The following is a 51,580-nucleotide window of genomic DNA, read 5'->3' as shown; positions in this document are numbered from 1 at the left end:
CCCTCAGACTCCTGAAAGATGATCAGCAACTCCCCTTTGGTCCAACACACACCTCCACTGTTTACTTTGACATCACAGAATGGAAGTCTCTTTTTAGGAGTTGGGTTGATAATGCAATCCAATATGCCCCTTCCCCTAATACAAAAGGCTTGATTCAGGCAGCCGCAGTATCCTCATACAGAGCACGCTGGTTAGGGCATAACAGAGCCCTGCTCTCCCCCACCCCAACTCCACCCCACACTCTAGGTTTTTTTGACTAAATGGGGTGTGGCAAGGCTGGATGGTGTATCAGAGTGATGCACAGTCCTCCTATTTCCCACAATGTCCTGTCCTGTGCATGCCCCCATGCATATACCCCGCAGGAGGAGGGAGTTCTCCAATCGTATGCCCTATTACATCATATGGTGATTGCTCAATGCACAGGCACTGTACCCAAAGCGGAGTGGCTCAACTCCAAAGTTCTTTTTTTTTTAATATATATAAATATGTACAAAACAAAAGTTAGAAAAATATTTAATTTTTTGCAGTTTTAAATAATTGCTGGAAAGTGTTAATACAGGAATACATTATTATTTGTACAATTAAACTTTTTCATATATATAGAGATAGAGTGATATATAAAAAGCTTCTTTTTCTTTCATAGCAGCTTTTGCATTGCAAGTGAAAAGGTGTCAAAATAGGGTAGAACACGATCTACCTAGGGTTTGCGCTGCATATTATCACATAAGCAGCAACATTAATCCTCCCTTCCGGGAGAATATCCGTACCAGGGCTAAAGTTTCAGGAACAAGGAGTGCTGTTCCTGGGTAACATAGACAGAGCTGATGCCTTGCATATCTTGCATGAACCATCCAAATTTCATAAGTGCATAATACCTTGAAGGGGCAAGGGGAAATCCTAGAATCATTTCGCAAACGTATCAATTTAAACCCAGAAGGTCAAGCTGATGCCTTCTCCAAATGGGAAAGGGGGGTGGGGTGGACAGAGAGAGAAGTAATGTCAAAGCCACAACAGCCGGTAATATGTGAATGCACTAACCCTATGGTGGAGCAAAACCACTGCACAATGCAATTACAATCCCAGCACTCCACCCGAAGTTGCATGTTTTCCCCACTCTCTCTTGGGGAAAAGGACATACCCAAAAAGGAGCCGTTGCTAAGGGACAGCATTAATAACTGATATTGAGCTTGTTTTTATTGAGTTCCCGTTCCAGGTTTCCTATCAAAATATCAATGCTTTCCTGCAAGTCTTTGAGGTTTACCCGGTGGTTCACTGAAGAATCCATGGTTTGCATTGTCAAATAAGCCTGAAATGTATGTTCTTTGGCCATGCAATTGGGTCGCCCGAGCAACTTCTCCGAACCATCCACTCTGCTACCATCATCCCCACTTTCTGCATCTTCGGAAGGGACGTCGTCATAGTCTGCGTCATTCAGAGACTCTTTGGGGCTAATAAAGTAACTCTCCCCACAGCCACTCCAGTCTCCAGCATAGCGGTTACTTGAAGGACTATCCAGTCTGGCTGGCCTGGACCTCAGGATCCCGGACATCTCGGTACTGCTTAAGTTCAGCATTTGAGGCCGCTGCTTCTTCGGTCTCAGATAATTCACTGAACACGGCTGCTCAGGCATGGCAGATCCTTTGGCAGTCAAAGGTTGCACTAAGACAAAAAACAGTTTTAATACAAGTTAGCCGAACTGCATGTCTCAGAAGAACAGTAGCAGTGCAATGTTTGCCATTATTATCGTATGCTTTGACACAACTTGGAACATGCATTTATGCATGCAGATTTAACAGCCAGTAATTCTACTATTTTTGGTTTTGGTACTAGCTAGTAATCGTATATTAGGAGGGGGGAAATCTAATAGAAAAAGTTCAGTCTCAAAACTACCATGCCTTAGTCAATCTGCAACTGCAGGAGTCCATTAAACTTAGAAGTGCCCTGATTAACTTTTCCAGTTAATCACCATCCACAATCACAATGCAGTCCAAATAAGAGCTGAAGAGCTTCCATCTGCCATCCGCATTCAGTTGTGTAAGAGAAAGCAGGCACAACAAGAGGTTAAATCATTTGTAAATAAAGTCACCACTTCTAGAAAGCTGCCCTTTTGGGATCCAAATGTGTGCAAAGCCAGCCGAAGCTTTCCAGTGTTTCTTTCTACGCAGCCATTAACTCCAGCTCAGAGGGAGGAAAAATACACTCAACACACATTTGGTATTTTTATTACCTGGACTCATGGTTTTACAGCTCAAGAAACTAAGAGTCTCCTCTTGTTACCGGCTTCCTACAGTAAACAGTACAAATGTTTTATTGATCAATGACTACTGCATATTTCAACTGTAAAATGTCTTTGTCCTGTGTGCATTACTATTACTAACAGTTCTACCACCATGCCATTTTTGTTTAATTTCAAGGTGGGCTGGCATATGCATGATGGAACACGATGGAGGCACCACTCAGGCCCAGAAGGCTAAAACCTATCAGTAGGGGTTCAGAAGGGACAGGGAAGAGGAAAAGGTCTAAACAGAGGGGACAAGAAATGTTGGGCCTCTTGATGTTGCTGGACTGCAACTCCCATCAGGGATAGCCAGCATAGACAACAGTGAGGGATTATGGAAGCTGCAGTTCAACAACATCTCCACCCTGCCAGAACATAATATTGAAGGCTATCATTATCCAGAAAGAAGCTGAGAGACTTGGGAACAAGTGTTCAAATTACAGGGGGAAACAGAGAGGGAGGGGGGCTGGGCCTCCTATTTTGTGACAGCCTCCCCAGCTACTGTTTTAGAGGGGGGCTGCTATAATTTTGCATTGAGAGTCTGAAGGTGAGCAATGTGGATTTCATTAAGCCCTCCTCCCCTATCTTTCCCTCATAATTCAAACACTAGGTAGGATGGATGGGGCCAATTTGGGAAATGGGTTGTGACACGCAACATTTAAGGTTACATTTCAAGCTTCTAACACAGTTATGAGTCACGTGGCAAAGAAGGATAACATGACTGAACCTTCTAGCAAGTGTACGTTTGCCAATTGCACTACAGAAAGCAGCAATACAAAATGCTTATATGGGGGGAAACCCTAAATTGTAAATGATTAGGAGCTTAGATGTAAACAAACTAACTTAGACAAAAGCCCATAGCGAAGTAGTAGAACACATACTTTGTATGCAGAAGGCTCCATTCCTGGTAACTCCAGGTAGGCCTGAGAAAGGCCCCTGTCCAAAACTCTAGAGAACTACTGCCAGGCTGTGTAGATGATACTGAACTAGATGGAAGAACGCTTTGACTCGATATAAGGTGGCTTCTCGAGTTCCAAATATAACAATAGATATTAATACTTAGAAATGCGACATGTGCATGTAAAAAGAGGGAAGAAGTCCAACTCAACTTTTCTTTCATTAGCAACCACTAATTTTACGCATAGAAACAGGCCTAAAGAGTTCCCGAACATTTGTCACATTGGGCATGAGAGCTCTGGCTATTGGGCGGTATAGAAATGTAATAAATAAATAAATAAATAAATAAATAAGTGCTGGAAAAGCTCCTACGTGTAGCCACCAGTGTGCGCAAGATGTTATTTCTGATAAATCATGCCAGATGATTAGATACTTTTCTACTAGAGCATTCCAAAGTGGCATACTTCTAGTAGAAAAATAGACGAACCAATGTGATATAGTGGTTAGAGTGTTGCACTGGGACTTGGGAGATCCAGGTTCTAGTCCCCACTAGCCCATGAAGCTCACTGGATGACAGTCACTGACTCTCAGCCTAACCTACCTCACAGGGTTGTTTGTGAGGATAAAATGCACAGGAGGGGGACTAAGTAAGCTGTTGGGTTCCTTGCAAGAGAAAAACAAGTGGAAGAGCTTAGGCTATTGGGTGGTATAGAAATGCAATAAATAAACATATAAATTTAAATCAATGAACACAGCATAAAACAAGTAAAACACACTTGTGGAGTCAGTGCTATCTCCCCAACCCCATTTTAATCCAATGACATTTTAAGTTTTGTACTGAAATTTTATGATGATGATGATGATGATGATTTAAAGTATAATTATAAACCACTTGGGGAGTTCTCACCAATCTGAACTGAAGGAGGTAATATCAGATTTTAAAGAGATAAAGCAAAATGTAGTATTAAGTCTTGAAGAAGCAGCATTTGCAGGAGTGTACCAAAAGCCAAATCCTGCACAGCAGCAGCATGCCACAAGCTAGGAGCCAACATATGCACGTGTTTACTGTGGCCACCACTTTTCTATATGATCATGTGAGCCCAAATGCCTCCCTAGAGAAGTGAGTACGGGGATGTGGGTGGGTTATGTCTCTTATTAACCATTCTGCCTTTTCTCTCTCTCTCTCTCTCTCTCTTTTTTAAAAGAAAGGAGGGGGGAACACCCTGCAAATCAACAAAAGCTCTTCTGTTTGGGCTTTGCTCTCTTAAGGCAAAGGGGGTCATGTGTTAAACCTTAAGTGCCAGCTTTGTTACGCTTGCTGACTGAACAAGGACCATGTGTTTTCCATTTATTAAAAAAAATGAGGAGCTGAACTGAGGCACAAGCATGTTATCAGGTTTTCCAAATCCATAGGAGGATTAATTTTGGAGAGCCCATGCTCTGGCTTTGGTTCCTTCAGAGCAATAGAGCTCGCTCCACGATGTTTAATTAAATTCTTGAAGAGCCAAAGGACACTGCAGGATACCATGCAGCCACAGAAGGGTTCGGAATTCTCTCGTTTATGCCACCATTTGCTTCTTTGACAATAAACACATAGTCATATGCAATAGACAAAAGCTTTCTCCTCACATTGGATGGTTTATAACTCCACTTTAAATCAGTGATATATTAATCCTAGGCCAACCAGCTGAAACCTTAATTTTCTAGGCTTTTTACCTGGACAAACAGGTTGATTTGTCCAATTGCTGATAAAGCCTCAGCTTTCCACTGTTAGGCCCTTTCTACAATATTCTCCTCATAATCCACATGCAGGTGTGATATCCCGGGAGGACGGAGGGTGTTGCGCCCATTTAAAAAACTTTTCTTTTAAAGGAGTTGAGCACAAGTGCGCTCCAACTAAAATGTAAGTTTTTTAAAAAAGCTCCAACCCTGCTCCCCCCCACCCCCGATTCCTCCAAGCCTGGTTCCTTCCCTCTACTGATCCCTGCTACTCGTGAGGAGGAGGGAAGAAGCCGGGACGGGCGGCCATGCGTCCTGCGGTCTTGGGACGATCCCAAGACCGTGGAAAGAACTGGCTTTTTCCAGGGATTATTTATCCCTGGGAAAAACCCATTCGTGTCCCTCCTTCCTCCCGGAAGTCCCTGTGCATCATTTGGACGCGCAGGGGCTCGGCCGTGACCCGCCCAGATTTTCTGGATGGTGTAGAAACGGCCTTAGTTGACTGTCATCATGGTTGCAACAGACTTTGAATGAAGGGCTGCAGACATCTGTGCAGCCTCACCCGCTGGCATTACACACATGGCCACCAGAAGATGCTGCTGCTGAAACACAGGCACATTGCTCAGAAAGCACTTTCCTCTTTCAGCCCGGCTTACTCAAAGCAGTCTGGAAAGTAGCTGCCTTGAAGTGCTTCTAGGCCAACAGTTACATTCATAAGGCCCTGCCTGGAGAGGATTCAGGAGTAGCCGTTGTGAAAACAGTTATGGAGCAACAAGAACTGGAGGAAAAGAAGGGAGTGGCAAAGGCTCTTGATAGCAGGGACAAAGAAAGGCAAGAGGGCCCATAAATAGGAATCTTTTCAGGACATGCTCCTTGGATATAGAGAACACACTTGTGAAGCCATTAAGCTTTGGGTGGATCCACGTGTGGATTTATTTACAATATTGGTATACCGCTCTACCTCTAAAACAGATTCTGGAGCGATAAACAATAAAAAGATTGAAAGATTAAAGCACCATATTTAAATTGTTTCTTTTAAAAACAGAATACCAATAAAATACCAATACAACCCATTGTTGGAATATGGGTGTCTTCAGGAGGTGCAAGACGCAACACAGTAGAGTTGGTGCCAAGGGCAGGGAGTTCCAAAGAAAAGGGGCCACCACCCTGAAGGCTGTTCTGGATAAAAGAGAATGAACTGCATACTGCATAAGTTGGCAGTGGAGGTGGAGTTATTATATAAGACACTGGAAAGCCAGGCAGGAAATGGAAGATCAAGCACTGGCATTATTATTCATGCAGCATCCACCTCTAAGTCTGAGCTGGCTTTCTGTACATTACTGACCTCCAACCCATGCAGTACAATGAGGATGATCAGGGGCCTGGAAACAAAGCCCTATGAAGAGAGACTGAAAGAACTGGGCATGTTTAGCCTGGAGAAGAGAAGATTGAGGGGAGACATGATAGCATTCTTCAAATACTTGAAAGGTTGTGGCACAGAGGAGGGCCAGGATCACTTCTCGATCATCCCAGAGTGCCGGACACAAAATAATGGGCTCAAGTTACATGAAGACAGATTCCAGCTGGACATCAGGAAAAACCTCCTTTTAGAGCAATACGACAATGGAACCAATTACCTAGAGAGGTTGTGGGCTCTCCCAGACTAGAGGCATTCAAGATGCAGCTGGACAACCATCTGTCAGGGATGCTTTAAGGTGGATTCCTGCATTGAGCAGGGGGTTGGACTCGATGGACTTATAGGCCCCTTCATTTTATTCTACACACTTCATCTTTGCTATCATAAGGGCTGATGACACAGCTTGCATGGGAGGAGACAAGGACAGTTTCTGTTCTAGGACTCCAAAGCCATTTGAAGTAGACCAGCCCATGCAGCAAGTGTTCAATTCCCTTTGTAGTCAATATCAACAATTAGATAGGAGCAAGTGGGTAGCACCAAGGAATTCTCCACCTCCTTAGGGAGAATTCAGATGGCCCCATTTGATCTGGCAAGTGCTAACAAACTTATCAAGAAATGTATTTGTCTGGTAATCTTTGATACACCCCAGATATACGGCAAGGTTGGGAACTCTAGTAAATCCCAACCACGTGGAGTCGGAATTGCTTTCCTACCCTCACTGCTTGTTTCCTAGAGGGTGACGTTGCAAATCTAAAGCGTTTTTTCTAATCCCACACTGAGCCTCAGAGGTTTGCTACAGCAGCCTGGAATGGGTGCAAATGGGGAAAGATGCAACCTTATCATTGAAAAAGAAAGAAAAAATCAAGATGGGAGAAGGGGCTGAAAACCAGCCTGATGTTAATTACATTTGTCTACACATTAAAAAATGTTTTAAAACCAAATCTGTCTCTTACAAAACAGTAAGAACATTGTTGATGATATTCTCTGGGTATCTCTTCAGCTTGTGTGGAGTAACCAACATCCTACTTAGTTTGAAGATATTTAATGAAAGTACAAAGGTCCGTTTCTAGTTTAAACAGGCATTAACACTTGGTCACAGTTAATTTTAAAAGTTTAATTTGCACTTAGCCCATCTTAATAAACTTAGGGCTAAGCCTTCTTCTGCGTGGCTCATTCAAAACTGCTACTCCTCAATACAACAGGCACACAAACAACAACAAAAACCACTTACGTAAAAATAGGACTCTCTTCCACTACACAATCAGATTTCCCAGTCTGTTTTGCCTGCTTGATTTGCTGGGATCATCATCTTTATTCCTGACTTCTGAAATAGTTCTGCTTGAAATGGAATTAAGCTCTTGATACCAAGTATTTTTGGCTCCAGCAAACATTCTGAAAATACTCCTAGGGCTTAAGTTATTGGTTGAGACACCAGTAACTGGTGGGGTGGGGGTGGGATCAAAAAGAGAGGGAGCCTCTGCTGCCACTGTCTTCTCAACTATATGGGCATCAGTGTACTGATGCTACAAATCAAGTTCTATCAAAAACATGGCATTTTTACTAAACTACTTTCCAGCAATTGCCTAGGGAAATAAAACTTTAGCCTATATCTCGTATTTATCCACTTCTTCTACTGCAGCTCGCATGCAACAAAATTAGAGGAAGTATTACTGCCACTACCTTCTATTTAAAATATTTTTGCCCCACGTTCCTCACAGAAACTCAAAAGCAGTTTACAATAAATAATGCAGTAAAAGTTAAGAACATAGCCTCCTAAGACACTGTTACTGACCTTGAAGTGGCCATTCCTGAGGGTGGGGTGGGAGACTTCAAATAGGAGACTCTAGCATGAAACTGAAGTTGAATTACAACTTCTCAAGAAGTTAATTCTATCATCAGTGGCCTGAATTGAGATAATGGGTTTTTATCTTGCTCCAAACATTAATTAGCTTACCAATGCTAAGATATTTGTGTTACCATCAATGTTGCTTTGCGAGTGGTCATTGTAACCATATTTCAACATAATTGTCAGTCTACATTTCTGCATTTTATTTCCCTCAGACCTCAGAGCTTTCAGTATTTTCCCTCCCTATAACCATGTGTGTATATACCTGCCACCTTAGAATAATACTGTATGCATCTGATGAAGTGGACACCATGGTCTCATCTACACCAAGCAGGTATATAAAAGACAGGAGCTACACTACGGCTTTATAGCAGTATTAGAAGTGCACTGACAACTGTTGGGGCCCACTGACACAGACCATATACCGCTCTCATACTTCTATATCCTGCTTGGTGTGGCTCTTGCCTTTTATATACCGCTTTCATAGTATAATATCCTGCTTGGTGTAGATGAGCCCCATGAAAGCTTAAGCCGTAATTTGCTAGTCTATAAGATGCCACACGATTCTTTGTTGCTTTTGCGGCAACGGAGTAACACAGCGATTCCTCTGGAAATAAAAGTGAGTTTTTCTCAACACACTCCCCGCTAAGACTTTTTACCTGGCCACAACTGAAGTAGGTAATGTAAAACTTCTATGTGTTTTTTGAAGTCCAAGGCACTGGCAAGCTCTTCCGAATCTGTGAAAACTCTGTTGTTATGATTGGTGGTTTCCTGCCGCTGGCTCAGCAACACAGGCCCGAAACATACGGCTAAGTTCTGGCATGTCATTCTGTTTACTTCATGGTATGAAGCCACCAATTTCAGATGGTCCAACAGCATCCTCAGAGTTGCCTAAAATAAATGTTGAAAAAAGAACCGTTTGCTTAGTTAGCCGGGGGGGGGGGGGGGGGCGGGGGGAAGAGACAGGCTTTATCTTCTTGAAGGTCTTGTCCTTTTAATGTAGCCGCAATATTGTCATTTATGCACAATGCCAAGAGTCAACAGAAGATAACCTTTTGATAGTACCTTTGTGCGTGTAAAAAAGAAGGGCACTGGTGTTCTTGTGGCTGCTCACTATTCCGTAATTCCTCTTCCAGGAAAGCTTTGTAAAGGGCACCAAGCCGCAAGCTTATGCACACTTACCTGGAGGAAAGCCCCAATCAACAAACTGAGATCTCCTTCCAGGTAAATATGCACAGAATTGAGCCGCACAACATACCGGATGCATATTCAGCGGCAAACAGACATGGGGCCATTTTAACTATGGTTCATATCATCTTTGGTCCAGAGAGAAGCTTTAACAATCAGCCAAATCCCATGAACCGTTTTAATGGCATAGCAACCCATTTGATTAAGTACAGAATTTCTCCCATAATGCCAGCTCAGGGACCAACGCTGCCCACAACTGGTGCAGCATCTAGACTGCAGACAACTCTTGGCTTCAGTGCTCATGTTTTCAGCAGTAAGCACAGCTGCAGCAGAAACCAGAGCTCCACCGCATGCATTCTCTTGCAGGTGCATGCCTCGTGGGGTCCAGGTCAAAATCTCCCTTTCTCTAACTGATATTAGTGGATACTTTTATGCTGTGCTGCAAGAAGGGTTTGAAACAACTATCACGGCCTGGTATAGGTGGGATGAGAAATTCCGGCAACCTTTCATTAGAAGCCACTATATTATGCATTACATTATATATCTATTACATCAATTTACATTCTATTTATTTAGCCTTAATACTCCCACTCTTCACCTGCTGAGGCTGTTAGAGGAGTATACAAGAGTTCTAGGAAACATAAGGAAGCTAACTTTTACCAAGTGAAGCCACTGGTCCATCTGGCTCAATGTTAGGGTGACCATATACAAAGGAGGACAGAGCTATATTAGAGCTATATTAGAGCTATATTAGAGCGACCAGATACAAAAGAGGGCAGCTTTTAACTGCTGTGATGAAGACAGAATTTCACTAGGTGCTGCATGCATACAAATGACACCTGCTAAAATTCCCTTTGCTATACAACTGTTAAAGATACAAGAGCCCTGTCCTCCTTTCTATATGGTCACCCTAGTCAATGTTGTCTCTACAGTGACTAGCAATGGCACTCCAGAGTTTCAGGCAGAGGTCTTTTTTCCTAGGCCTACCTGTAGATGTCAGGAATTGAATCAGGGCATTTTTCATGCAAAGCATGTGCTCTACCAATTGAGCTAAGGTCTTTCATTTGCAGCAGCTATGGAAGACTTGTAAGACCACCCTGTAAATAAAATGTAACGCCTTTTCTTTAAGGTGCCCATCCCAGCCATTTGCTAGGACAGCTTTAAAATCCACAATGCAATCTCATCATAAAGCAATGGGGAATGCAACTTGGTCTTGGTTAAATCAAGCTGGCCCTTAATTCCATGTCTGCTGAACTCAAAAAAGTCGTACTAACCATAGGCGTATTTATTTGGAAGCAACTCCCATTGATTTCAGTGGAATATACTGTCAAGTAAGTATATTTAGGATTGAAGCCAAAGCTGAGGGATGAGGAAAGGTCAAGATGCTAGAGAAAAACATAAATAGTTCTTTTTGTATGGCTTCAGGGTTAAGTAACTCTGCTTAGAAAAACGTTGCCAGTGTCCAGCTGCCTGCCTATAAAATGGTACAGTTGGTCCCTTTCACTGGATTCCTCCTTGACAGAAGGTTAGAATTCCACATTGCAATAAAGCATGTGCTGACTGCATGTAAAATTAATTAAGCCATAGCTTTTAGTTAGACAGGTCTGAACATCATAGTTGTACAGAGGGGAAAAGTTGCCATATGGTAGCTTATCAAGTCAATACAGAAAAAAATAATATCCCTGAGTTATTCAAAACAGGCACATGATTGTTGACCGATGGTTAAATATTCACTGTGTTCTACTTTGTCCAAAATCAATTTGTGTTTCCATCCACAAAGTTGAATTAAATCCTTTCATCTATTTTTAGTCATTCACAGGCGTTACACAATCTCATTCAATTTCATAAACTCTATGTAACGCCTGAGCATTTATTGCTTGATAGGTGAAAAAGATCACACAGTACTGATCAAATCTGTTCTGCCTGACATGGATTTAAAACGGGGTATATATGCCTGAAAGAGGTGGAGCTTTGCTTTTTGTTTCTACATAACCACAATTCAGTTTAGAAAATGGTTTCTCTTCGGGAGAGGGAAAGCAAATAAACAAATATTTAAAAGCGGAACTTCAGCTGCATGTGCTGTTTGGCTCCTAGATCTCTATATAATCTTCCAAATACTACCGTGTTCAGTGTGCACAGCAGCTGAGTTTGGCAGATTGCTGCAAATATCTATAGTTCACTTTGCTCACTACTGGTACTGAACCTTCCTTCAGCACACTGCAACCTAACACTTCATTTATCCACCCAGTTTGCACATCACAGCGGCAATTCCTGGGTTGTTTAACCCAGGAATTGCAGGGATAATCACAGTGCGCGTGCCATTCGTTGTTCCCAGTTTTAATTAACCACCCAGGCAAGCAAGTGCTTTGAATGATATATACGAATATAAATATGGATAAAGATATCAGCAAACACTATTTCATATTAGGGAAAAAAAACCAGCAATATGGAGATGAAAATGGGTATCGCCATGACTAAGGGGGGATTCACTCAATGGGTTATTTGAGCTCATTCCATTGTAAGATTCAGGTAGTCCATCATCTTATGAATGAGTCCACTTGGCTCAGATTATGTTACAATTTAATGCAAACTTTTCTTCTTTTAAACAAAGGGATTGATTTGATATTTCATAAGCCATCCACAAGGGACCAATAATACTTACTTTCTCGACTTCTGGCAGGCAATCCAAGAGAGCCATTGTATGTTCAGAATCACTAGGTTCATTCTCACATCCATTTGTTGTCATTTTCAAGGGTTTTTTCATCATGGCATCCAATACTGCTTCATAGAGTTGTTTGGTGATCAAGGGAGAAGGCAATTCTCTTAAATAATCCTTGAGGACACCTTAGTAAGAGATGTAAACAATGTGCAGTGAACTTATGAGGTCACACACCAGCAGACAACTCTGTGAGCACCCTGGGCAAAAGGGTGCCACATACATGCTCTCAGGATCTCCACGAGAACTCAAACCATGTGCATGAGCTAGCATCGTTATATAGCAAACTACCCTTTTTGCCTGTTCACAAATTCTGAAACTAATCCTGGTTCTCAAATCTGAGATTGATTCCGAATTCTGACTTTAACTCTTCTCCCCTGAAGCCTACATTCTTTGACCTGGTTCGCACGCTCAGCACAGCTTAAACAAATAAGAAGGCATGGGTTATTTGAGGACTGTTGCCTCCTCCAACAATCCATGCTGCTCAACCTTGGATGACACTACAAGCTGCACCCTGGGCAAATATGCTCAGCACACATCAGCACATGCTGTGACTTGTTTAAGCTGTGGTGATTGTGCGAACTGGGCCAATTGTGTGATTTGTAGGGGCTTGCCAACATAAAAATAATATCTAATAATTAATATTTAACACCTATGTTTTATTACCCAAAACACTTTAAGAATGGCAGACTGTATAAGTTACTATCTCTAAGGTCATTTTTCTTGTTCAATATTCAGATCTTTCAAAAAAAAAATTCAGTTATATGACAGCCTTCCCCAACCAGGTGCCCTCCAGATGTGTTGGATCACAACTCCCATCATGATGGCCAATGGGGGCTGGGGATGATGAGTGTTGTAGTCCAACCCTTCTGGAGGGCACCTGGTCGGGGAAGGCTGGCATATGGTAACAGTAACCTCAAAACTGGACTTTCAAGGCAGAGTGAGATGCTCCCTTCTTTTTACAGATTCTTTTTTTGTTCACATATTTTGCATCACAGAATCTGGTTTATCAATGCCAGCCTTCCCCAAGCGTAGGTCCCCAGATATTGTTGGACTGCAACCCCCATAATCCCTGACCTTTGTTCATGCTGTCTGGGGATAATGGGAGCTGTAGTCCACCATATCTGAGGACCCAAGGTTAGGAAATCCAGCCTTTGTTTTTTTGGCAGTACAAGACAGACCATGCTCTTACATCAAGATTGCCATTTGCTATATCAACAGATCTCCTCGTAGCAGCAGCTCTTGACAATTGATAGGCTCCTTCCAGAAATGAAAGTACTCTACAACTTTAAACATTGTGACACTGTCGAAAGCCACAGAACTGGCAAACTCACAAAACACACAAAAATCACCCACTCAAATCCCAGAGGAGGGGGGAAATTGAATAGCCTGAAGCAGCTTTTGCTCCACATCATTCCTCAAAGCTGAGCAGTACAGTTTACCCGGCTGAAGGTAAAAGATGAAGTACAGGTTAAGAATTTATAACACTGTGGCAGTGAAATGCGGTGGCAGAATGGACTAAATTACTTCAAGCTAAAAGTGGATCTTACCACTTTTGACTCATCCCCTACATAAAAATCTCCAAGGAAACAGAAAACACATGTCTACCCCTACACTGACTTTAAATTATTATAATTTGAAGAGAATTCATGACATAGGGGAGCATTCAAGAACATGGTCCCCCACCTGCAGTCTGAAGTTGTTCTGTTGCATGGGTAGGACAGAGCCAAGATTCCATCTGCCACAGGAATGCAGATAGTATTGTGGCTGTGAAAGAGGAATTGGATCAAGGAGCCATTGGGAATTTCTCCCACATGCCCACTATTGAAAAAAGCAGAGGGAAACCTTTAGTAGCTATTGAATTCCTCTGCTACAATTTACACTGGTTCACTGGCTATGTTTACAAAGCATCTTACACTGCCTCTTGAGCCCAGCCTAGCAGTACTGTACCACACTAGGCTTTCCCCCTTTAACATAAAGTGTAAATGCTCATATAAACACAACGGGGATTCACATATAAACAAATTCCACATGGGTGGATTGTAAAATAGTATTCACATGCCTATAAAATAATATTTTGTATCTCAAACAATTCAGATATTTTGCATCACAGAATTAGTAATACTATGGCCCAGTTCAGGCAACATGCTAAACCATGTTGCTTAACCACAAAATGGTTGACGGAATGCATTCATTAACTAGTTTGTGGTTAAGCAGCGTGTTGTCTGAACGGGGCCTATATATTTTGGGTCCCACATTTGCTTTAAGAAACTAAGCCAGGATGAAATAAACAACACACCTTAAGCAAACCAACACAAACTCTCACAATTGTAAAATTTGATTTATCCTATTTATTTGAGGAACACTCAGAATCCCAATCAAAATCTACATTCTGTGCTACAGAATATCTAGGCACAAAAATCAAAGCATCTAACTTTATAAACTGTTAAAATCTCAGGTCAGTTATCCATCTTTTAAATTAAAAAAAAAAACACCTTTCATAACCCTTTATGAGCCATTCACCAACTAGGTAAGCACAACCTGCACTCTAATAAATAGTACCATTTAATGTAGAATGAAAACAACGAGAGCTAGAAGTAGGAAGCTGAGATACCAGTTTAAGTATCTGCCAAATAAAGGCCCTGTTAATCCCCGAACCATGACAGAAATACCACTGCTGAGTGTTCTTTAACAAAGCAAGACTTGTTGCGAGACTCAGTGTGCCTACCACAAATCCTGCCCTATGACCCAACTGTAATGTGAACTGTGTTAATTGAAGACTTTGTTAAGAGCAAAATCCTTAAGAGTAAAGTGAGGGATTCCATCTTCACTCTTCATTGAAGGGGGGCTCAAAAAGCCCTAAAGACTACATAATTTCAGTGTCAAGGAATACTGGAACCAGTCAGAATGTAAAGCCTAATTGTATAATCATAACATGACAGTAAACAGCTCTTTATAAATTCCACAGCTACTAAGAGGCACAGGAGATCCATCAGACACCAAATCTGGAAACCCAATTGGTAAGCGAGGGGAATTTGCTGATTTCTTACAGCCTAAAGGGCTGCATTTTACACAATTATTTTGAGTTAACAACCCAAATCAACACAAGGGAATAAATGGACAACTACTGGTCCTTGAAAATTACAGTTAAAAAAGTTAAGGTCTAAAGATTACCTCAAAAACAGTTCCACCATTTTGCTGGGGAAGGGGGGGGGAATGGTCTTGCAGTCAACTCTAACACCAAATATACACACAAGGGCAAAACAATCTACCCTATAGTTTTAAAGCTGTCAATACAGAGGCGCTACTTGGAACATCTATTAATAGCATTAGCGCTGAGCTATGCAACAGAGTCACCGGTATTTCCTTCTCAAAACACTTTCTCTTGTTTAATTCCTGAACAGAATAACTTGTGAGCCCTCTGACCCACCTCCAAATCCTTTCACTAACTGAGCCCTGTAAGAGATGGCAGTTATTTTTATGGACTTGCCTCTTCGGACAGCTGCGTTTTTCTTGATACAACCATTGTCCGCACAGAACCAATTTAGGCAGCAAGCAGAAAACACATACCTCCCCCAATCCACCTCATCAATTTCTCATTTTTCTGACCCATTGAACTGTTAACTGTATGACATGCTTTACTCCAAGATGAGAGTTCACATGGCTGGAAGCAGACATGATGCAGCAATATCAGAAACCAGCCAGCTTTTAAATCTAGCAGGGCACATTATTCTGAATCACATGTGCATTTAATTGCGTGTAAGCCAGTGCCAGCCATAGGAACATTTCTAAGTCAAGGTTTAATAATTAAAATGTGCATTCCTTGACCAACTGGGGAGTTTTCAAAACAGAGAATGCCTTTAAAGTCTCGGAAAAAATGGACAACGAAATACCACATTTTAAAAAAACCTTTTTAAAGGAAAGCACCATCAAACAAGAAGAAGCTCTTTAAGAGCTACAATTTAGACTGAGGATTCAGCAAAATGCTTTTAACAAGAAACATATGTATTATCATATGCATATATATATGTAAGAGCTAAAGCTGTCCCTAAACCCAGAAGTTCAATTGCATTCGTTTCACTCAGATAGCTGTAGACATTTTTCTTCCCACCTATCCACATTTGCAAGTCAGCAGATGCTCCTTCTTTGGTGTTTAATGTGGCATCCAAAGAGCCACTGCCTTATTCTGCCAAGGCATGCTTCTAGTACTCATTGTTACTAGGAAGTGTACAGGCCCTTGAAAGAGTCATAGGGTGAGCTTTAAAGAAACAGAGGAGTCCATGATTTATTTTCATGATTGCTGGCCTCCATTAATATGTTTCCATTTTCCATGTTCCCTGCTTCTTTTATCATAGGAGTCTATAATATTTGGCCGAAGTCACCAGCCCCTCCCTCCTGGCAAGTATCCCACCAGCATTTCACTTGGAAAAAGTAAGTGGGGCAGAGGGTGCCATTTGGGTTTTGCGGGCAAAGGCTCTTGGGATGCCTTGGAGCGGCAGTATCCAAATAAGCCCTTTTGTCAGTGTTTCCTGCTCTCAATCAGGAAAGATGGCGGTGGCGGGGGGGGGGGGAGTTTGCCACAAAAGCACACCAAGCGCATTGGTCATGCAGCTGCCAAAAAACCCTCAGCTTTTTCCCCAACTTTGGAGCCTAGGAGGAAATTGCTGTGCAACCGCCGGGATGATCCCCGCCCACCCTTGCAGTTTCAATGTTGGGAGGAAGTCTGGTTGCTTGTCATGCTCGCCAGAACGCTGTACCACACTCATTGTGGCGAGCAAAAAATGCTGAAGGCTGCTTTATCATATAGGTCCTTGTCAAAAAAATAAATAAATCTCAGGCTGTTAAAAACCTGATTACTGGAAGCAGAACCATCGGCATCATTTATTCTGATAATAGAATTTTAATTTTCTTAAGAAGTTTCCAATTTGGATTTTTGATAGAGAGTACACATACCCATTTATTGCATGCTTACTCTCACTGCAGACATACTCTCAAAGCACACTCTCGTTTATTGCAACAAATACCATGGGCCTTATCTGAAGCGCTGCAGAAGTTCCTGTTAAGTCCTTGCTGACAACCAGGGCTGTGTATTCTGTCCAACTGGCAGTCTTTCTAACCTAGTGCTGCCTACTCGGAGTAGTCTTGGGAAGAATATTTTCCAGTCTTGATATCTGAGATCCTGTTAACTGGAGTTGCCAGAAACTGAATCTGGCACTTTCTGTACACAAAATATGTACTTAACCCTGCCGACACACTCATTTTTGTTTACTCTGAATAGGTGCTGCTTTGGCATTAATAATAATGAGAGCTAGAACCTTGATGCATCTTTTAAAAATACTAATGCATTTTTTTAATTGGAAATTTAAGTTCTTAGCGTTCTCCACACCATTTTCTATGCTTGCATAATGCAATCCCACAAATTGCTCAACTCAAAATAAATCACTAGCAATGGTTTCAAAGACTAACAATTCAACAGTCATATACACAATTTAACCCACATATTACTGACATTTGTATTGGCTGGAAGATAACTTTCTTTCTTTTTAAAGAAGGCCACTTCCTAAATTTAGGATACAGGCACTACCGTGTATGCTATAGTGATGAAGAATTTGGTCTTTTCACTCACTCCCAAATACAAAATCATATTTTAATTTAATATATAGGTTACATTAGCCTAGGTAGTTGGGGGAGGTTTTAAGTACTAGACAAATTCATGTAAGGTTGGCAGACGCTAGAGATAGGGCTGCCTTGTGGTGGTCTCTGCTCTGTGAAACTCCATCCCAAAACCTATGGGGCCGACCCCATTCTGCTGCTGTTTTTAAAACTTTTCCCTATAGCTTTTAACTGAAGGTACACATGCTGATTTTGCTACTAGTATATTTTAATTGGTTTTTCAATGGTTTTATGAATTTGTGATTTGTATACAATTGTATGGTTTATGCTAAAAGCCTCCTTGGGAAGACTGCAGACTTGAAAAGCAGACAAGAAACGCATTTAAAAAATAACAGTTCTTAGTCATGGTCGCAAGATGGAACTGCATGCCGGTGACACAAAATGGTGATGTCCTGTTGCTTTCTTGCCTCACTTGTAGGCGTCCCATAGGCTAGCCACTGGTGGAAACAAGATATTAGGCTAGGTAGAAACTTGGTCTAAGCAGCAAGGCTACATAAGAACATAAGAAGAGCCATGCTGGATCAGAGCAAAGGTCCATCTAGTCCAGCATTCTGTTCACACAGAGGCCAACCAACTGCCTGCAGGAAACCTCCAAGTAGGAAATGAGTACAATAGCACCCTTCTGCTCATGTTCCCCAGCAACTGGTGTAATACCTCTGATACTGAAGGTAGTATACAGCCATCAGGATGAGTAGCTAAATCCTCCAGGATCCAAACCCCTTTTAAAGCCATCCAAATTGGTGGCCATCACCAGACCTTGTGGTAGTGAATTCCATAGTTTAACTATGTACTTTGTGAAGAAGTACTGTCTTCCATCTCTCTGGAATCTCCAACCAATCAGCTTCAAAGGATGACCCTGAGTTCTAGTATTATGGGAGAGGCAGAAAAACGTCTCCTATTAACTTCCTCTACAATGTAATTTTGTACACCTCTATCATGTCTCCCCTTACTTGTCTTTTTTCTAAGCTAAACAGTCCCAGATGTTGTAACCTTTCCCCATAGGGGAGTTGCTCCAGGCCCCTTATCACGTTAGTTGTCCTTTTTTAATGCACTTTTTCCAAGTTTACAATCTCTTTTTAAGTGTTGTGACCAGAACTGCACACAGTATTCCAAGTGTGGCCATACCATACATTTGTATAAGGGATTTGTATAAGATATTGGTAGTTTAATTCCCAATTCCTTTCCTAATTATGCCTAATATGGAATTTTCCTTTTTCACAGCAGTTGTATACTGGGTCAACGTTTGAATCAAGCTGTCCATCACAATCCCAAGATATCTTTCTTGGTTAGTCACTGCCAGTTCAAATCCCATCAGTACATACATGAAGTTAGGCTTCACTTATATTCTAATTATTGTGCATACTAGAAAGCAAAGCTTGTGCACACAAATACAAGCAGCTGCAGTAGCTCAAATTCAAAGAGGCAAGAATTCAAGAGACATTCTACTTTCAAAACAGCTGTAATTCAAATGGTGTTGGCTTGAAACACTCCATCCCACAGGAAATTCCACTCTTGAGATTTGTTGTCATCCAAAATGAAGGAGGACAGCAAAAGAGGAATTTTCCATGAAAGGGAATCTAGGAACATTTTTATTCAACTGAGTGAAAACTGAAATCACAACGATTTTTTATCAGATGACTCAAGATATTCCAGGAAAGCTACTCCACTCATCTACACCGGAAATGGGGCTTAGAATGCTACAAGTGGGAGCCAAGACAACGGTTTGCAGAGTGGAGTGCGGATGCTCTTCGGGATTTATTTATTCCACCACTACCACCACCCAGTCAATAAGTCAGGGCTTTTCTGCACGAAGCATTTATCATGTGCTCATTAATTCCCCCACTCACAGTCATTTAGGATTTCTTTAGACTACAACGCAACCTTCCAATTTAGACCCTTCCAATGTCTAAAAAGCATTTTTGGTGAGTTGTTTTTTTTAGAGCAGGAAAACTGTGGTACTTCACTGTAAAACTAAAAGAAAACAGGCATGTTTATTCGCACAATTCTATATACCACAGTACCATCTGAAGGTTACGTAGTGGAAAAGCAGGCAAGGAAACACTCCTTGTGTAGTGCTTGAATCTCAATTCTGTGACAAAACCAAAAGTATATATAGCCAATTAACAGCCGTTTAAAAGCCTTGTGTGGAAAAGCTCTCAGTTAGCATTCCACGGCCACTTAAGCACACACAGTCCTCACTGGGCTGTTTGTTTTTTGTTTTTTATCCCATCAGGGCATTTTTTTCCCCAAAAGAATTTTTGTACTCCTGCAAGCACTGCCGAAGTTGAAGACCCCAAATCCCAAGAAAGCTTGGCTTGTACATCATCCAAGTAACCCAACATTATAGAAAATCATTCTCTTCTGTCTCTGTTATCTTTTTCTTCACTGCATTGGAATTCCTTCCAACAGATTAAAATATAAAAACTGCAGGGGAGCTCTCAAACACATGGACCATCTATGTCACTTTCAAGAGAGTGGGCTCATCTACACCAAGCAGGATATTGCACTATGAAAGCGGTATATAAAAGGCAGGAGCCACACCAAGCATGATATAGCGGTATGGAAGCAATATATGGTATGTGTCAATGGGCCCCAACAGTTGTCAGTGCACTTCAATACCGCTATAAAGCCATAGTGCGGCTCCTGCCTTTTATATACCGCTTTTATAGTGCAATATCCTGCTTGGTGTAGATGAGCCTAGTGAAAAGATAGGAGATGTAATTTGATGAAATGGCACGAATTCCCCCACAGTTGTTTTCTGTCCCCCACTCATGCACCAGACAATTACAATATTGCATTTTAAGGGCCGAATTTTATGCGTTTCAACAGAAATAATCTTACAATTCCTAGCATTCCCCAGCCAGCATAGCTGGGCTGAAAGGCTTATTTTCTGTGTAAATATGCATAAGATTGTGCCCTAAATATCAAAAACAAAACAAAAAACTCTCAACTTGCACCAGAGACAATGTTATCATAGCAGGCAGGCTCCAGGCAAAAATAAAATAAAGTAAAGTAAAATGTCACTGTACGGACACTATTTCCTAAAAATTACTTTCAGGACTCATTTATGCAATATAATATCAAAGGCTCCCACCTTGTCCAATCAAAATTTAAAATGATATTTTCAAAATGTCGTTCTGGATATTTCAAGCATGTATTCACGTCTTCCTTAAAAAGCAAATTTGTTACCTGTTATCACATTTATATCTGGGTACTGGGTTTCACAGAGAGCAACCGCTTTGCTATCCTTCTCAAATGCCTCTCTCAGCTCTTTCTTGACAGCTGCTGAGCCACATAAACGGTACAGGCCTACAACCTAGAAGCAAAATCATAGCTTTACCACATGGCCCAAGTTTTCCATGATACGAGTACTAAGAATGTAAATCGTATATCAAGCATAAATGCAATTTTAAATATTCCCAGCTGGAGTACCAAGATGTTCCTGCAAGATTCCAAAGGGAGTTGGGAGACAAACAGCGTGTATCATTAACATGCGGTAAAAAAATAATCACCAGTAAAAGAAATAATGGTTTTCAGTGTTGTATGGAGTACAGTGCCAGTACTAAAACAAAGTAAATTAAAATAAGGTGATGATTGATGTGGTGGAGAAATACAGATTACAAAGAACCAGCTTGTGTCTATGGAGGCAAGGATTTCTTCCAACATATAGGCCCTGTCAGCCCTGAGTAGAGTTGCCATACATCCCGGAAAACCGGGAATGTCCCGATTTCCAGGAGATTCTGAAATGTCCCGACTGGCTGGGCAAGAATCCCGGATTATGGTCCAGGTGGCTGGAGAAATTCTGACCTCCAAAATGGTGCCTTGAGCCTGCGCAGTGGAGCAGCAGCAGCAGAGAAAAAGACGCATCAATCCGGCGCCTTTTCCAGAGCATCACCGCTCCTCCACAGGCTCATCTGAGTCACTCACTGTGACTCACCTTATTGCACCTGCGGATGCGTAGAAAAGGAACAACAGTGAGGAAAGGCGCACATGCTCTCCTCAGGCTACTTGCACAAAGCAGTTTGGTGAGCTTGGCTGGTTGTGGTCAGACCTTTAGGGTAAGCGCAGGGCAGAGCTGCTGGGTTATTTTGGGGGGAAGAAAGAGAGTTTTGTGGGGGAGAGGAGGGGAGAGCGTGTGGTGGATGAGGGGGTGAAGGAGAGGAAAGGAGAGAGGGGAGAAAGGAAAGGAAAGTCACTCCCCAAAAAATCACCCTTCAACAATCCACCTCCTTGGATTCGGGTTGCAATCCTCAAATTTGTTACTTGGAAGTAAGTTGCAGTGAATTTAAGATGTCTGGTTTTACAGTTGTTGATGCTTTAATTGAAAAATTGGGCTTTCCCTAGACCTTTACATATTGCTCAGTTTTTTTTTAAAAAAAATCTAGTCCCCCAACCCCCCCCCCCAAAAAAAAATGTCCCTGTTTTGTGGATTCAGAATATGGCGACCCTAGCCCTGAAGAAATCACATTTAGGCTATTTGCAACCCAATTGTTTAGAAGCGGGCTAAAAAGGCTCCTCTGATTGGGAACCCACAGATGTTTAATAAATAAGGCACAAAGAGCAGGCATTTGGGGTCCATTTCAGGCCAAACTTAATTAAATAATTAAGGGCACAATCCTACGCATGTTTAGACAGAAAAAAGTCCTAGAAACTCAAGCACGACTCAGCCAGAATGACTAGCTGAGGCGTGCTGGGAGTTGTAGGACTTTTTTTCGGTCTAGAGATGCATAGGATTGCACCCTAACAAAATTCTAGCTCAAAGAATGGTGTTGTGTTTTTGGTATCATAGCAACAGTAAAAGGGCTTTTCAGATGACATTTCCTCTACAGCTAGATGTTCTGGTGCCAATCCAGAAGTGGAGAAAAGATACAGAAAGGAAGATGTAGCTGGCTAGGGCATTGTTTATAGAAAGATGGGGGTATAAACGTAAATAATAATAATAATAATAATAATAATAATAATAATAATAATTTGTGCTGGGATGGAGCACAACTATTACGCTTCTGGATGTACCATTAAAACAGATCTTTGCTCTCCCATTTGGACTAGCAGGCTGAGCACCATTCCCATTGTACAGCTTATGAGCACTGGTTGCCGAATACACCTGACGCTCCAACAACTCTGTCTGGAAGCATCCTATTATAGTGGTCTAATCAGAACAAAAGAGGAGAAATCCTGTCTACATGCAACTTGAGATTCAATTTTATATTTTCTCTAACAGATGTGGGAAACAGATGAACAATTGCTTTGGAATCCAAACTAATCTTATGCTACATTTAATCTACATTAAATGACAGGATCTTCTGGCATCTTAAATATTAACAAATTTATTATGGCATAAGGTTTTCCGTAGACTACAGTCCACTTCACCAGATGCGATTAAGTCTCTGTTATTTTTGTTGCAATGGACTAACACAGCTACTCCTCTGGAAACTGCTATATTAAATGCTTTTTGATTCTCTTTAAAACAGCTAATTTCCTGAATTGTTATGGGACAGGGTAAAGTATGAATATATTTGTAGTCATACAGATATCTGCAAACCAATTAAAGTAGAGAACTATTACTGCATTCATTCCCAATTAACCTCAAGGCACATTCAAGATGCTGATTATGATCTATAAAAGCCCTAAGACTCAAAGTAGATGTGTCACTATTCATGTAATCAGCAATTGCATGAAGAGCATATTAGATTGTTTTTCAATAAATAGCACATGTGGGGGACCCAATCTGGATCAGGATCTTGGTGGAGGAGAAGGCTTTGACCTCCCTCACCCCACCCCAGTGTCTGTTATTTGCAATGGAAGTAAAGCTACCATTTTCACCAATGGAAGCTTTCTTTTCCATGTAAACAATAGGCAAAGGTTTCCCTGATTCAGATGAAGCCTAGAGTGGGAGACAATGGCTCAATTCAGTGGCTGAACCATTGTCAGCTGCCTCTTCATGGGATTTGAGATTTGGTAGGCAGGGAGATGAAGATTATTTAATAATTCTAATGGACAATGATTTCAACATTGTTACTCACCTCGATCCTTTCAGATGGGGTATAAATTAAGCAAACATATACATAAATTGTCTTAAGGAGCGAAATTCAATAATCAAATTATGACTGGTGAAGCAATAACCAGTTAGCAGTAACACACCTTGAGCTTATCATGTGATGACTGCAATCCCCACAGAAGCAATCCTCACAAACTTGACCTATGAAGAATCTCGTTTACCACAATTTCAGCTTTCACATTGAGATAACTGTTCAGTTGGGTCAGTTCTGTCTAGATCATGGGTGGGCAGACATCAGGTGGGAACTATTTTGTGTGTTTTCACCAACCAGAGCCAGATACAAAATGGTGCCTCAGCTGTTGGAAGTCAATGATCTATTGCAGCGGTCCCCAACCTTTTTGGTACCAGGAACCGGTTTCGTGGAAGTCAATTTTTCCACTGACCGGGGGGGGGGGGGGGTGGTCGAGGGGATGGTTTTGGGAAGCCCCACCCCACCCACCCACTCCAGCGTCCTGGCTTTGCTTTGACTGGGTGCCCAGCCGAAGCAAAGCCAGGACGCTAGGGCGGGCAGGCAGCTTCGGAATGGCATGCCCGGAAGTCGCTCTCCCAGAGCGGCTTCCGGCCAGGTGCGCTGTTCTGAAGCCGCTCACCTCACCCCAGCGTCCTGGCTTCGCTTCGGCTGGGCAGGCGAGATGGCGCTCTGCGCCCAGGTACGCTGGGGTGGGGGTGGGGTGAAAGCAGCTCACCTGCGCGGCCCAGTTCCTATCAGACCATGGACCGGTCCTGGTCTGCGGACCGGGGGTTGGGGACCCCTGACCTAGTGCACCTCAATGAGATACAGCCAAATTTGCATGTGAGTTACCAGAGATTCTAACACAACACTTGAAAGTGGCAAGCACAGCTGAACAAAGACAATTCAAAAAGTACTCCTATTCTATGTATGAGAAACACTTATGCCAAGCAAAAAGCAACTAGCAAGAGGCCATCCACATCAGTGTTTTTTTTTCTTGCTCTCATTAAAGTAATGCGGATCAGAGAAACCCTTGAAGATCTACTGCAAATCACCCAGAGATCTACCAATAGATCCCAGTCTACCTTCTACCCACTCTTGGTCTATATGGGTAAAGTCTTCAAAGTTTCTCCCCACTACCACTGCCATATACTAAATTTGGAAGCCCAAAGCCCATGAGAAACTTAGCAAACCCAGTAGGTTTTGTTGGTCTCTCAGAACATGTTGATTCCTTTCCTAGAATGAGCTGATTCCTTTCATCCTTTGACATGCTGCACCATAAAAAATGCATCATGCTCCTATTGTGGTGCAAAGCAGGAGAACTTAGACCATCCAGCTACAAGGCAGTTAATGATAGCCAACTAGCCAAATTAAGTAAGTGAAGGGATGGAGGGTGTATCCAACAAAGATGAACTTATATTCATTGTAGCATAAATACATACATAAAAACATAATAATGTCCAAAACATCAAAAATGAAATACAGAAATATTAATAGAGGCAATTTTAATAAAAATGGCTACCTGGCAGCCTCTTTTTTCAATTTCCATAATGCACTTCTTCATCAAGAGGGGCACCATCAAGCCTACGTTCTCCTTCTCAACAACTTTCCGAGCGTCTACCCCAAACATGACTGGTTCCCGTTCTCCATCTAGTCCATTGAGAGAGTTCTCCCATTGTTCCAGAAGGGTCAGTTTGACATAAATAAGGCCTCTCGGCTCCAGCTTTACTGCCAACTGATGAGTCTTTGTCACTCGGAAAAGAGCGGGAAGAACCACCGTACCATGGCAGCAAACCCGGTTTTTCCTTGGCATGGGCTCCCAGCTGAAGACCACTAATTTTAAATGCTGGGCATTTTCTATTTCTATGTTAAAAGTGTGATCCATGTCCAAAAATGTCGTTCTGCACGTCAGCAAGGCAGTCCTTGCTTTATTCACAGAATCTACCTGAATTGCACAGAAGACATCTTTCGAGTCCATCCGTGGTGGTTTCAGATCCTCTGCGCCATAGAAGTGAATGCTCATGAGTCCAGTTATGTATTGGGAACATTTGGGTTGGTCAGAGAAACTGTAGTGTCGGAAAGCATCGATGTCTATTTCGGTCTTACTGCCGTTGTTGCTTGGGAATGCTTCTTTTCCTTTCCCAGTCCTGCTTTCAGCTGCATGTTTCCCTGATTTCGTTATAAGCTCGGGAGAGTCACCATCACTGAGGTAGCCCCCTTTGCTGGAGGATTTGGAACTCCCATTGCTTTTCTTTTTGTAGCTGTGCTGAGAGGATACACTGCTATCAAGATGGTACCGGCTTATAACGTTCCTGCTAGCAGCTGCCGTTATGTTCCCAGAAGTGGGTAATGATGCATGGCCTATATCCTGGCAATTAGTTTTAAGCAACGAAGAATTGTCCGAACTATTATGGCTTGAATTTCCTTTGACACTCAGCTTCCGGCTGAGCTCTGGCAATTTTTTCATTTTAATGGAAAGTTTCCTCACCGTTCTTGGGGATTTTATTTTATCCGGGAAAGACCAGTTTATTGAACCACCTTTTTTTAAAGGGTTAGGACTTGGAGGAGAACAATCCGCTGCTCCTGTCTCAACCTTGCTTGCAGACAACATTCCAGGTCCTTAAAAAAAGAGAGAACAAATGAACATGTTTTAAGAACTCCATGTTAAAAGTAAATAAAATAATACTTTGAAATAAGAGGCCACTGCTTCATCATATTCTGAAAAAGTATACGTACTATTCAGTACGATGCTGAGTATCAGCTGAACCCACACACACCCTACCTGAGTACTGTATTTTGCTGGCTTGTTCTGCCAAGAGCAGAACAACCGGAAACCTGTCCCATGGTTTCCTTAAGAAACTGTTCAAAAGACAAAAGAAGCAGACACAACCTAGGAACAATTAACCCATCCCGGCAACTCATGTTCTATTCTGTCTGTCTTGTCTTCTCACACATGTTAATTTAACTTCTTTCAGAGAAGGAGACCACTGAATGCAACAGTTGTGTCTGAGCAAGTCTTTTGCATACGGAATTCTATGACGTCTCTGCATGCCAAAGCGCTGGAAAAGAAAGGAAAATGTAGAGGGCTAATTTTGCTTTAGCACCAGTATCTTTTAACAGCAGTGCCCTGACCTTTTACCATCCCTTCAAAAGAGGCCTAGAATGGTATTTCACAGTAATTTGCTTCCTTCCATTTCTTCCTGGCAAACAACCATGTACCCCTCTGCTCATTACGGGCAGGGTGGAGGTGGAATGCACTTGGAATTTATTCCTCCCAATGATTCCAACATGTCTTGTCTCTTCAAGCCCCCAAACGCTTCCTTCCTTTTCTTGCACAATGTCCCTTATGTATCTCATGGAAATTTGTCTGCTCCCTGGTGAGAGCCTCCTAGGAAGTAAAAACGGGTTCAGTTGATTCAACAAAGCATTATCAGCTTGTGTGGTTACCTACGATAAAAACGTCGTTAATAGGAAGGGTGGAAATGGAAGGAGTGAATCAGAACACTTGCACACAATTGGCTGTATTGGATATCACAATAAACCATGGCTTATCACGGAGGAACAAGCACAAGAAAGCTTTTCATATGTTTCCTCTCCCCTCCTTTACCAGTGCTTCAATTTTTTATTATTCTCGGTTAAGCATCTGAACCTTAAACTGTGGGTAATCTTACCTATGGTTTGCTAAAACAAGCCAACTTCATAACCCATGGCTAGGAGTTGGCTAGTTTCAAATAAACCATACTTAAAATTAACTGCAATTTGTTGGGTTTGGACGAAACGACAAGCTGCGGTTAATCAAAAACAAAAGCAAAAGCGACCGTGCTGAGCCAATTTGTGATTTGGGGAGCTCAAACCACAAATTGGGTTCTAAACTATCACTAGTGAAGCCATGCTTTAGAAGGATGTCTGACTAGACGCAGAGATGGTTTTATTCTGAGTTTCTCTTGGGCGTACCAAGGACCTGATCCATGGGAGTTAACAGAGTTGCACCAGAAATAAGTTCCATAATTCCACTGCAATTGATTAGGTGATATTCTAGATTTTCAATATTTTTCTGACAACTTCTCTTTAGCAGCAGTTGCCATTGACCCTGTTGAAACAACACACTAAGCCACTATAGTTAAGCATTTTTAGCTAAACATTATGGCTTAGTTTGTCATGTGAACCACGACTTAGCATGTTGCTAACCATTCCTAACCATGGAAGTTACATAACTATGGTATAAACACGCTCACTAACCATTTACTACAAAAGGGTTAGCGGCCTAACCATGGCTTAATGTGTTGTCTGAACAGGCCCATTGTCTGCTTTCTCCTTTTTGATACCAAAGTAGTCTCTGCTAACTGCCACTTCACAAGAAACTGCTCACAAGAGTATCACTCTAATGCAGGGTTGGGCAGCTTGTGGCCCTCCAGGTATCATCCCTCACCACTATCTATGCTGGCTAGGACTGATATGATTTTTAGGCCACAAGTTGCTCACTCCTGCTTTAAAGGAAAGTCATTTCCATCCCTCTTATTAGGGAACCTTTGGGGCTGGCAGCTCATGGGCAAAAGACAGAGTGTACATGGTGTTAAGTGTTAAAGAATCATGCCCTCATCACTGTGCCAGTCCAAGAATTTCATGTAACCCAGAATGTTGTATACTTCTAAACCAACAAAATTACTTTACCACCAAATGGATATCTGTAATTTTAGCACAGGCTACCTTTTTTAAAAGAATAAGAGTTGAAAATCTATTAACTTTAGCACTGTTTGACAACCCACTCTCATGCAAGCTGAAATACAGACAAAATATTCCATGAGAAAGTCCCTCAGAAACATAGTAAATGGACTATGCAGAGGGAAGGTAAAAAGCCTCCAGGGGACACACTGAGCCATAAGGCCATCACTTGCCCAACTCTATAGTACGTGCACAATGAATACAGACTCTCCAAAAGCATTCTTATCAGCCTGAGCAGCAAAAATTTCAAACGGTCATATCTTGATCTCCCCACAATTTGTTTCCTCAGGCTTTCTGGTGACAGAAATTCCTGATCAGTTAAAACATATATTGAATGAACATCTAACCAATGTTATAAAAAACACTGTCAAATATCCTTACTAGTAATGATGTATATTTTAAGGACATTCTGTCAGGAATATCGACCCTACTATTCGCAGGACTAAGCAAGCATGATTCTACAACATCTTCCAGATAATTCCAATTTCCTTGCCACTCTTCAGCTTAAAAATTGAAGCTCAAAATGTTAACATTTTTCAGCATTCTGCAAGATCCATTTATTTGCCCTTTTATGAACTGGTGGCTGAATAAGTCTCTTCCCGGATACAAATTCACAAGTGGGCTTCATTAAAAAAAAAAAAGTTTAGAAGACAATACTGCACAAAGTCTGTTTTCAAAAAGCCTCAATGAATTTTCTTGTTTCCCCCAGTTGCTACGTTTCTATTGAAGCTGTTTCCTTACATGGAATAGACTATTTCTAGCACGCCTGCTGTGCTTTTCTGGCAAGCAGCTCGTAAGAAATGTGGTATTTGATAAAACCAGACAAAGGCTTCCCTTGTACTGCAAATCACAGCATCGTCCCACTGGTGAGCTGCTCTGAGGCATTCTATAGTCATCTGTGCCATGCTTTAGCCTGCTAACATTAATCTTCCTTTTCTGTCAGAACCCTCTGGCAAAGGCTTAGAATAGCGAGCCAAGATATTAAAAACTTTCTTCGGCTTCATTACAACTGAGAAGTCAATCTAATGTTCTTGACATTTTACGTCTGACTTCCGGTGGCTTCAGCGCTTCTTTTTTTCTGAAGTGTTAGAATGACAAACGATACTGAAAGGACACTGGAATCTTTCATGGCAGTGTGGCACCCATTTATTACATATGTAGAGGGCCAAGACATCTCCGTTGCTAAACCAGCCAAGTTGCTTATACCTTTTCATACTTAAAGCTGGAATGCTGCCACTGCACCATCTTGCTTAACGCCTATGTTCATTTTCAAGCTTTTTTCTTTGTTTAAAGAAATATTATCACTATCTTATAACACACACAGAGTCATGTGTGTTGCTGATTTATTTTGTTAACTTTTATTTTGTTCTTTTTGATCCATTATTAGCACGTGGTGTCTTCCTTGCCTTGGAAATATGCTTTCCTTACTTTTCTTCCTTACTACCTCTGTACTTCTTGTATTAATTAAAACCTCATTAAAAATAGAATGTTTGTGTGGGCAGGGGAGATGAAATCATGATAAATGATATGTTAATAAGTGTAACTTAAAAAAACAGTCAACATAAACACAGACAGGGATTTTCCCCATGAGTCGTAAGTTATATGGCTGTTCTGAGTCAATTCAGAAAATCTGCTTACAGCATGAATAAAATTTTGAACACAGTACATTGAACATCACGTAACAAAGGTGCAAACTGCAGCATCTGTACAGGCCTTCCTAGCACTCACTCGATAGAAACCTATTTATTTCAAAAAGAGGACTTACATCCATGAGGGCTTTAAAAGGCCAAATGTTCTCTGAATATAAGAGTGATAAGAAAGTGCATAATTGACAGGCATATGGTTTTATGTTCATGCTGGAAACTACAATTAGGCCTCATCTACACCAAGCAGGATATTGCACTATGAAAGCGTTTTATAAAAGGCAGGAGCCATACCATTGGGTGACCATATGACCGGATTTGCCCGGGTTTTTGATGGCAAATCTGGGAGGGGGAGGGGAAATCCGGATATTTTTTTCAAAGAGCAGCTCTAATGGGAATTAACAAAAATGCTTATAACTCCATCATTTTTTAAGATAAAGACATGAAACTTGGCACAATGGTAGCTCTTAGGAAGGGCTTTAGTCATACCAAATTTGAAACAGATCCATTCATCCAGGATTTTTTTTAAAATTGAGGTTTTAAAATTATTATTTTTAAAATCGTCATTTTTAAAGATAAAGGGATGAAACTTTGTACCATGATAGGATTTAGGTAGAGCTTTAGCCACACCAAATTTAACAGCTCATCCATAGATTTTTTTAGGATTTTTTTAAAAATTGAGGTTTTTAAATTATTATTTTTAAAATCGTCATTTTTAAAGATAAAGAGATGAAACTTGGTACCATGAAAGGATTTAGGTAGAGCTTTAGCCACACCTAATTTGAAACAGATCCGTTCATCCATTGATTTTTTAGGACTTTTTTTAAAAAATGAGGTTTTAAAATTATTATTTTATAAACTGTCATTTTTAAAGATAAAGAGCTGAAAGTTGGCACCATGATAGCTTTTAGGTAGAGCTTTAGCCATACCAAATTTGAAACAGACCTGGGGCCAGTAGCAAACCCTGTTAACAACAACAGCAGCTTGCAATTTATTTATTTATTTATTTATTTATTTTATTTAAGCATTTTTATGCCGCCATTCAGCCAAAAAAGGCTCTCACGGCTGCTTACAAAAGTATTTCTTGACAGTCCCTGCCCACAGGCTTACAATCTAAAAGACATGAGTGAAGATACAGTCAGAAAAGATATTTGAGGGAAGGGGAGAATGTAACACACAGAGTATAGCAAAAGCTTCAAAGTACAGCAAAACCTACAAAAGTAGGAGTGAGTGAAGTTAATTTCAGATACATTGAATCTCTTACTTGTTCTTTATTTCAGTGATTTTAACATTAAGATGTTATGTAGAACAGATTTGTCTTAAATGTGTGCTGTAAAATCAGACATGTGACCAAGGCTATGTTCAGGTGGGCACGCCCCCTTGGTACTGGACACGCCCCCTTGGGGGCGACCATGTTGTCCTCCTTTTTGATTTCCAAAATATGGTCACCCTACCATACCAAGCAGGACATAGCTCTATGAAAGTGGTATATGTATGTGTCAATGGGTCCCAGCAGTTGTCAGTGCACTTCAATACCACTATAAAGCAGTAATGTGGCTCCTGCCTTTTATATACTGCTTTCATACTGCTTTCATAGTGCAATATTCTTCATGGTGTAGATTAGGCCTTAATTTAATTAAACAGGTTTAATTTAATCCCATCTTTAGTGGGCTGTTATCATTTCTGTTTGGATTAATAGATCTTGAAGCAGTCTTTCCAAAGGACGACTGGGTTGTGTGAAGAGCCACCTGTTTAAATGGTACTACAATTTATTTATTTAGAAAAAAATGTTTTTGAAATTTAATTTTGTTTTGCTTTTGCAGCACATATTCCCTAATTCATAAGGTACTGAAAATGAAGAAAAAGACATCAAGAAATAATGTCACTAGAACAAGTGGCAATGCCACTCTGGTCATGTGGTTGCCCTTCTCCCACGTGTTTCAATGCCACTTCTACCCATTGTCACATATGTGCAATGGAAACCAAGCACCTTGGATATACTTTCAAGTCTGTTTTGATGGCTTTTGTCTTTATAAATACACAAGCAATGGAGAGAAGAAAGAGTGTATTTGCGATCTGTTAAAATTCAGGTTTGGCACGGAGATGTCTGAAATTGTTCCTAGGTGGTTCCACTAAAAGAAAAAAAGAATACACAAGATTGTCCCTGGCCTCCAACCATGATGCCTATGTTATATAGCTTTTAAAAGTTGTACAGCTTTTGCCATAAGGTAATGGCACGCATGCACGTGCACAAACAGTTTTTTCCCCATAACTGAAAACCAACAAGCAACACACATGGGAAAAACTGTACTTCATAAATTCAGGCCTGCTTTTCTCCACACAAGCTTCATTGACTGAATCGAAGTCCATTTAATCCAGCAAGCCAACCCTAATTAAATTAGCAGGTACACAACTCTGCTGAGAGAGAGAGAGAAAGAAGAGAAAGAGAAAGAGTGAGAGAGACTGGCTGAAATTAACCTCAGAGGTCAATATGTAGAGTGCTCGACAGGCACTTCTATTGGTTTGCACCGAACACTTTAATTTGGCTAAAATGAAATGGGGTATATAAAATTGTTGTCAGAAAGTACAACCCCAACACATTTTTCTATTTTTAAGGGGAAATTGTTAGACTAGCGGTGTGGAAGCTCTGCACCATGAGGCTTCCCCATCTGGCCAAGTATGGGCCTTTCCTAAAGCCCACTACCTTCATACTACCCCTCATAGGTTTCCACCAAAGCAGCATAACCTTTGAGCCAAAAAAGGTTTGTCATCCCTGCTATAGATCTAAATCTTATATTTGTCCTTCCATCAAAAAACCTTAAAAACTCAAGAGCTATAATTCTTATATAAAAACGAACAAATTAAGATAAAACCAGCAAGCAGTTTATCCAAATAGGGACCTGTTGACTTCAGGAAGGAAAACAAGTAATTTTCTTTTGGGGCTCCACTCCTCAACTAAAAATACTACTTTCTCTGTTTTCTTCTCTTTTTCTTTTCTTTTCGGAAGCTTTAGGGATGCTAGGTATAATTCTGCAAACATTACCTCCAAAAACCTCAACAGCAAACACTATAGTTAAGATGGAAATAGCAATACCAATAAAGAGACACCCTTATTTTGAGAACACTTGCAATTGTCTAAAAAAAGGGTTTCTTCTGGGATAAGCAGTTGTTACGTTCTTGTCATAAGAAAAGCCTGCTGCTTAATTCTGGAAAGATTTAAAACAAAAAAACCAACATAGCATACGGAAGAGATCTGTGCTAAGAAAATAAAGCAGTAATATTTAAGTGACTTAGAAGCATATTAAACCTTTTTACACCTGCTGAGAACACAACTTATGACACCCTTCTGTGGTTACACAGTTCAAGACTTGCTTTTCAGTAGCCCCTTAGGAGGAGCAGTTACATTGCCAAGTTTAGAAATATGCACACAGAGTTGGAAGGGAAAGTCACTTCCTCTTTAAAGAGGACTTTGTGTGTTATTTGCCTCTCATTGGTTTTAAGAGTTGGGAGGTAGGTGGGAGAAGAGTAGAGCAGAATGAAAAATGGACAAAGCAGGATTGCCACACCACAAATAGCATCCCTACGGTGAGTTCAATGTTTAGCAAAACCTATCCTATCTCTAATCATCACAGTGTATATCACTTCCCTGCCAAAGGGAGTGAGGCAGGTGGCTACTAGGAGGAGGGCCTTCTCTGCTGTGGCACCCCAGCTGTGGAATGAGCTCCCTAAGGAGGTTCGCCTGGCATCTACACTATAGTCTTTCAGACGCCAGGTGAGAAGACCTTTTTATTCTCTCAGCATTTTAACAGTTTATAAATTTAATTTTAACTTTGCTGTTTTAAATCTGTATTTTAAATTTGTATTTCTGCACTGCTGCTGATTTTATCCTAGTTGTGCTTTTATATTGTATTTTATATCATGTTTTTATATCGTTTGTTTTATACTTTGAATGGTTTTAATTTTTGCGAACCACCCAGGGAGCTTCGGCTATTGGGCAGTATAAAAATGCAATAAATAAATAAATATCAGCAACAGCCTTCTCAACTCGTGACCTCTAGATATTTTGGAGTACAGCCCCCATCAGCCAGCATGGCTAATGGTCCTGGGATAGTGGGAGTTGTAGTCCAAAACATCTGGAGGGCACCAGGTTGGAGAAGGCTGGCTAAGGAGCAAGGGCAAGAAATGACATCAGGACATGAGTAGGTGTGATGACATCAGGATGTGGGGTGGGTTTACCTGCATGCTGCAGAGATGAAAAACTTGACATGGGGTGCTATTTTGGGGGGCAGCCCAAGCTCCACTCTTACTTGCAAGAAACTAGCAATAAAGAACATACTCAGTGTGAGTCAGGATTTGGGGGGAAAGAGTAAGGGTACAAACCTAGGCATGTTTGGACAGAAAAAGTCCTATAACTCTCAGCATTGTCACAAAAGATACAACCCAAAGCATATTTACTAGCTCATCACCAAACAAGGTAAAGAGCTTGCTGTCAGCTAAATATGTAGGAGGATAGGTTTTCAGGGCAATATAGGCCTTAGCTAGACCTAAGTTTTTCCCCGGGATCATCCTGGGGTCATCCCTGATCATGTAAATGAAACACAGGATATCCCGGGAGCAGGCAGGGACGATCCCGGGATAAACCTTAGGTCTAGCTAAGGCCATAGTAACCATGCCTATTGTGTTTCTATGAACAGGGGAGAATCAGGATTGGGGAAAATATTTCAAATTAACAGACATGCAGCATACAAATTTTACATAGGCATGTATCTGTTTTCACCAGTCTAGAACCTTATCTCTTTTATATAAGTATTTAGAACATTACAAGGCAGAAGACAAGGATTATTCACTACTAGTTAATCCCATGCACACATGTAAACACTGCTTCATCATAGCAACTGCTTGTGCTAACCAGTGCTACACATTCATACAAATAGAGCTCATTTGCCCTGCCGCCCTTTATGTGGTAATTTTGTCTGGATGAGCTGTCATTTCAGCTTTGACTGAAATTAACTGTAGACACCTTAACAGGATTAAAAGAATCCCTAAGCACTCCTTAGCAATAAAGCCAATTACTTAACAGCAGGGATCCTCTTCATCAATTAATGCATTCAATGTGATCGCTATTCAATACACATGGTACACACAGAGACAAAGCTGTATTTAAAATAACTTCATTAACTCAGTATACAAGAAACAGTTTAAGATAAATTCACGATCAATTTTACCAGGGTTCATTATAGGCACACAATCAAGGGCTAATCAAAATTTAGTTAAGCAACACATTTTGCTCTCTGATACAAAAGCCTTAATTTATTTTTCCCTAATACAAGAAAGAATTTACTGTAACACAAGACCTCTGTTAACACTAGTGAGAGCTATACGTGTATTAAGATAGTAATCCAAGAAACATGGTACAAAATACATGTAGTTTTTCTACGATGGTCATATTTACACCTTCAGCTGGCAAGTAAAATCCATTATTAGCAATGTAGTAGAAGCCACAAAAATGACTAGCACTCCACATGAAAAGCATGGTAGTGCTGTTGGGTGGGTGGGGGAATCCAGGTTCCCCCCCCCCACAAAATGTTTTTTTTAAAAAAACTGAATGCACAAATGTTTTGTTATCTCTGTCCAAAAAGTCAAAAACCCTGAGGCTGCAATCCTGTACCCATTTACTTGGGAGTAAGCCCCATGAATGTAATAGACTTACTTCTGAGAAAACATGTAACTAGCCAAAGCCAATATAGAACTTTGCTAATATGTTCGGTGTACCCCTATTGACAGTTCTATTACAAAATAAGTTCAATAAATAGCAGTGGGCAATCTGTGTGGCATAGATTGTACTCAGAACTGGACAAAGAATAACATATTGTCAATGCTTTCCAAACAAAAATCAATGTCTGACCTCATTTTTAGTAGGCCGTGTTCAGTTCCCAAGCATGACTAAAAATAAACTATTTCAGCAAAACCAATTAGAAGAACTACTAGAGATTTTTCTTTAGGAGCAAATGAAAGTATCAACAATTCTTTTTTTCTTTTTTACAGAAGTAACCGAAGAGGCGCAAGGAAATAAAGCTCAGACAACAATGCATAAATACAGAAGTATTAAATGAAAATATGAAATCAATAAATGGGTTCAATATTACCATTGATGTGACTGGTTTATTCAATGTGTTGCTTTATGAGCATATGCACCATTTAATAGTGAGAAAACTAGTCCAGTGTTGTTTAGTGCACTAGGCTTGGACTGGAGAGACCTGGGTTGAAATCCTCATTCAACTGTGAAGTGCACTGGATTATCTTGAGCAAGTCACTACCTTTCAACCTAACCCACCTGACAGTAAGGATAAGATGGAGAAAATTACTCAAGTCACCTTGATTCCCCACCACCACCACCACGGGGATGTTCTATTCTAATATTAAGATAAACATTAAGACACATACACACTTACAGTTCAAGCCATATGTTCACAGATATGCACATCAGACCTGTCTTTCATGGACATCTCCTGCTGATTTATTGGGATTCTGCGTCTGCTTTTCTGTTGAAGATGGAATTTAGGACTGTAGGATATGATTCCATAGGACCATAATATTCAAATCTGGATGTCCAAAGTTAATCACTTAAGACCACTAATAGCAATCAAAATCTAAGTTTACGGTTGGATTTCTACCTTACTAGTAGTCCCTCTCACGTAAGTGAACATAACTATCATTCAGTGCCTCTTTACATTTATTGCACAAATGTGAACATCTGAACTTCACAGTCCATGTTTAAACATTGCTGTGCCACACCTAACTGTATCCTCTCTCTCTCTCTCTCTCTCTTTCTCTCCTTATGCCATATACTATAACAACTGTCAAAGTATAAAGCTGTCCTTGGAACCTTTTACTATTGTTCTATTTGAGAATTTATAAGCCATCACTAGAGAATATGGCCATGTTCAGATGCCACAATAGTCAACAATAGCTTGGTTAATAGTCAACTCACAGTTGGTTATTTTGCAGTTACTCCCCACACGATCAGAGAAATAAGCAACTGTGAGTGGATTATTAATCCACAGTGCATTGACTAACTTGTCCCTCACCCTCCCTCCTCCTTCTCTCAGTCCTCCCACTTGTATCCCACCATCCCTTGCTGTCAAAAATAGAGTTCTACCAGCTCGAAGAGAGGGGCAGCCACCACTTTGACCACTCTTGCCTAGCGACTCTGCAGCCAATGAAAATAACCAACAGTGCCCTCCACGCAACACGATAACCAACAGTGGTTTAAATAACCCACTCTGCACATCATTGGTTATTTGCATTGGTTATTTTGCCATGGGTTAAAAAAAATTCTACCACATGACATGATAACCCACGGCGGATTATTCAACCCAATGTGGGTTATAGTGTCGTCTGATCCCAATCAGTGACTCTTAAGCTGCAGTTCTATACCCATTTACCTGCACGTAGGTAAACGTCACAGCTTAGTGGTTTGCAGGCAGAAGGTCTCAGGATTAGTCCCCAGGACCTCCAGGAAAAGCCCGGAAAATGCCTGCCCAAAGCCCTGGAGAGCCACTGCCAGTCAGTGTTGATAGTACTGGGCAAGATGGACCAGTGGTCTGACTCAGTATAAGGCAGCTTCCTATGTTCCTAAGTAAGCCCCACTAAAGTCAATGTGGCTTATTTTTATTAGATATGAATAGGATTGCGCTACTTAAAGCATCAAGTCCCTCTGAAAGTATTGGCACATAAGCAGCATTAGTTCGTTGTTGTTGTTTTAAACATACTCCAAATACTGTGACCTAAAATGCAAGAAGAGAGATACAGCCAAACCCACAGCCAATTCCAGTTCTCCTGTAGAGATGGATTAAGTCTCTTGTAGGCTATAAGACCTGGAAGGAATGTAAAGGTAGGCATGTTTTTTAGACCGAGCCCAATTTAGAAGCACATTCACTGGATACAATCTTTGCCTTTCCAAGGTTATACTCTGCAAAAAAATATATGATTAGGCAAGTTTGTAGCATAAGGTGATTGGTTGGTGCCACATAAGACCCCTAAGAATCCCTTCCTATCCCCAGAGCAGTTTTGCACTTCAACAAATATTCTTAATTAATAATTTGTCATCTTAACAGATGAACTGATAAATGTACATGTAGCACTTAAAAAAATCAAGCAAGCAGCCAACCTGAAGCATACAAAACCAGTTCAGACTCATAGGTAGATCAGTATTTGATTTGTTAATCATTCAATTTGCAAAAGTGGGAGGAAGCCAAGTTCCCCCACAGCTGTGGGATGTGCTGCAGGGTCTCTCACAGTGCAATTCTATACATGCCTACTCAGAAGTAAGCTCCATTGGGTAATATATTGCCATTATCAATCCCTCTGTTTCCAATGTTCAGGCTGCGAGTCCTGTTGCTTACGTAGCCAAATGGCACCACGGAAACACAATAAGGAGGTATTAGTAAGCCTGAGTAAACCCCAAGGTTTGCAAAAGTATACAAATCATTTTTAAAGACCTAAGTGGGGGGGACCTCATACAGACCTTTGACAACACAGCATGCTCCATGATCAAAGTCTGCTTTGTGGGGACATGAAAAAATTGCTGAGAAGAGGAATGCAATGGAGTAGCAGTGGGAGCACTCCACACTGCTATATTTTGTTGCAGGTCCTACTTATTATGGGCTATTTTCACCATGAGGCGACAAATCTAAACCCAGTTATTTAAGAGTAAGTTGAAGTCCTGGTTGAAGTCCATGGATTTCTGAGCAAATGTGCATAGATCAAGCTGTATGAGCCGAGTCAAATATTATAATATGTACAAATAATTGCTTGTGTAAGTGTGCTACTCACATGAGCAGACATTTGCACAGATAACAACATATGAATTGGCTCCAAGACGGATTTGAATGTTCAGAGAACCTGACTTTAAAAAGCACACTAAAAACACAGCTAGTACCACTTTGGCAGCAATGCTTATAAACATCAATGTACGTTAAATGTTTATACTCCTCTTACCTCCCAAAGAAACTTTTAATGCAGGATTGTCCTCCATTGCACACCCAGTCAGAACACTGCATCCAGGCTTCAGCTTGGGCACTTGCAAGTGTTCCATGGAATGCACACAATTTACTTGATTAATTTCCCTTGGCTGAACATTTCCAACACAGTCCGAGAAGTGTAGAAGGCTGTCGTTATCCCCTATGACTTTAACCAACTCATTCCCAGAGGGCATCTTGTAACTCATGGCCTGAGAGTCCAAATGATCAGCATTACTACCTACAATACAAGGGAAGTCAGTCTCATCGTCTTCAGGGATAGGATTGTACCATATTTCTCCTTCATCGTCTGCATCGTTATCTTCACCAAAATCTAAAGTACATTTTCGCAGTGCCAAAAGTCTCGTCCCATTCTCAGCAGCATGTACAGGACTGATTCTTCTTTTGGGGCTTTCATGCTCTAGAAGTTTGGAGAACGTTGGAGGCATCTTCGGCTCAAGCAAAGGACTGGGAGATTTCAATATCTGGTGACTTTCCCCTGAAATTTTCTTACAAGAGTTTCCTTTTTCCAAATTAGGTACCCTTGGTGAACTTTGATGTAACCAGTTCCGCTTCTTGGACACTGTGATGCTTGTAATCCGAGGCCTGCACTCAGCACCTTCACTGGATTTAAAGTTCTTAAGTTCTCTTCTGCTTACAGAAGGTATGTAAACATTTTCAATCAAATCTGTAAAAAGACCGAGGGGGTGGGGAGGAGAGAGCGCATTAGTTTAGATTTCAAATACGGATCAATAGAATCAAGTTTACATTTAATGCTTAAAAAAAGACACAGTGGTCTTGTTCACATGTAACAACAACCCATGGGTTGTTTAAACCATGGATTGTCAGAGCCACATGGGAATGAGTGAGCGGCTGAGTTCGGACAACACGCTAATCAACGGTTGTTTCCCATTCTGTTCCTATTACCCCCCTCCAGTTGATTAGTGTGTCGTCCGAACTCAGCCAGCGAGTGAGTGTGCTGCCTCCTGACTGCTTACCACTTCCACTTTGCATCAACAACCCAGGAACAAACCTATGAGCTGAGTTTGGATGACACGCTAATCAACGGTTGTTTCCCATTTTGTTCGTATTACCACCACCACCACCCAGTTGATTAGCGTGTTGTCCGAACTCAGCCATGGTTTGTTGTTGGGTTAAAACTCTGGGTTGTTTGTCGCTCAACAACCCAGAATTCCACATTTGAATGTTGCAACAACCAACCCTGGAACAAGCCATTCCTGGGTTGTTTATGAAAGCAGATACAAAGCAGAAGCAGCAGTTGGGCATGAGGCAAACAACCCCGCCAATTCATGGGTTAAACAGCCCATGAATTGGTGTTATGTGTGAACCAGGTCAATATGTCACAATGCAATAAGTTTTTAGCCATTAAGACAATAAAAGTCCAATTGCAAAATGGAAGGCCAAACATATCCTGCAATTCTAATATGACAATATGTACTGTGCAGAAATACTAAATGTGACAGATTTGCTGACTAAATATACCAGGTAAGTGTAAATAGCTATTGTCTTATTCTAATAAATGTACTGCTGACTCATTTGACTGTGCCACTTGGTTTATACTATGTTTTGAATCATGTAGCAACAGCACAGACATTTTTTTCTGCCTGTGTTGACACACCAGCACCGGCTTATGGCAAGCTAATGCAGACAACCTGGTTAATCTGAAGAGGCTATATTGCATTGAAAAACATGCTTATGAAGGCAATATCTAAAGGCATTATACTGAGATAATACATACACATAGAAACTGGTATTTTTGTCAGAACAGAGATGCAATTTTATCCACATTTCTAAAAAAAGTTTTGAATTGGCCTTCAAATGCTATTTAACTCTCCAACACTTACTTCAAGGGGGGGCTCATTGGTCATTCTGCAACCCAGATAATGTTGAGATTTAATATCATGAAAACAGGCCTTCTCAGTAGTAGCATCTACCCTGTGGAACACTCTCTCCCATGCCTGATTCAAGAGGCAGAAATTGTGGCAAGTTTCAAACATCTTTTGAAAATGTATTTGTTTACCCAGGCTTCCCCCAGCTTGCAATTGACTATGACACTGCTTTGATTTACTGTTTTAGATTTCTGCTGTAATGTTTTTAATTTTTTATTATTTTTATATTGTTTTATGTATGTCTTTTAGTGCAAACCATTTAAAGATGTTATTATATTAAGTGGTATATAAGTGTTCTAAACAAAAATTAATTAAAAATAAGTAAATGTTGAATATGATCAGGCCACAGACATCTGACGCTCAATCCTCTGCACATTTACTTGGTTATCTAATTGATTTCAGTGGAACATGTGCACAGGATTATATCACAACACATAGCCCTATGCTAAGTATGTTTACTCAGTCAGACACAGGCCACAGCTAGATGGGGTGAAATCCCCAGGATCATCCCTGTGCATCCACATGACACACAGGGGATACTGGAATCAGGGAGGGATGATCCTTTCCTTGCCCCAGGATCTCGCCGTACACTTTAGGCCCACTTTCTCCGCAGTCTCAGGCTGAGCCCAAGACAGTGGAACTGTGTGTGGGCACCGCAGTTTGTCCCAGTTCCTCGTGAGAGCCGGGACCCACATATGGAACGCAGTGTTCCTCAGGAGCACTGCGCCCATCGGGTGGGGGGAGCGGGGATATATATATATATATATATTTTTAAAAAAACCCTTACCTTTTGCGCATGAGCGCTCATGCACATCTTCTTCGTTAAGAAAAAACAAACAAAATGGCGGGCGTGACGCCTCTCCCTCTGAGGTCGTAGCACCACGCGTGAACAGAGGGGAAGATCTCGTGATAAAAATATTGTGAGATCTTCACCCCTCCATCCCGCAAGACCGGTAGGTCTAGCTAAGGCTTCAGAAGCAATTCTCACTGTGTCCAGTGGGGTTTACCCTCAGGTAAGAGCATGCATCGGATTGCAGCCTTAGTTTCACAGAAGGCAGAATTCAGATCAGGTTGAAAATCATCATACAACGAAAAGCAGAGAAGGGAGCACTTGAGAAATCAATGAAAATTTGAATCAACACTTCATGACTTCACATTGTGTTTGGCACTTTTTTTTTAATGAAATGTATTTAGTTACTGTTGAGATCACTATGTACACAGCATGGTTTGGCAGAGTACTTAAGTGTGCTTTTGTACCACTTCAAGCTTTAAAATAGTTGCCACTGAATTGCTGAGCATGTAGGGTAGAGTAATCTTTTTTTAAAAAAAAAAAATTGGTGGCGAGGGTCAAAAGGACCAGAGCAGCACATTGCATCTATCGATATAGCTAAAGTCCTGATCAAAACAGCACTTAAGAACTCACTTAAATTCACTTTATTTCCCACCCCCTCTTTTTATCAAAGGACTACACATACTATATATGCCATATAGTTCAACATACAAGCATTCCACACATGTGGTTTTACTGTAACCTCAAGACAAACCAGGGATTTTGGGGGGAAGGGGAGAGATAGGAAATAGCTACATACTTCGATGGCTAAGAATTCAAATCAGATGCACTGACTGTAGTAAAACTCTTGACATAACTACAAACGATACTAGCATCATGTCTGAACTTGCATCACATTCCAAGTATACAGACATTGCCAAAAGAGAATCTAACACACACACACACGCCACCATATCAGACATCGCTTACATCTCTTGATAAATGTTCATTTAGTGAGCATGCTACAGTGGAGCTAGCATGACCCACCAAGAGACAGGATGCTTGACTAGTGTGGCTTTCATCCTTCTGGGAGAGAGGTATTTACAGCAAATGCTAAAATAGCAGATCTATTTGAGATGCGTTTCCAAGAAACCTACTCCTCTTGCTTCCAATAAAGTAAACACATCAGCATCAGCACATCCGTCTAAAAACAAAAAAATCTTTGTTTTCTCCACAAACAAACAAAAAAGAGTGAAGGAAACTGATGCAATTAGATTGTAGCATGTAAATTGTCATGTCTAACATACTGGAGGGGAAAAAATGGCAATACAGATAAAAAGTTTAAATTTACTAAGGGTGCAATCCTATGGATGTTTAGAAAGAAAAGTGTCCTTCAACTCCCAGCCACATCTGGCTGAGGAATGCTGGGAGTTGTAGGACGCGTTTCTGTCATAACATCCATAGGCTTGTACCCTAAAGCTAGAAGCAAATCCTGCCCAGCTCATTGGATTTCTAATTCTCCTTAGAGCAAGGGGTGCCATTTAAGGAGGGTACGAAGGTTGCCTCCAACCCCATTTCGGACAACATGGGATTAATCCCTAGGACCTATATCCCTCAGCACTATATCTCTGACCAGCTCACTGATTATAATTATAGTTGCTCAATATGTAGAAACAATTAAATGGTACGAGGCACACATGTCAAAGGCATGAATCCCTTTCCGTCTCACCTTGGACTGCACTTATCAAATAACTTCTTGGGAGTATTCTGAACCCTGCTCTTGCCTCCATAAGATTCTGTTTCTGTACAACTTGCTTGAACCAAGATGCTTCAGGAAAGAGACCAGACCTAATCTGATTCTCTAACCTATACACTTTGACCTGGTTCACAAGTAGTAATAACCCAGAGTACAGGTTGAGTTGGGTTGTCTGTGAATCATGAACTGTCATAACAATCATGAGTTGTCATTACTCATGTGAAAACCCTGCACTATGGTTTAACTATGGGTTGTTAACCATGAACAATCTAGACTTCACAACCCAACAACAATCCACAGGTTCTCTTCCTGGGTTGACTGTGGTTAACAACCCATAATTAAACCACAGTGCAGGGTTTGGACTAAGATTTACAAGTATACGAAATAAATATTCACTAGAAAATTAACTATTTTAATTTTAACTGAACACTGAAGGGCATTTAAGAAATGTTTCATTATATTATGGTCCCTTTAAGGAAAAAAAATGAAAATAATTCCCAGCAGTCATTCAAACATAATGTTGCAATAATAAAATTAATGTTCAGTTCATTTAATTTTACTCATGTCTCCATATCATACCAATAAATGCAATGAATACCCTATTTAAGTAGACAGAAGGAAATCAAGCTTATATGTTATTCGTTAAAAAAAAATGCTCGTTACATTCACCCTGTGCAGATGACACACTAAACCACAGTGGTTAAGCATTTTGATCTAAACATTATGGCTTAGCGTGTCTTGTGAACCATGACTTAGCATGTTGTGTGAACCATTCCTAACCATGATGGCTACATAACCACAGTTTAAACACTCTCACTAACCATTTGCTGCAAAAGGGTTAGCGGCCTAACCATGGCTTAGCATGTTGTCTGAACAGGCCCATTGGTTTTTATATTCTGTTATTACTTAAGTCCAAGCAAGAAGCCACTATTCTATGGAGGAAGCATATTCTCTACACTTCTGGAACAAATCTATTTCTTTAACGGTGACTATTCAAGTCTGTACAATTAACAGACATCTTGTAATTATATGCATTTTAACCTTCCTATACCTGTAAAACAATACACAGAACATAATATTATTGTGCAACCAATACTTAGAATGCTTTTGCTAATTATATTTTTCTGAAGCAGTGTTTTGCAATAAATCTAGGGGGATTTGGAGCAATGAAAGTTTAAACCGGGGATAATCCTAAAACAGAACTTAAAACAGAACAGGGAGAGGGAACCACCCTGGAAGCGCATTTTCCAATGCAGCTATTTAGTATGCACTTATGTGGAAACGTTATAACATGAAAGAAACTAGAGTAGAAAATAACTACTTCTTACAGTTAACAAGAGACCACACACTGTTAAGCGGGCAACACATGAAGTATTTGAATTCCTATCAACTAACATAGAGCTGGTTCATGTGTTATAAAAATGTGCAAACACCTGCTAATGAAAGTGGTCTTTTCACATGACCATTGGACGAGGGGACTTGAACAAGATCCCAGCTTTGTTTAAGAGCTTGGGTTTTCCAGCAAGGTCTAGGAACAACACATACAAAGGAGAACAAGAACTCTTGTATCTTTAACACTTCTGTAGGAGAAGAAATGTTGACAGGTGCCCCTTGTTGAAATTCCCTTCCCAACAGGGCCATTAATCTTTATATTGCTTTGCACATGGTCACCCTAGATCCCAAACATTCACAGCTTTGCATACTGAGAACAATTCTATCCTAAAAACACTTATTTGGAAGTTGCCATTGAAATAATTGGCCATTGCTTCCAAGAAAATTTGCAGTGCAATCTTATACAGGTCTACTCAGAAGTTAGCCCTGCTGTGTTCAACAGAGCTTAATCCCAGGTAAGTGAGTATCGGATTGCAGCTCTAGTTAGGATAAGCCTGGATGTATAATACCAACATGCTATGTATGATACAAGACTGCATGTATGGTACTAAAATATACACCTTTGTGTATGTAGGATGGAGTAGAAAATATAAGGATGTTCTTCCTACATTCAAGGATGTTCTTCCTACATTAAAATAGAAAGGTTTTCCTCCTACGTCATAAAATGTGTACCTTAAGGACAACTTAGGAAAGTTTACAGTTCTCTGGAGATTCTAAACACATAACTCATACCTGTTTACATTAATCACAGATGTATAAACTACACCTAAGGCTATGCCTAGTTTTTAAAAACAGTAGAAGCATAAAGCAAGTTTAACAATCCAATTGATCCCAAGTATCCCAGTTAGTGGGCAAAAAGGCTAAGATGTAATGACAAAAATATGCTCAAAATTCATTAATACCTTTTCATTGCATAATCTTATGCACACTTCTCTGGGAGTAAGCTCCGCTTAACATAGTGAGACTTACTTCCAAATAAACATGCATAGGATTGCACTGTATGGCTCCAAGAAATACAGAATTTAAGTTTGTGCTGCCACTAACCAAAAAACTCTGAACCATTCTCCTTATAATCAGTGCCAGCTCCAGGTTTTGTGAACCCACTGGGAATATGCCTTTAGTAGACCTCTTTCCCTGAGTTGGTCCCATCCTTTTAGTCACAGTCACCACTACCTACGGACCTGGTTCACACATCAAGGTGGCAATTCCTGGGTTTATGATGTGTGAACCCAGAACTCTGGATTGTTTATGGGTTAAACAACCCAGAGTTAACACAACAATTGCCCACAATTTGTTGTTGGGTTAACTCTGGATTGTTTAACCCATAAACCCAAGTTTCCAGGTTCACACGTCACAAAACAACCCTGAAACAGGGCATTCATGGGTTTTTAATTAAAAGCAGAAATGACAAATGTGACTCATGTGTTCTGCTCATCCCTGCAATTCCTGGGTTAAATAACACAGGAATTGCTGCCATGATATGCATACTGGGTCTTCTGGAGTCAGTCCATACCACTGGGCAAGCGTAGGTTTCTGTTCCTTTCCCTTTCAGTTGTCATACTTCACACACTTAGAGGGGACAGGTGAACAATCAGAGACACAAAGGAGGAAAACCAGCAGCCGGAGGGCAAGCAGGGGGTCCCCTTGCTGGAGTGTGGGCCTTGGCAGGAGCCTAAGTATGTTATCCTTGCTTATATTTGCTAAGTACTGGTATTCTTGAGTGACTTGGACATTGTGGAAGATGTCAGAGGTTTCATCTGATACAGCAGTGAATGGCCATACTCAGTGGTAAAACATCTGATTTGCATGGAGGTTTAATCCCTGGCATTTCTAGGTAGGATAGGAAAAATTCCTACCTGAAACCCTGGAGAGCCACTGCCAGTTAGTGAGCTAGATAGACCAATGGTCTGACTTGGTATAAGGCAGCTTCCTATGTCCCTAATTTTTTTGCCCTCCAGATGTTTTGACCTACAATTTCTATCAGTCCATCCAGTATAATCAATGGTCAGATGGTAGCTGTAAACCAAAACACTTGGAGAGCTACAAGTTTCTCACTCCTGTAGTGTAGCAAACAACTATTTTTGACTTGGACTTGTTGCTCCTGTGCAACAAGTGCTCTATTCAGTCTTACTTGATGTGTGAATATATCTGCTCTGGGATACTTTAGACATAAGGTTCAATCCAGCCAAAGATAAGCTCCATGAATTTTAATGGAGGGATAAACACATGCTAAAATATCAACTACCTTCCAAATTGCTTAAATTTGGTGGGTTTCTGCCCTTTAAGCTTTACGAAGCTGGATTCAACTACTAGGGTGGTTGCAGTACCAAGGAGGGCTTAAGTGTGAACACATAAAGTGTGTTTATTTTTAAGGTGCTAGCTCTGAATTTTTCCTACTTGTAGTATCACTAGCATCTTTAATATCCCTTCATAGTCTGAGGAACTAGATGGTAAAATGTTTATTCATCCATTGATCGTAAGTATAGTCTGATACAGCAGAAATGAACTAAACAGTGCAACTGGGCAAGGTATAACAAGCTCTATGTTCTGTTGAAGCCGCAGAATTTCTGAGGTAAACCTATTGCAAGCCATGGCCTTGCCCAGCAAAAGAACCACTCTAAAAGTAAATAATTAAGCATATTCTCTTTTTTGGGTTATTGTTCAATCCGTAGCTTCTCATTTCTACACATTATACTGGACTATTTGCAATCATTAGGGCTTAAAAGAAATAAATGCAAAGAGCTTTGGAAACTGAGAGGGTTGGTTCACATATGGGTACTTGAATAAGTGAGTTATTAACTCACTTTAGCAACACATGTGAAATTAATATATAAAGAGAGGCATTTTCTGGAAGTATCCATGTTGATTAGGCAACGTTTCTTGGAATGTCCCACCCTTTAGGGCCCATAGAAATAAAATGAGGTAGAATTGACCAGATACATTAATACACTTCTCCATATCCACTCCACTTTTTTTCCCCATCAGAGTTGCTAAAATGTACTCCTTGACTCTGCCCTTAATAGAAATTGCTGGAGGGGAGGGGGAGAAAAGGGGAGTGTTTTCACAGGCATTTATCTCCACACTAAGTTTTTTTTTAAAAAAAGTAAGGTAATAATTTAAAAATGTCCCGTTTGTTAAATTCCATGCAGATTTTAATAGAAATACAATTAAAATAATTAACAGAGTGGTGGAGTGAAATGGCTCAGGATAAGGAACATTATATATTTGTGTCATGGGGGTGCAACAGCCGCCTCTCCCAACTTGGTGACTTCCAGATGTGTTGGACTACCATTCCCATCATTCACAGTCAGCATCTGGAAGGCACTAGGATGGGGAAGGCTGCTTGACTCTTTCCACTGCCAGTTGGATAAAGTGAGGGGTGCATGGGGCAGCCCCTCCTCTTGACAGCATCACTGTCTTCCTCGTGGACTCCTCAGATTGTCTGAGTAGCGCCGTGTGCGCCCATGCTGTAAGTGTAATGAAAGGAGACACCCCGCTCCGTATTTGAATTCTCCCCCAGATTTAAAAAGAAACCATCTTACACAGGACAAGTAGTACATCACGAATAAGGCTAGGCTGCCATCTATCACCTTGTCACCCCAGCTTTCCACAGGCAAGGGCATTAGCTGAAGAACAAATAGGCTGACTGCTCACCCACCTTCGCATTCTGCACAGTAAGAGGCTCAGAACCATTACGCCACATGATTTTACAGCTTGGCTTTTAAAAAGCCAGGTTGCCGTCCAGCCAAATGCAGGCATTTTTAAGTCTCACTGACCTGAGGGGAATCTACACTACTGCTTTAAAGTGCTTTAAAGCGCTTTATAACAGTTTTGACAACTGTTGGGGCCCAGGCCACACTGCAAATACAGGTTTCAAAACGTTTTCAAAGTGCTTTAAAGCGCTTTAAAAGCAATAGTGTAGATCCCCCCTAGGAGAGAGTTATGCAAGCGCTTAACTGTCCCACTGAAATCAGTGGGTTACAAACTTGTTTAAATGAGGGAGAAGTTATGCCAGAAAGGTAGCTTCAACGGTGGTCTTCTTCCTAAGCAACAGGCACTGCGGTTCCCCTAACAAACCTACTAGTGTTGGTTGACAAGCATGAACATTATTCATGTGCTTTTTTTTCCTCCTGTGAATTTGGCACACCACTTGCAAATTAGGATTTGGCATGGAAACTGTGTGAAAGCCCCCTCTTTCTTGAAACTTCACATGCCTTTTAAGTTAAGCTTGCTGTTTTATACAATACTATATAAGGCAGCAAATGGAACCTGTGCCTCCAGCCCACTCTGATGTTGACAAACTGCTACATCATCCCTCCGCATTGGTCAGGTTGGCTGAGGCTGATGGGAAGTGGAGTCACAGAACATCTAGAGGGCCCCAGCCTCCCCAGCCCTGATGTGAAACTGATTGAACATTCTACATGTCAGTTCCTAAATAATGTGCTCAGAAAGTTTTTGTTTTATTTTGTTTGCCTTGCCTTTAACATTTACTGAGAAGTTCAGCCGTTTTGTAGAAGGCAACAGAACAATGAGCCTTGAGTAGGACTGACATATTTTAAAAGGCATGTCTCTCATACCAGTAATTCAACAAGTGAAGCTTTTCCCAACCACAGAGATGTAAGCATGAGGCAAACTGCCTGATTGGCTTTTCTGCCAACCAGGCAGCTGTTCAAAGCATAGAATCAGGGCCCATAAAAATGAGGTGGCGGCCTTAAGCTTGCAAGACCCTACCAAGGGGAAGTGAGGAGAGGCAGAAACCATTACCTGTCAGCAAGATTCTTTGGTCTGAAGAGGACACTAGGGCCTTACCACTGTGCCCCCTCCTCAGGGGGGCAGGGGGCGGAGTGGCTGCGCCTTCTCTGCTAAGAAGTGGCCGGCAGGTCCCGAGGGCCTTTGCGGGAGAGGAAGGGGAGGAAGTCCCAGCTGTCCCGCCGCGGCCTCGCATGCCCAGGGAGAGCAGGCGTCCTTTGTACATCCACTTCTGCAGCTTCCGAACCGTCACGGCAGGCGGCTTGGAGAGGCCCTCATGGGCGTCTGCTGTCGACGGGTGCTGGTGACTTCTCTCGCCGCCACCCGCCTCTGCTGGATCCACGCTGTCCTTCAGCGCCACTGCATCACCCAAGGCGGTGCACAGCTCCGGCGCAAACTTCGGGAGCAGCAGCTGCTCCAAGTCGTCCGGGAGCGCCGACGGATCCAACCCGCAAACGCTTCGGCCGCTGGCGCTCTGTTCGCAGCTGCCGTCGCCAGAGCGGCCGGCGGCAGCTGCAAGAGAACAGGCTTCCCGCCTTATGCCAGGCAGCGGCGGCGGCTCCTGCAGCAGGTGGCCCTGGGGCGCCGGCGGCTCTTGGAGCTGCGATGGGAGCGCGCTGTTGCTCCTACACCTCCGCAGGGACGGCGGTTGGGCGGCGGGCTGGGCAAAGGGGAGGCTCTCCAGACTCTTGCTGATGCCCTGGCGCCAGGCGAGGCCCCTGGCTGTGCCTTGGGAGTCGGGCTCGGCCCCGTGCAGCTGAGAGCAACCGTCCCCGCCCGAGAGAGGCCAGGTTAGCGCATCCTTCCTCTCCCCAGCCTCGGAGAAAGGACGGTGGGGGAGAGGCTGGGGGGAGAGGACCCCGACGGTGGGGCTGGCCGGCGGCAGGTCGTGCATGGCGTGGATCAGCAGGTAGTAGGCTTCCTGCAGCTGGCTGCGGAGCCTGCCGGTGCTCTCCCGTGCCCTGGCCCGGCTGTTGCTACTGCTGCTGCCGCCGCCGCCGCCGGCAACCACGCTGCCCTCCTTGCCTCCCCACACCTCGTCCTGTGCACCGGACGCTCCTTGGCAGCTCCAGCCGGGCAGGCTCTGGTTATCGTAGTAATCGTCTTCCTCGCTCCCGCCGCCCCGCTCCAGGGCAGATCCCGAATCCGCACCCCTCTGGAAAAAGGAGGTGGGCGACAAGCGGAGCTCGGCAGGCGAAGGCGCACGGAGCCCCGGGGGGCTAGGCGGCTGCGGTGTCCCTTCCACGCGGTTTCTCGGAGGGCATGGGCGAGCTATGCAGACTCCGGGCAACCGTTCCCCAGGCATCGCCGCCTTCCCCGGCCGGGACCAAGTGATCGGTTCCCGCCGCCCCGGCAACACCAGCGGGGACTCGTGGGGGGCCTCGCCGCTGCCGCTCGCTGGGCTGCCCAGGAGAACGCACGGCGCTCCCGTCGCCGCCGCCCCGTTTCCTTGATGCTGCACGCTCCGTGAGGCTTTACCTCGCAGGACGCCGGTTCTGCTGCCGCCTCCCCCGTTGGGGTGCCCGGCGACTTCTCCTGTGCCTGTTGCCCCTCGCTGCGACCGCCTGCCCCGCAGCTTGGAGAGAGTTCGGCGTAGAGGGTCAGCCATGCCTGGTCGTCTCCTCGCCTCCTTCAGTTAGTCGCTGCTGCTGCCGCCGCCGTCGAGCACGAAGCTGCTGCGGGGTGGCCCCCTGAAGAAGGCGGCGGCGGCAGCGGCGGCAGCAGCGACAAGCGCGGCAGCCCGTAGCCTGGTTGGCAGGAGCGCCCCATGGTCGAGCTTGGCCGTGTGTGCGTCTCGCTGCTGCTGCTGCTCACATACTTGGCATAGCTGAGCGGGGTGAGAGGGCGCCCTGCAATGCGCATGCCTTGCTGCCAGC

The 51,580-nt window shown here is 42.0% G+C and overlaps 1 protein-coding gene across 1 annotated transcript; it reads right to left on the bottom strand.

The window, feature by feature from the left end:
* Positions 1-266: 266 nt before the first annotated feature.
* Positions 267-51,312, bottom strand: SYDE2 (synapse defective Rho GTPase homolog 2). The gene is made up of 7 exons (XM_063133519.1): positions 49,719-51,312; positions 39,108-39,815; positions 25,265-26,361; positions 20,924-21,050; positions 12,008-12,189; positions 8,817-9,048; positions 267-1,659 (listed from the first exon to the last, which is right to left on the bottom strand). Exons 1-7 carry the CDS (start codon positions 51,310-51,312, stop codon positions 1,169-1,171), a joined length of 4,431 nt encoding a protein of 1,476 aa, XP_062989589.1. The 3' UTR covers positions 267-1,168.
* Positions 51,313-51,580: the final 268 nt, after the last annotated feature.

This window comes from Elgaria multicarinata, chromosome 1, assembly GCF_023053635.1.
Source record: "Elgaria multicarinata webbii isolate HBS135686 ecotype San Diego chromosome 1, rElgMul1.1.pri, whole genome shotgun sequence".
Taxonomy (NCBI): Eukaryota; Metazoa; Chordata; class Lepidosauria; order Squamata; family Anguidae; genus Elgaria; species Elgaria multicarinata.
The sequence above is the reverse complement of the archived record's forward strand: the minus strand, read 5'-3'. Positions and strand labels throughout refer to the sequence as shown.

What these genes read in the sequence shown, in the direction of transcription:
- SYDE2 (XM_063133519.1), bottom strand. Translation starts at nt 51,312, where the DNA reads ATGGCTGACCCTCTACGCCGAACTCTCTCCAAGCTGCGGGGCAGGCGG. An exon ending in AGATATAAATGTGATAACAG is followed by an intron (nt 12,190 to 20,923) that starts GTAACAAATTTG and finishes TCTCTTACTAAG; the next exon opens with GTGTCCTCAAGGATTATTTA. An exon ending in CCTACTTCAGTTGTGGCCAG is followed by an intron (nt 1,660 to 8,816) that starts GTAAAAAGTCTT and finishes TTTTTGTCTTAG; the next exon opens with TGCAACCTTTGACTGCCAAA.